General features: G+C 45.8%; 1 protein-coding gene across 1 annotated transcript; it reads left to right on the top strand.

Moving 5' to 3' along the window:
• Nucleotides 1–18294: 18294 nt before the first annotated feature.
• On the top strand, nt 18295–51980 carry aspa (aspartoacylase). Its single transcript, XM_078224768.1, has 6 exons — nt 18295–18742; nt 38275–38470; nt 41357–41450; nt 44987–45094; nt 49853–49962; nt 51304–51980. Exons 1-6 carry the CDS (start codon nt 18516–18518, stop codon nt 51499–51501), a joined length of 933 nt encoding a protein of 310 aa, XP_078080894.1. The 5' UTR covers nt 18295–18515; the 3' UTR covers nt 51502–51980.
• The last annotated feature ends 20109 nt before the right edge of the window (nt 51981–72089 follow it).

Genomic DNA, 72089 nt, shown 5'->3' with positions numbered 1-72089 from the left:
TTTTAGCATGGCCAATGCACCTAACCAGCACATTTTTTGGACTGTGGGAGGAAACCCACGCAGATGCGGGGAGAACGTGCAAACTCCACACAGACAGTGACCCAAGCTGGGAATCGAACCCGGGTCCCTGGTGCTGTGAGGCAGCAATGCTGACCACTGTGCCACCATGCTGCCCACTATGCTAAGAACTGTGTTCTTAAATAACCTTTGTTCGATAAAGGTTTCCTAGTGGGTCACTTGAATCATACCTGGAGTGAAACATCTTATGCTCACCCGTGCCAAATTCAAATGTAAAAACTTAGGGTCTAGGCTATCTTCATAAAACACCTTGGGGTTTCTGGCCTGGGTCTTAACGAATGGCATCTGACATGTGGAGACGGCACCTTATCATCCATCGCCAGATGGACTGGCAGAACGGGCAGTTCAAACCTTTAAAGATGATGTGAGGAAACAATTGGCAGCATCCCTGGAGACTAAACTAGCACAATTTTTGTTCAACTACAGGACCGCACCACACACAACAACAGGTGTTGCTCCAGCAGAGCTGTTGATGGGACAACAGCCTCCTAACCGATTGAGCCTATTATTTCCAAACTTGGCAGGGAGAGTGGAGTCCCAACAGGAAAACCAAAGAAGAAACTTTGATTCCATCAGGACTGAAAGAAATTTTGCAACGGGTGGTCTGGTTCGTGTAAGGAACTTCAGGAATGGTCCCAGATGGGTCAGTCCCTGGGATCGTTATGGAGAAAACAGGACCAGTATCTGACAGGATCAAAGTTCAGGGTAAAAACCTAAAGAAGCACTTAGACCACCTCAGGGCCAGGGAGACCCTGCCTGAGACACCCCCCCACCCCGCAAAGTCAGGCAGGTTCCTGACTCTGATCTTCCCACATACAGTGTTATTGTAAACAGGTGAGATGACATTGTGGATGGCTCCCAATGTCACCACGGTCCCACAATACATTCCACAAACTAGCAAACGCTCCCAATTGCGGTGTTTATTATTCAGCCCCAGGACATCAACACAAAATTCAAAGCAGACACTCCATTGAACCATTGAGAAAGTGTCCACTGACAGAGTGTTCCAGATGAGATGTTAAACCCAGGGCCTGTCTGCTCTTCCGTGGATGTAAATGTTCCCATGGCACTACTTTCAAGATGAGCAGGAGGTTTATCCCTGTGTCCTGACCAATATTCATCCCTCAGTCAACATCAGAAAAACAGATCAGGGTGGCACGGTGACACAGTGGTTAGCACTGCTGCCTCACAGCGCCAGGGACCCCGAGTTCAATCCCAGCATCTCTGTGGAGTTTGCACATTCTCCCCCGTGTCTGTGTGGGTTTCGTCCAGGTGTTCCGGTTTCCTCCCACAATCCAAAAATGTGCAGATTAGGTGGATTGGCCATGCTAAATTCTCCCTCAGTGTCCCAGATGTGGAAGTTAGATGGATTAACCATGGCAAATGTGTAGGGTTACAGGGATAGGGTGGGGGAGAGGGCCTGTGTAAGATACACTGTTGGAGAGTTGGTGCAGACCCGATGGGCTGAATGGCCTCCTCTGCACAATAGGGATTCTGAGATTAATCAGACACATTACTGTTTGTGGGACTTGCTGAGAGCAAATTGGCTCTCATGTTTCCTAGGTAACAAGTGATTACACTTAAAAATAAAAGAGTACTTCCTCGGCTGTACAGTGGTTTAAGATGTCAGTGGTCATGAAAGGTGCTATATAAATGCAATTTGATTTAATTTATTATTGTCAGATGAATTGCTATACAGTGAAAAATATTGTTTCTTGTGCACTATACAGACAAAGCATACCATTTATAGAGAAGGAGACGAGAGAGTGCAGAATGTAGTGCTACAGTCGTAGCTAGGGTGTAGAGAAAGATCAACTTAATGCAAGCTAAGTCCATTCAAAAGTCTGATGGCAGCGGGGAAGAAGCTGTTCTTGAGTCGGTTGGCACATGTCCCCACACTCCTCACAGAACAAGGTGGAAGAGAGAATGTCCGGGGTGTGTGGAGTCCTTAATTATGCTGACTGCTTTTCCAAGGCAGCGGGAAGTATAGACAGAGTCATTGGGTGGGCAGCTGGTTTGCGTGATGGGCTGGGCTTCATCCATGGCCCTTTGTAGTTTCTTGCGGTCTTGGGCAGAGCAGGAACCATACCAAACTGTGACACAACCAGAAAGAATACTTTCTATGGTGTATCTGTAATTTGTACTTTCTTTAAATTCCTGCACCTTTCCAACTCCCTGTCAGTCTGCAAAACTTACTTAATTATCATTTTCCTTTCTCCCCTCATAATAGGCTCTCTCTTTTTGCCTCAAAGTGCATTTTGTTTTATTTGAGCCTTTGTGGATGTCTTTGGGGTATTTTTTGTGTTTAAAAAGGAGCAATATAAATTGCAGATTGTTGTTGTTTACGGGTGCTGCTGTTGATGGTGGCAGTACTAAGGGTGGTACTGTCCTCTGGGCAGTACCACCCTTTTGCACCTCACCCAAGTGGGCCATCCTTCACGTCTGAGATGAAATACTGAACATTGGCAGATTATTCAGCTGTTAGGGGCATTAGTGCTGAGCTGAACTTACCCTCATCTGATGACCACATTTCAGAATTTACTGGATAGCAATCATGTGGGGAAACACTGGGCGATCTTCTCCCCCGCCTAAAGCTGTTGTGCAGTGACCATATGTATAGTCCCTAAGAGCCTGCAGCTAAAACAAGCTACCTGAGGCTGAAGTACTTGATAAGTCCAAAACAGCAGCATGGCGGCACAGTGGTCAGCACCGCTGCCTCACAGCGTCAGGGATCTGGGTTCGATTCCCGGCTTGGGCCACTGTCTGTGTGGAGTTTGCACGTTCTCCCTGTTTCTTCTGGTGCTCCGGTTTCCTCCCACAATCTGAAAGACGTGCTGGTTAGGTGCATTGACCTGAACAGGCGCCGGAGTGTGGCAACTAGGGGAATTTCACAGTAACTTCATTGCAGTGTTAATGTAAGCCTTACTTGTGAGGAATAAATAAACTTTAACAGATAGCCACTGGATTAACTCAGAGCGTCACTGAGCTAGTTAACTTCTGTAAGATGGTTTTTTTTTTAGTTGCCAGTATTTCCTGCTCGTGAGCCCACATTTTGCGAAATAACTTTAAGCTAACAGTGACCTAGTTGTGTGATCCTTATCTGGAATATCGTGTGCGGTTCTGGGAGCCATACTATAGGAAAGATGGAAACGCATTGGAGGGAGTGCAGGAGGGGCGTGCAAGAATGGTTCCAGGGATGAGAAACTTCAGGCACGAGGATAGATTGAGAAAGTTGGGACTGTTCTCCATGGAGAGAAGAAGGCTAAGAGGAGATTTGATAGAGATGTCCAAAATCCTAAAGGGGCTGTACAGAGTAGAGAGGGAGAAACTGCTCCCCCTCGTAAAATGAGAGGGCACAGATTTAAAGTGAAAAGAAGCAAATGTGATGTGAGAAAAAACTTTTTCACACAGTGAGTGGTTCGGGTCTGGAATGCACTGCTTGGGATGTATGTTGGAGGCAGTTTCAATCGAGGCATTCAGGGAGACGTTAGATAATTATTTGAATAGAAACAACGTGCAGGGGTACAGGGAAAAGGCAGGAGAATGGCACGAAGTTGTAACGCTCATTTGTAGAGCCAGTGAATACGATGGGTTGAATGACTTCCTGCACCGTAATAATCCTGTGATTCTGTATTGCTTTTGTTCATACATGCAACAGATTCTCTTTATAGATGTGAAATGGCAAACATGTATTTTGTTTCAGCCCATCAAGTCTGCATCAACTCAGCATCTTAACCCAGGCCCCACACACACACATACACACAGACATATATACATACACACACCTATCCCCGTAACCCCTAATCCACCTAACCTACACAACCTGGGACACTAAGGGGTAATTTAGCATGGCCAATCCACCTAACCTGCACATGTTTGGACACTAATGGGCAATTTAGCATGGCCAATCCATCTAACCTGCGCATCTTTGGACACTAAGGGGCAATTTAGTGAGGCCAATCCACCTAACCTCGCCCTTCAGCTCGAAAGCATTTTGCACTGCAGGTTGTTGGAAATGTAAGATGATAATGGTGGTAATATCAGCAGGGCATCTGGGACTTGAGGAATGTCAGGAGCAACAGCCTCTCTCCTTAATCTTAGAGACTTAATTAGATTTAATGATAGAAGAACGACAGAGAAGGAAATAGGATGAATTAGTGTCAAATTAGGTACAGAAATAGAAATAAAGAGAGAGAAAGGGAAAAAGATTGGATTAAAAGTTTAAATTTATTAATTTATTTTTTACCTACAATAATGACAATTTCAATTATTCTGTTTCTAGGCTGGAGACATTGGACAACAATGCAGGAATATAAATATTACCATTAAAAGCTAAGTGCCAGCCAGTGCCGGATTTAGACTTGATGAGGCCCTAAGCTATATAAAGCTTGGAGGCCCCTTGTTAAAAAGTTACACCAAAAGGTCTCACAAAGGTGAGACCAAAACAGGACCTTGGGTCGCCACAAAAAAATTGAAAACATAATTATGCCTTTTAATTATTTAATAGCAAGGTATTTAAAGTGAAAAATACAAATTATTTTCAAATGAATGCATTTACTGATTACATATTTTTGAGTTGCTCTTCAAGCTGGTGCTTTCTTTTTCTTTTCTGGTATCCGCTGTTCTCTTCATTGTAAACCTTCTGAAATTTTGTGAGGCCCCTGCGGATTGTGAGGCCCTAAGCTGCAGCTTGTTTAGCTTATGCCTAAATCCAGCACTGGTGCCAGCCACTAAATACTAGTTCAAAACTTTCTGCGGCAATCCTAATTCATACTTGCTACGCACATGTTGGAATTTCTTGAAACTCAGGGATGTTGATGGTGAGCTGCTGTTTTTGCCAAGTTAATAGCAGGCCCAGTGAAATGTGGTGGTTCATAACTCCCAGTGTATCCCTTCCTCACCCCAAAGTGCCAGATAATTTACACACTATATTAATGCCTGTGTATTGGACACTCCATCATTTTTTCCGGCAAATTCTGGGCCATAAAGTATGTTTAAAAAAATTAAAAAGTTATAAAAATTGTCCACCTATCCTGATGCCAGTACTCATTTATGCTGAGATTTTATGTTATGATTAAACTCAGTAAGCACATGTGTACACATGTTTGGCATATGGTAATCCCATTTTATGCTACGGCTCACCATCTATGTGGAGTTTGCATGTTCTCTCCATGTGTGCGCGGGTTTCCTCCGGTTTCCTCCCACAGTCCACATGTGTGGGTTAGGTTGATTGGCCATGCTAAGTTGCCCCTTAAAATCAGGAAGAATAGAGGGGTCAATACGTGGGGTTACAGAGATAGGTGGGATTGGTATTACATAAGAACATAAGAAATAGGAGCAGGAGTAGGCCATCTAGCCCCTCGAGCCTGCCCCGCCATTCAATAAGATCGTGGCTGATCTGAAGTGGATCAGTTCCACTTACCCGCCTGATCCCCATAACCCCTAATTCCCTTACCGATCAGGAATCCATCTATCCGTGATTTAAACATATTCAACGAGGTAGCCTCCACCACTTCAGTGGGCAGAGAATTCCAGAGATTCACCACCCTCTGAGAGAAGAAGTTCCTCCTCAACTCTGTCTTAAACCGACCCCCCTTTATTTTGAGGCTGTGCCCTCTAGTTCTAGCTTCCTTTCTAAGTGGAAAGAATCACTCCACCTCTACCCTATCCAGCCCCTTCATTATCTTATAGGTCTCTATAAGATCCCCTCTCAGCCTTCTAAATTCCAACGAGTACAAACCCAATCTGCTCAGTCTCTCCTCATAATCAACACCCCTCATCTCTGGTATCAACCTGGTGAACCTTCTCTGCACTCCCTCCCTATTAGTGCAGGCTCAATGGGCCAAATGGCCTCTTTTTGCACTGTGGGGACTCCATGATTCTATGATCCAATGTACATGCCAGTGTATAGTTGGGTGGGTGACTAGAGCCAACAGGAGCTAAAAGGAAAAGTGCTCACTGTCAGCTGACACAGAGCATTTCTTTCAATGCAAAATCAATAAACTAAATCAATCAATCAAACTCAGGGACTAAGCAAGAAGTGCAGCCCCCAAAAAGAAGGGAACCCACCCAAACCAAAAGACAAAGCGTAACGAAAACTTAAAACACCAAACTGTTGTACCTGTTAATCTCAGATACTTTCAACCAGTTTACTTACTCCAAGGTTTTACCCCGGTGCCCTTATTTGCAAGGTGGACAAAGGACAAACACAAGTAAAGGTTCAACAAGTTTATTAATAATAACACTATTAACCCTTAAATTACCCACATAAAACAAGAGGATACCCCAGATTCAAGTATACTACCCGTAAAGGTGGTTTGGTTAAACTGCAGGCCCGATTCTCTGAGTCCCTCTGGTCTGTCGTCTCGATGGCAGCTTCCTCCTTCCTTCCTTCTCTGGTCAGTCTTCCGAATGGTCACAACTGCCTCCCTCGTCGAGTCTTCGCTGCAGTGTGTCTCTGAATGTGTCCCTTTATCCCCAGCCTGCTTGCCTTTCCAGAAACTTCTCTGGCTTCCGGCCACTGAGGTCCCAGGAGGGGGTTCCAATACCCAGTGGGTTTCTTGATGTCTGCCTGACAGGACACCAGGGTCCGCCCCCCAGGTGTCCATCTCCATGTTGTTGAACTTGTTATCAGGTAAGGTTTCTACAGGATCTCTTGGTGACAGAAAGTCTGGCCCGATCTGGGCTTCTAACAATAGACCGATGCATTTCAATGAGGTGCCATGATCTCCTGCTAAGTCTCAAGTAGAGTGTAACGACCTTTGATGGGTGGTTGATGGGTCAGACCCAGACACATTTGTGTATTGTACAATTGGCCTGCCTGAGGTTTGACTGTGTTTGATTTCAATGTGCCCAATTCTTTAATTTAGGATATCCAATTTTATCTGCCTTAAAACTAGGCCCTGTTTATATCACCACAAAGCCAAAACGTGATTAAAAGGGTCAGTAATACACCCCAGCCCCTGAGGGGCAAAACGGACATGTAAGGCCTCGATGGTGCCTGTAGACTCCACATCCTCCCTCTCCAGGGACACCCGGCCGCGAATATAGTCGCGGTAGAGGGGCAGGCAGTCGAGTCAGACAGAGGCATTCGGATCACATTTCCCCTATTAATTTACACTATCTCCTATTGTATTCAAGCTTTTGCTTTCATAGTCACATCAACACAGTCATAAAATTTGATTATGACAGTGCGCCAATGCCAATAGGACTGGCACACAGATCAGGCATGATGTTGTACTAGCATGCTAGTGGGACAGCTACATTATAACATTAGCACATCCAACTGGCATTGAGAAGGAAGATAGGGGAAAGAGAGGTGACAACTTCAAGCCCTCTCCAAGAACCTAAACCCTAGACACAACTTCCCAAATGACTGTTTGGAGCCAGGTTGTTTGATGTGCACATGTCTTTAGGATTAGTGACTACTGCTGCAAGGTATTATTTTACTAAAATCCCTACCTCTATGGGCATGCAATTCCAATTCATTGAATGCGAAGCACCACACAGCATTTCTGAAAGATGTGATAAGTCATATAAACGGCATGGTGGCGCAGTGGTTAGCACTGCTGCCTCACAGCTCCAGGAACCCGAGTTCAATTCCCGGCTTGAGTCTGCACGTTCTCCCCGTGTCTGCCTGGGTTTCCTCCGAGCGCTCCGGTTTCCTCCCACACTCCAAAGAGTGTGGGAGGGTGGGTTAGGTTGATTGGCCATGTTAAATTGTCTCTTAGTGTTTCGGGATGCGTAGGTTAGAGGGATTAGTGGGGTAAATATGTGGAGTGATGGGGATAGGGCCTGGGTGGGATTGTTGTCAGTGCAAACACGATGGGGTGAATGGCCTCCTTCTGCACAGTAGTGTTTCTATGATTCTATGGAATGCATGTCCTTTCTTACAGATTCAGTAAAAGGAATTTGTATTGTCGTTCCCTAAGTAATGCAAGTTCTTGGATATGTCTAAACAGTCAGCATTATAAAGTTTAAAGTTTATTTATTAGTCACAAGTAAGGCTTACATTAACACTGCAATGATGTTACTGTGAAATTCCCCTATTCGCCACAGTCCGGCGCCTGTTCGGGTCAATGCACCTAACCAGCACATCTTTCAGAATGTTGGAGGAAACTGGAGCACCCGGGGGAAACCCATGCAGACTGTGGGTTTCACAGAGAACGTGCAAACTCCACACACAGTGACCCAAGCCGGGAATCGAACCCGGGTCCCTGGCACTGTGAACAGCAGTGCTAACCACTGTGCTACTGTGCCGCCCCCTGAGCTCAATCTAATTTACACCAATACCACTTAAGAACTGATCATTCAAATGATTTATATGTACCAATTAAGTGCCACACGACAGGCTTGTGAGGAAAGTTTGAGTTCATGAGATAAAAGGGATGTTGGAAGCATAGACACAAAATTGGCTGAGTGGCAGAAACGGAGTAGTGCTGAACAATAGTTTTTCAGACTAGAAAGAGATATATAATGGAATTTCCACAGGGGTCAGGGTTAGGACTTTGGCTTTTCTGGACGTATGTTAATGACCGAGAGTTGGCTGTGAGAGGCACAATTTCAACATTTCTGGGTAACATCAAACTTGCGGGAGTACCATGAACTGTGAGGAGGATAGTGATTCACTCCAAGAGGACACAGGCAGGTTGGCGGAATGAGTGGACAAGTGCCAGATTACATTTAATGTAGAGAAGTGTGAAGATTCATTTTGGTAGGAAGGATGATGAGGGACAACATAAAATAAGGGTACAATTGTAAAGGGGTGCAGATCAGAAGCAGAGAGACCTGGAGATGTATGTTCGTAAGTTATTGAAGGTAGCAGAACAGGTTGAGAAAGTGATTAATAAAACATATGGGATCGTCGGCTTTATAAAGAGGGGAAATCAAGTACAAAAGCAATGAGGTTGTGATAAACCTGCATAAAACACTGCCTCAACTGGAGTATTATATCCAGTTGTGAGCAGCCCACTTTCGAGAGGATGTGAAGAAATTAAAGAGGATGCCAAAAAGATTCTAGAGAATAATTCCAGGGATGAGGAACTTCAGTTACATGGACAGATTAGAGGCTGTTCTCCTAGGAGAAGGAAAAGTCGAGAGAAGATTTGATAGACATGTTCAAAATCATGCGGATTTGGGACAGAATAGCTCCCATTGGTGGAAGGATCGAGAACCAGAGGACATTGTGGTGATTGGCAAAAGAAGCAATGGTGACATGAGAAAAATCTTATTTGCACTGCGATTGGTTAGAATCTGGAATGTGCTGTCTGAGAGTGCGGTGGAGACTGATTCAATCATGGCTTTCAAAAGAAAATTGGATAGTTGCCCAAAGGAAAAAAAAGAAAGGCGCAGCTACAGAGAATGGGACTTGATGATTGACTCTCAAAGAGATCTGACACAAAGAACAAAGGGAAGTACAGCACAGGAACAGACCCTTCGGCCCTCCAAGCCCATGCCAATCATGATGCCCCAACTAAAGAAAAAAACCTTCTGCCCTTACTTGGTCCGTATCCCTCTATTCCCTCCCTATTCATGGACCCATCCAGATGCCTCTGAAATGTTGCTAATGTGCCTGCTTCCACCACCTCCTCTGGCAGCGCGTTCCAGGCACCCACCACTCTCTGTGTGAGAAACTTCCCCCCGCACATCTCCCTTAAATATGACAAGCCAAAAAGCTTCTCCTGTGCTGCAATCATTCAATGATTTTAATTAAAATTTTGAAAAGTAATTTTACATTTGTGTTCTGTTTGTATCTAGATTTAATGTACCACATTTTCATCATGCATAAGATGTGTGCAGTTCCACTTAAAAGGAAACATTAACTCGAGCCACTTTGCACCACTACATTGTACAATAACTAATAGAATGTAGAGTTATTTTGACAATAAACAAATGAGAAGTGGGTCAGTGTAGCTACAAAGGCTTGCCTAGCATCTAGATGATTGTTGGCCGGAAATTTAATGAATTTAGTTCATTAAGAGAAAACAAATAACAAAAACAAGGATTGTAGTTCCCGGGTTGTAACATTTTCCTGTTACGTAAATCGTTGCAGGCGTTGCATAACGTTTCATTCAACAGCTTACAACTGTGTTAACCCATCTGCAACTCTTGTGGCAAGTAATTGTACTTGTCAACAATGGGGCAACTAGTCATCTACTGCAGTGCAGACTCGTAATGCAAAAGCTTATTTATTGGGATCAGGCTGTGAGATTATGTGGGGTAAGTGGATCTTCTCTATTGTTCATTCTTGGGATGTGGGCATCACTGTCCGGGCCACCATTCATTGCCCATCCCTAATTTCCCTTGAAAGTAGTGGTGAGCCGCCATCTTGAACCATTGCAGTCCATGAGGTGTAGGCATACCCACTGTGCTGTTTGGGAAGTTGTTCCAGAATTTTGACCCAGCGGCAATGAGGATAGTGAGTAGCTTGGAGGGGAACTTCCGGGTGATGCTGTTCCCATGTGTCTGCTGCTCTTGATCCTTCCAAATGGTAGCAGTTGCGGTTCGAAAGTTGCTGTCTAAGGAGTTCCTGCAGTGCATCTAAAAAAAGAAGCATTGAATATCTTTTGGGGTAGTGATAGTCTATTTGGGAAGTGATAGTCTGGTGGTTTGTCGAATATGGATTAAAAATCTATCATGTGAAGTAAAGAGATATTTTAAAATGGTTTAGTTCAAGATTGTAAAGTTGCAGTTCCTGTAACTACAGCCCCAACTCCCCTCCAACGTACAGGAAATACACACACAAGAGTTGGGCCAGTACTTGAAAGGATCCTAAATTTGGTTACTGGATCCTGGAGTAATCATTCACATCTCTATCCAAAGAGAATGTTTGATTTTGATTTGATTTAATTTGACTTATTATTGTCACATGTATTAATATACAGTGAAAGTATTGTTTCTTGCGCACTATACAGACATAGCATACTGTTCATAGAGAAGGAAAGGAGAGAGTGCAGAATGTAGTGTTACAGTCAGAACTAGGGTGTAGAAAAAGATCAACTTAATGCGAGATAGGCCCATTTAAAAGTCTGATGGCAGCAGGGAAGAGGTTGTTCTTGAGTCGGTTGGTACGTGTCCTCAGACATTTGTATCTTTTTCCAGGCAGAATAAGGTGAAAGAGAGTATGTCTGGGGTGCGTGGGGTCCTTAATTATGCTTTTCCGAGGCAGCGGGAAGCGCAGACAGAGTCAATGGTTGGGACACTGGTTTGCGTGATGGATTGGGCTTCATTCACGATCTTTTGTAGTTCCTTGCGGTCTTGGGCAGAGCAGGAGCCATACCAAGCTGTGATACAACCAGAAAGAATGCTTTCTATGGTCAATCTGTAAAGGTTGGTGAGAGTCGTAGCTGACATGTCAAATTTTCTTAGTCTCCTGAGAAAGTAGGGGCTGGAGTGTACGGTACCCTTAAAAAAAATTGTTTTTGATGAACAAAAATGGTCCAGTTTTGAGAGGTTCTCAATGGAGAATCTTTAAATTTTCCTTTTGAAGTGCTCCGACTTTAAGGTATGTTTGATTAAAGGTACAGAGGAAAAACAACTTTATAACATTGGACAAATTTCAAAATAAGTGACAAAAAGTTGGTTACATAAAATTTAATATCAGATATGTAATGTATTTCTCACATTTATATCGAGTGGCATCCTTGTGACACTAACAAAGGTGAGACGGAGGATACACGCCAGCGATAAGAAAACCCTGAGAGCAATCCTTCCTCCTGGACAGAATGAAGCCATAGATGCCTCCTTCTCAAAATAGAATTTCTCTCCCTTTCATCCCCTGCCCCTGAACTGGGCCTTCCACTGTGACATTTCAGACATAGAGATTTTCCTGTTCTGTTCATAATATCGTTAACACACCGGAGAAAATTATGACGTAATCGTTCCGATCAATTTCAATTTTTTGTTTCATTCACAGGATTTGGGTGTTGCTGACAAGGCCAGCCGTATTTATTGCTCACCCCCCTCATTGCACCCGAACAGGTGCTGGTGAGCTACCTTCTAAACGTACTGCCATCCGTGTGGTTTGAATTTGTGCTTTGTTCGTGGTTTTGAGAGCGTAATTAAAAGAACAAAGAACAAATAAAATTACAGCACAGGAACAGGCCCTTCGGCCCTCCAAGCCTGCACCGACCATTCTGCCCAGAATCACAGAATACCACAGTGCAGAAGAGGCCCTTTGGCCCATCGAGTCTGCACCGATACATGAAAGGCCATGATCTGCCCACCTAATCCCACTTGCCAGCATTTGGCCCATAGCCTTGAATGTTATGATGTGCTCAATACTCATCCGGGTACTTTTTAAAGGATGTGAGGCATCCCGCCTCCACCACCCTCCCAGGCAGCGCATTCCAGACTGTCACCACCTCTGGGTAAAAATGGTTTTCCTCAAATCCCCCCCTAAATCTCCCACCTGCCCAACTGAACTAAAACTCCCTAACCTTCCGGGGACCATATCCCTCTATTCCCATTCTATTCATGTATTTTTCAAGATGCCCCTTAAAAGTCACTATCGTATCTGCTTCCCCTACCTCCCCCAGCAGTGAGTTCCAGGCACCCACCACCCTCTGTGTAAAAACATTTGCTTTGTACATCTCCTTTAAACCTTGCCCCGCACACCTTAAACCTATGCCCCCTAGTAATTGACTCTTCCACCCTGAGAAAAAGCTCCTGACTATCCACTCTGTCCATGCCCCTCATAATCTTGTAGACTCCTATCAGGTTGTCCCTCAACCTCCATCGTTCCAGTGAGAACAAACCAAGTTTCTCCAAGCTTCTTCTCAGAGCTAATGCCCTCCATACAAGCAACATCCTGGTAAATCTTTTCTATACCCTGTCAAAGCCTCCACATCCTTCTGATAGTGTGGCGATCAGAGTTGAACACGATGGGCCTGATTTTATTATCGCGTTGCACCTGTTTTCGGGTGCAGAAACTTGGTAAAATCGGATGTGAGGGGAGTAGCACGATCCGCGCCCGCCTCCGCGCTTGTTCCCCCTTTACCAAGGCCCAAAAAGGGCCACGATCGGGACCACGTCCAAAACAGGTGTGATGGCCATTTAAGTGCATTTGCATGCATTTAAATTGGCTTAATGGGCTGCATGCCCAACCTTACCGGCACTACTCCCTTTACCATCGCGTTCGTCCATCCAGAATTGGCACAAAACAGACATGCTCCACAAAAGTCCAATTCGGGCACTCCAGTTAGTGAGGAGGTATGTGCTGAGCGTCCAACGGCTCTCTGCTTGAGATCAGTGGGGGGGGAAGGGGGGGTCCGCTGCCACTCTGCCTGAGGTCAATGAGGGGGGGGAAGAGGGGCCCGCTGCCACTCTGCCTGTGATCAGTAAGGGGGAAGGCAGGTCCACTGCCACTCCACCTGAGATCAGTGGGGGCGAAGGGGGGGGATCCGATGGCTCTCTGCTTGAGATCGGTCGGGGAGAAGAGGGGGCCCACTGCCACTCTGCCTGAGATCAGTGATGGAAAGGGGGGGTCCACTACCACTCTGCCAGAGATCAGTGGGGGGAAGGGGGATCCACTGCCACTCTGCCTGAGATCAGTGATGGAAAGGGGGGTCCACTACCACTCTGCCAGAGATCAGTGGGGAGAAAAGGGGGTCCATTGCTACTCTGCCTGAATGCCATGATGCCACAGCAAAAAACCGCACTGACCTCCTCAGAAGGCGGACACGGCGGACAGAGTACCCTTCATCGTCCAGTACTTCCCCGGAGCGGAGAAGCTATGACATCTTCTCCAGAGCCTTCAACATGTCATCAATGAAGAGAAACATCTCGCCAAGGCCATCCCCACACCTCCACTTCTTGCCTTCAAACAATCGCACAACCTCAAACAGACCATTGTCTGCAGCAAACTACCCAGCCTTCAGGATAACAGTGACCATGATACCACACAATCCTGCCATAGCAACCTCTGCAAGACGTGCCGGATCAGCGACACGAATGCCATCATCTCACGTGAGAACACCATCCACCAGGTACACGGTACTTACTCTTGCGACTTGGCCAACGTTATCTACCTAATACGCTGCAGGAACGGATGTCCCGAGGCATCCCAATGGTACATTAGGGAGACCATGCAGATGCTACGACAACGGATGAATGAACACCACTCGACAATCATCAGGCAGGAGTGTTCCCTTCCAGTCGGGGAACACTTCAGCAGTCGCGGGCATTCAGCCTCTGATCTTCGGGTAAGCATTTTCCAAGGCGGCCTTCACGACACACGACAACGCAGAATCGCTGAGCAGAAACTGATAGCCAAGTTCCGCACACATGAGGACGGCCTCAACCGAGATCTTGGGTTCATGTCACACTATCTGTAACCCCCACAACTTGCCTGGGCTTGCAAAATCTCACTAACTGTCCTGGCTGGAGACAATACACATCTCTTTAACTTGTGCTTAACCCTCTCTCCACTCACATTGTCTGTACCTTTAAGACTTGATCACCTGTAAAGATTCGCATTCCAATCATTATCTTGTAAATTAAGTTTGTGTCTTTCTATGCCCTGTTTGTGAACACAGCTCTTCACTCATCTGATGAAGGAGCTTGAGGCTCCGAAAGCTTGTGCTGCCAAACAATCCTGTTGGACTTTTTTAACCTGGTGTTGTGAGACTTCTTACTGTACTCTGCCTGAGATCAGTGGGGGAGAATGGGGAGGAAGGGAGAGGTGGGTTCCACGATCGGTCTGGGTGGCGGAGGGGGGGGAATCAGAGAGTCAGTATGTTGTGGGGGTGGGGCAATGTCTGTGGGGGCCAGGGGAAGGCATTATCCAGCCCGGGAGCGATGTGGCAGGGGAGCCGCATTCTTTTTTTTTCTGCGCATGTGCATTTGGAGGCGCCGATCAGAGCTGCAGGATTTCGGGTGCATTAAGCTCCGCCTACAGGCTTCTGCAGCGCGATTCGGAATTGCTGATATTTTTGCAGGCAGAGTGCGTATAGGGGCGCCCGAGAATGGGTCTAAAAGTCAGATCTGAAACATTCCCAGTTTCAAGTCCGCCCAACATGTAGAATCAAAATGATAAAATAGGACAGAATTCTCCCACCACGCGGGTCTAAAAGCCGGAAATTCCTGTCCGACTGTCAATGGGGTTTCACATTGTCCGCGACCCGCCCGCTAAAGTTCCAGTGGCAGGCGGGATAGGAGAATTCCAAGTGCGGCCTAATTAATCCGAAAGATGTGGACAAGTCTGCAACATGACTTGTCAACTTTTTAACTCAATACCCCAGCCGATGAAGACAAGCATGCCTCGCCACTTGCAGTGACCCCTGTACCTGTACACCCAGATCCCTCTGCCTATCAATATTCTTAAGGGTTCTGCCATTTACTGTATATTTCCCATCTCTATTAGACCTTCCTCACACTACCTCACATTTGTCTGAACTAAACTCCATCCGCCATCTCTCCGCCCAAGTCTCCAACCGATCTGTATCCTCTGACGGTCCTTGTCGCTATCCGCAAATCCATCAACCTTTGTGTCGTCCACCAACTTACTGATCAAACCAGTTACATTTTCCTCCAAATCATTTATATATATTACAAACAGCAAAGGTCCCAGCACTGATCCCTGAGGAATGCCACTTGTCACAGAAAATCACCCTTCCACTGGTACCCTCAGTCTTCTATGACTGAGCCAGTTCTGTATCCATCTTGCCAGCTCACCTCTGATCCCATGCGACTTCATCTTCTGTACCAGTCTGCCATGAGGGACCTTGTCAACGGCTTTACTAAAGTCCATGTAGACAACATCCATTGCCCTACCCTCATCAAAAGTCAGCCCCTTTGGCGTGCATCAGAATTCACACACAGGCCAGTCACACAAAGGATATTAGTGAGGCAGTGGGATTCCAATGACAATCCAGTAGTGACGTGGTCATGGTGACTGATTCCAATTCCAGTTCTCTTCCCACACCTAGTTGTGAACAAAGGCAGACTTTTGTCTGTTTCCATAGCTAGTCATTCCCTGAATGGGTCGCTAGTCTGTCGCCAGAGACTTATAGCTTGAGGGGCACCACTCCATATCAAGCGTGGCTGACCAGGAGTCTCTCCCACTCTTACCGCCAGCCATTGGCATTTGGAAGGATTTGCAGGTTGACACTCGGCCTGTTGGCCACGTTATGAACGCACCTTTCTTGGCCATCAAGTCTTGAGGTCAGACTCGAACCCAGAGCTTCTGGCTCAGAGGCAGGGATACCACCCACTGCGCCACAAGACCAGGGGGTGGTGGGAGTCTGGAACTCACTGCCTGAAAGAATTGTTTGTACAGGTGGGTGGCACAGTGGTTAGCACAGCTGCCTCACAGCACCAGGGACCTGGGTTCGATTCCCGGCTTGGGTCACTGTTTGTGTGGAGTCTGCACATTCTCCCAGTGTCTGCGTGGGTTTCCTCCGGGTGCTCCGGTTTCCTCCCACAATCCGAAAGATGTGCTGGTTAGGTGCATTGGCCATGCTAAATTCTTCCTCAGTGTACCCAAACAGGTGCTGGAGTGTGGCGACCAGGGGATTTTCACAGTAACTTCATTGCAGTGTTAATGTAAGCCTATATTAAGACATTAATAAATAAACTTAAACTTAACTCTCACAACATTTAAGAAGCATTAAGATGACCACTTGAAACGCCATAGCATAGAAGGCCACGGACCAAGTGCTAGAAAATTGGATTAGAATAGATAGGTGCTTGACAGCTGGCTCAGACAGGATGGGCCGAAGGGTCTCTTTCTGTGCTGTTAATCTCTGCGACTCTAGCTGGTGACTGATACCAACTTTTTATTTCAGATTGATCCGATGAGCCGATGTTAAATGGGTGGCACGGTGGCACAGTGGTTAGCACTGCTGCCTCACAGCGCCAGGGACCTGGGTTCAATTCCCGGCTTGGGTGACTGTCTGTGTGGAGTTTGCACATTAGAACAGTACAGCACAGAACAGGCCCTTCGGCCCACGATGTTGTGCCGACCTTCATCTGAAACCAAGATCAAGCTATCCCACTCCCTACCATCCTGGTGTGCTCCATGTGCCTATCCAATAACCGCTTAAATGTTCCTAAAGTGTCTGACTCCACTATCACTGCAGGCAGTCCATTCCACACCCCAACCACTCTCTGCGTGAAGAACCTACCTCTGATATCCTTCCTATATCTCCCACCATGAACCCTATAGTTATGCCCCCTCGTAATAGCTCCATCCACCCGAGGAAATAGTCTTTGAACGTTCACTCGATCTATCCCCTTCATCATTTTATAAACCTCTATTAAGTCTCCCCTCAATCTCCTCCGCTCCAGAGAGAACAGCCCCAGCTCCCTCAACCTTTCCTCATAAGACCGACACTCCAAACCAGGCAGCATCCTGGTAAATCTCCTCTGCACTCTTTCCAGCGCTTCCACATCCTTCTTATAGTGAGGTGACCAGAACTGCACGCAATATTCCAAATGCGGTCTCACCAAGGTCCTGTACAGTTGCAGCATAACCCCACGGCTCTTAAATTCCAACCCCCTGTTAATAAAAGCTAACACACTATATGCCTTCTTCACAGCTCTATCCACTTGAGTGGCAACCTTTAGAGATCTGTGGATATGGACCCCAAGATCTCTCTGTTCCTCCACAGTCTTCATTCTCCCCGTGTCTGTGTGGGTTTCCTCCGGGTGCTCTGGTTTCCTCCCACAGTCCAAAGCTGTGCGGGTTAGGTTGATTGCCATGCTAAATTGGCACTTAATGTTAGGGGGTATGTCGGGTTAATAAGTAGGATTATGGAGATAGGACCTGAGCGGGATTGTGGTGAGGTGCAGACACAGATGGGCTGAATGGCCTCTTTCTGCATTGTAAGGATTCTATAAATTCCCCAAACTGCTTTGGCAGAATGTGAATGTATGTCTCTGGGTGACCAGACCAGTATCAATAACCCATGCTGAATTGCCCCTTAGTGTCAGGGGGACTAGTTAGGGTAAATGCATGGGGTTGTGGGGATAGGGTCTGGGTGGGATTGTGGTCGGTGTAGACTCGATGGGCCGAATGGCCTCCTTTTGCACTGTCGGATTCTATAAGCACTTGGGGTGCACCCCATTTAATTCAGTATCTGGAAGCAACATTAACAGTGCACTTTGTCTCACACTTACTCCAAAGGTTTCAGCCTCAACCTATCCATATTCATTACCAGGGCGTGTCAGGAAACGCCCAGAAGTTTAATAAGGTGGCTCCAACAGTCCAGCCCGCTTGACAGGCAGCCTTCCTGGTTGTGAGCTGACAGTAACACACTCCCAAACTGGTTATTTCAGCTGGAGTGAGATGCGCTGGATCTTGGGCAAGTCGGTGCTCACCACAACCATCCAAGTTTCCCTTCGCTGCAAAGTTGTGTGTTTTTAATGAGAGGGTGTTGGCATTGCCGGAGCTGATTCCTCCTCCCCCCTAGCCCAGCCCAGGCACTTTGACAGCAGTTATGGCTTCAGCTGGGGCTGCCATCCGCAGGATCGCCGTGTTCGGCGGCACCCACGGCAACGAGCTGTCGGGGGTATTTTTAGTCCGGCACTGGCTGAAGGACAGATCGGAGATCCAGCGCCCCACGTTGGAGGTTCAGCCCTTCCTGAGCAACCCGGCCGCCGTGCAGCGCTGCGCCCGCTATGTGGACTGTGATTTGAACCGAGCCTTCACAGCAGAGAATCTCAGGTAAATCTCCCTGGCCCTGACCCAGAGGGGGAGGGAGGGAGGGAGGAAAGGTGGGCTTACAGAGTGGGTTTGCAAAGTGCTGGGGCTATACTGAGTGAGTGGCAGACAGTAACTTTATCAAGGGCTCCATATGGTACTGTCAGTGAGCAGGCTAGGAGCCAGTTGTTTATAGCCCCTTATATGACATGATATGGCTGTCAAGATATCATCTGTTAGGTTGCAAGATACGCCCCAGGGCATACCTCACAGTGAATGGGTGAATCCCGTATTTGATTTGATTTATTATTGTCACATGTATTAGCATATAGTGAAAAGTATTGTTTCTTGCGTGCTATGCAGACAAAGCATACCGTTCACAGAGAAGGAAAGGGGAGAGTGCAGAATGTAATGTTACAGTCATTGCTAGGGTGTAGAGAAAGACCAACTTAATGCAAGGTAGGTCCATTCAAAAGTCTGACAGCAGCAGGGAAGAAGCTGTTCTTGAGTCGGTTGGTACGTGACCTCAGACTTTTGTATCTTTTTCTGGAGGGATTGGTGGGGGTGTGTAATGCAGAATGTGTGGCAGTGATTTTGAACCAACTTGTTCCTTTTATGGGTATCTAGTTACTGGAAAACAGCCTTGCAGGGGGTCAGTGCTTTTTGGCTGCTGTTGGCTTTGATTTATTATTGTCACATGTACTGGGATACAGTGAAAAGTATTGTTTTTTGCATGCTATACAGACAAAGCATACCGTTCATAGAGTACATAGGGGAGAAGGAAAGGAGAGGGTGCAGAGTGTAGTGTTCGATATTGATTTAGAAGCATAGAATGAGACTAAAAGATAGAATTAGAAGGTATGCCAGGCACAGCTTGTAAGAGGTCACCACGCTGCGACGTCTTGAGATAGGCTGTAGAGAAAGATCAACTTGATGGGCAGGATTTTTCAGCCACACTCACCCCAAAGCCAGAAAATCCCGCCCGAGGTCAATGGACCTTTCCATGGTCCACCTCTCACTCCGATTCCTGTGGCAGGCGGAATGGGAAAGTCCGCCCCAATATATGATAGGTCCCTTCAAAGGTCTGACAGCAGCAGGGAAGAAGCTGTTCTTGAGTCGGTTGAAACGTGATCTCAGACTTTTGTATCTTTTTCCCGACGGAAGAAGGTGGGAGAATGTCCGGGGTGCGTGGGGTCCTTGGTTATGCCGGCTGCTTTTCCGAGGCAGTGGCATGTGTAGAGAGAGTCAATGGATGGGAGGCTGGTTTGAGTGATGGACTGGGCTTCGTTCACAACCCTTTGTAGTTTCTTGCGGTCTTGGGCAGAGCAGGAGCCGTAACAAGCTGTGATACATTCGGAAAAAATGCTTTCTTTGGTGCATCTGTAAAAATTGGTGAGAGTCGTAGCGGAAATGCTGAATTTACTTAGTTTGCTGAGAAAGCAGAGGCATTGGTGGGCTTTCTTAATTATAGCATCAGGTTTATAGTATGTAGGTTTAAGGGGAGAGGGGAGAGATACAAAAGGGTCCAGAGGGGCAACTTTTTCACAGAGAGTGGTGAGTGTCTGGAACAAGCTGCCAGAGGCAGTAGTAGAGGCGGATACAATTTTGTCTTTTAAAAAAGGGTCGGCACGGTAGCACAGTAGTAGAGGCGGATACAATTTTGTCTTTTAAAAAAGGGCGGCACGGTAGCACAGTGGTTAGCACTGCTGCTTCACAGCTCCAGGGTTCCGGGTTTGATTCCCGGCTCGGGTCACTGTCTGTGTGGAGTTTGCACATTCTCCTCGTGTCTGCGTGGGTTTCCTCCGGGTGCTCCGGTTTCCTCCCACAGTCCAAAGATGTGCGGGTTAGGTTGATTGGCCAGGTTAGAAATTGCCCCTGAGAGTCCTGGGATGTGTAGGTTAGAGGGATTAGCGGGTAAATATGTGGGGGTATGGCCTGGGTGGGATTGTGGTCGGTGCAGACTCGATGGGCCGAATGGCCTCCTTCTGCACTGTAGGGTTTCTATGATTCTATGTTTCTTCTATGAAAAAGCATTTTGACAATTACATGGGTAAGATAGGTATAGAGGGATATGGGCCAAATGCGGGCAATTGGGACTAGCTTAGGGGTTGGAAAAAAAAGGGCGGCATGGACAAGTTGGGTTGAAGGGCCTGTTTCCATGCTGTAAACCTCTATGAATCTATCAGCGTGGAGGGACCAGGACAGGTTGTCGGTGATGTTGACACCTAAAAACTTGAAACTTTATGAATTCCTGGTTAGAAGAAATGAGCAGAATATTACTTTTTAAAACTACTTCCTGGGATGTGGGTGTCACTGGATGGACCAGCATTTATTGTCCATCCCTAATTACCCTTGAGGGGACATTTAAGAGTTAACCACATAGTTAACTGGACAGCTGGGTAGTGGTGCAGAGCGATGCCAACAGTGTGGATTCAATTCCCGTACCGGCTGAGGTTATTCATGAAGGCCCTGCCTTCTCAACCTTGCCCCTCGCCCGAGGTGTGGTGACCCTCGGGTTAAATCACCACCAGCCAGCTCTGCCCTCAAAGGGGAGAACAGCTGATAGGCATCTGGGACTATGGCGACTTTACCTTTACCGTACATTGTTGTGTCAACCACATGTAGACCAGACCAGGTAAGGGTAGCAGATTTCCTTGTCTAAAGGACATTAGTGAGCCAGATGGGTTTTTACGACAATCAACAATGTTTTATGGCTTTCATTAGACTTTTAATTTCCGTTTTCTCTTTTTTTTTTGATTTAATTCGAATTTCACTTTGAGCATTACCCTGGGTTTCAGAATTACTTACTAGCCCAGTGACAATATCACTGTGCCATTACCTCCCCGTGACTGGCTCATTCCCTCTTGCATATTTATTTTTGACTCTTTGAAGTTTGGCATGGAAAACGTGATCAAGTGGGCGGCACGGTGGCACAGTGGTTGGCACTGCTGCCTCACGGCGCCAGAGACCCGGGTTCGATTCCCGGCTTGGGTCACTGTCTGTGTGGAGTTTGCACATTCTCCGCCTGTCTGCATGGGTTTCCTCCGGGTGCTCCGGTTTCCTCCCACAGTCTGAAAGATGTGCTGGTTAGGTGCATTGACCTGAACAGGCACCGGAGTGTGGCGACCAGGGGATTTTCACAGTAACTTCATTGCAGTGTGAATGTAAGCCTACTTGTGATTCTAATAAATAAACTTTAAAGTCATGCTAGGCTTTCTGCACAGTTTCTGTACCCCCATCTAAAAGTGTCTGATGAAGATGGACTTGCTCCCATTGATTAGTGAGAATGCAGTATAAGGATTTGGAAAATTCTTTACACCGACAGTATTTTAGAATGTGGATAATCTGTCACAAGCTGTAATTAAAGCAGTGTGAATAAATCCTTTTGAAAGGGATTAGAATAGTTGCTTGAAAAGTGTGAATATCGATAGAGTCATAGAGGTTTACAGCATGGAAGCAGCCCTTTGGCCCAACTCGCCCAGTTTTTACCACTAAGCTAGTCCCAATTGCCCGCATTTGGCCCATATCCCTCTATACCCATCTTACCAATGTAACTGTCTAAATGTTTTTTAAAAGACAAAATTGTACCCGCCTCTACTACTACCTCTGGCAGCTTGTTCCAGACACTCACCACCCTCTGTGTGAAACATTTGCCCCCTTTGGACCCCTTTGTATCTCTCCCGTTAAAATAGGGATAGGGAAAGTAGTAGGATCAGATGAGGGTAGTTTACATGATGAAAGACACTGACAGACTATGGAGTCTACAGTACTGTACGTAGATAATTTTCAACTACAGTGAATAATCCAGCAGGCAGCATCTGCTTTTTGGCTGCTTTTTAAAAAACCTGTCTGATTTTCGGTTCTCTAAAATCAATGAGTTGTATACAGAGTGGATTCTACTGCAGTTTAACTCCACCTGGTTAAAGCTGAAAATGACCCAGTTTGTTTGGGGAGGCACGGTGGCACAGTGTTAGCACTGCTACCTCACAGCACCAGAGACCCGGGTTCAATTCCAGCCTCGAGTGACTGACTGTGTGGAGTTTGCATGTTCTCCCCAGGTCTGTGTGTGTTTCCTCCAAGTGCTCCTGTTTCCTCCCACACTTCAAAGACGTGCAGGTTAAGTGGATTGGCCATGCTAAATTGCCCCTTAGTCAGCGGGAGTGGCAGGGTAAATATGTGGGGTTACGGGGATAGGGCCTGGGTGGATTGTTGTCGGTGTGGGCTCGGTGGTCCGAATGGCCTCCTTCTGCACTGTAGGGATTCCAGATTCTATGATTCTTGCATATGGGTGTACTTATGTAAATTGGGCAATTGGCAAGGGAAGACTGGCTGGAGATTCTAGAATTCCCAGGATAAGGAGTTTAAACTGAGATGGTTGGAAATGTCTTCCCTCGGAGAGTTTAGACTATAGAATTCTCTACCCCAGAGAACTGTGAATGGGCAATAGTTGTGTATATTCAAGGCTGAGATCACTCGACCTTTGGGCTCGAAGGGAATCAAGGGATATGGCGGATCGGGCAGGCAAGTATAACTGAGGTTGAAGATCAGCCAGGGATCATATTAAATGGAGAGACAGACCGCATGGCCTGCTTCTTATGTTCTTAGAGAGTTTTTTTTGCTCATGTCTGTCTACAAGCCATCAACAATTGTCACATAATCTCTGCCGGTTTTACTGAGTGATAATTCACCACTACCATTACAGTCAGAGAATAGTTAGGATTCTGCAAGGTAAGAATGCCACTGAATATGAGGGAGATAAAATTGTTAATTATTAAACTTCCTAACTCAGCTTTGACATACACCCTACGTCCTAGAGGATAAAGGGCCGAGGTGATTACTAAATGAAAGGTGTAAATCTCTTTAGCTGTTGAAGGAAAGTATTTGATTTGATTTATTGTTGTCACATGTGTTAGTATAGTGAAAAGTATTGTTTCTTGCATGCTATACAGACAAGGCATACCGTACGTAGAGAAGGAAAGGAGAGAGTGCAGAATATAGTGTTACAATCATAGCTAGACTGTAGAGAAAGATCAACTTAATACAAGGTAGGTCCATTCAAAAGCCTGATGGCAGCAGGGAAGAAACCGTTCTTCAGTCGGTCGGTACGTGACCTCAGACTTTTGTATCTTTTTCCAGACGGAAGAAGGTGGAAGAGAGAATGTCCGGCGTGTGTTGGGTTCTTGATTATGCTGGCTGCTTTTCCAAGGCAGCAGGAAGTGTAGATAGAGTCAATGGATGAGAGGCTGGTTTGCGTGATGGACTGGGCTTCATTCACGAGCCTTTGTAGTTTATTGCGGTCTTGAGCAGAGCAGGAGCCATACCAAGCTGCGATACAACCAGAGAGAATGCTTTCTATGGTGCATCTGTAAATGTTGGTGAGCGTCATAGCAGACATGCCAAATTTCCTTAGTCTTCTGAGAAAGTAGAGGCGTTGGCTATCTACATGAAGGAATCACTGGACATTCAGGTTCAAGTTTCCGGGTAACTATAAACCAAATAACTGAACACCATCAGGTAAAATAAAGGGAATAATTCCACGCACCATTAACTTAATTCAAAGCACCAAATATGGAAGTAGAAGGAGAAAATCCCATCTTTGATTACTTTGTAGTTGCTACAATTAAGAGGAGACAGTGGGAATCTCTGATATGTTTTGTTTGGACTATCAGACAATTTAGATAATAGTAAAGATTTCTAACCGTATTAACAGACACAAAACAAAGGATGGAACATGGGCCTGGATAGGAAGCAAGTCTTTAAAATGCTCATGCCTCACAGAGCCAGAGACCTGGGTTCGATTCCCGGCTTGGGTCACTGTCTGTATGGAATTTGCACGTTCTCCCCGTGTCTGCGTGGGTTTCCTCCGGGTGCTCCAGTTTCCTCCCATGTTCCGAAAGATGTGCTGGTTAGGTGCATTGGCAATGCTAAATTCTCCCTCAATGTACGCCTCCCCCTCTTGCCCTCTCCTCCTTCCCTAACCTCCCTCTCTCCCCATCCCCGTGTCCTCACTTCCTCCCCAGCCCTCCCTACTTACCCCCTCCCCCCTTCCTTATTCCCTTCTCCTCTTCTTCTCCCCTCGCCCCTCCCTTCTCCTCATCGCCCTCTCCAGCCTTCCCCTTCAGCGGCTTTCCCCTCCTCCTTCGTCATCCCTCCCTCCCCCTTCACCAGTCCTCCCCTTCACCCCCACCCTCTACCCCTCACCAGCCCACCCCCTCTCCTTCACTCCCCCTCCACTTGCATTTCAGGGAATTATGACTCGCTGCCCAAAAAGTTGAAGTCAACACTGAAAGAAATAGGGAGAGCTGTAAGATGGACTGCTGACTTGCCGTCACCCATTTCATACTAACTTGGAAAGCGAAAATTATTTTCTTCCTGTATTTTAAAACATCAGATGTGTTGTTGCTGTGATCTGGTTTCAGTTACCTCTGCTCACTGCTGACAAGTTGTACATAGCGCAAAACCGCCCCTAACCTGGTGAGATTAGCAAGCTCAATCAGCCAGGTAAGGAGGCCTGAGGAGGGAAATGAATCGTCAATGGCACTCTCCTGACATTGAGTTCAAGGTCCATGTTGCAGCAGGGAGGTAGGTTGTCTTCCACTTGGTTGTGTTGCAAGTTGCTTAGTTGATGCAGACATAGAAAGACATTCCATGTCTCAGTTTTATTATCCTTTGTCTTGATGAACACAAATGCCCCACCAAAAAAAGAGAGAAATGAACATAAAACCAGAGGGCAAATTGTACAAAATCACCTGCAGGGTGTTACCTGGAGCCAGCCCATAACAGAAAATCGTGAATCCACGGCTTGCGATTGTTCAGCCATTCAAATAATTGCATTAATTATCAGTGTAAAGATTACAAGGCATCTCAAAATTTACCCTGATATTTCTTTACCCTACATTGGAATTTAGCATTTCTACCACAAGGCAACTTGGAACTCTGAAGCGGGGCTTATAGACTAGATGCAATGGTTGACCACCACAAAGCTCTTTTATATTCTAACCATTTATTTTTTTCCTTCTCTCTTGTTCTGGGGTACAATTGCAGCCACCAGTACTTCGCCTGAGTTGCCAGCTTTGAGAGCTCAGACAATATCTGTTGGGGGGAACATAGTGTCATGAGTCACTAGAATCAGGTCCAATTCTATTTACACTGTGTTCTCAAATGGCCTCTGGTTAGCAGTTAGGAACAGGAATGTACACTCCCTGGTCTTTGGCTCCAAAGGCCTCCTGTTATGATTTTGATTTGATTTATTATTGTCACATGTATTAGTGTACAGTGAAAGATATTGTTTCTTGTGCTATACAGACAAAGCATACCATTCATAGAGAAGGAAAGGAGAGAGTACAGAATGTAGTGTTACAGTCATAGCTAGGGTGTCGCGAAAGATCAACTTAGTGCGAGATAGGTCCATTCAAAAGTCTGATGGCAGCAGGGAAGAAGCTGTTCTTGAGTCGGTTGGTACGTGACCTCTGACTTTTATATCTTTTTCCCGATGGAAGAAGGTGGAAGAGAGAATGTCCGGGGTGCGCGGGGTCCTTAATTATGCTGGCTGCTTCTCCAAGGCAGCGGGAAGTATAGACAGAGTCAATGGATGGAAGGCTGGATTGCGTGATGGACTGGGCTTAATTCACAACCCTTTGTAGTTTCTTGCAGTCTTGGGCAGAGCAGGAACCATACCAAGCTGTGATACAACCATAAAGAATGCTTTTTATGGTGCATCTGTAAAAGTTGGTGAGAGTTGTAGTGGACATGCCAAATTTCCTTAGTCTTCCGTGAAATTAGAGGCATTGGTGGGCTTTCTTAACTATAGTGCCGTCATGGGGTGGGGGGAGGGGGGATTATCGTCGTCACACCAGTTCACCAGGTTCTCTATCTCTTTCCTGTACTCTGTGTCGTCATTGTTTGAGATCCGAACCACGCTGAGATTAGCTATCTAACACACACACTTCATACACCTCACATGCAAACACACACTTGAATGTGGGACCTTCTTGCACTGTCCTCACCAGGCAGTAAAATCACTAACTGAGGCATCCACTGTGTGTTTTTCCAACACTCGTATTCCATAATCTTTGAGAAGATGCAGAATGGGATGATATCTGAGAGAGACATTAATAGGCCGAATTCTCTGATTTGAGACTAAGTGCGATGACGAGCAGCTCCGGTGGTGCCTGCCCCGCTGACCAGATCCCGCACCGGATTCTGTGCCTGGAAGCCCATGAATTAATTATACACAAGTGAGTTCCCCTCCCACTCTCCTCGCGGCTGATTCATCCAGCCGCCTACAGCTGGGGGAGGGTTCGACCCGGTCACACAGGAGAGTCCGTGGGTCCAGCAGCTTGGTGCTGTCCATGAAGACCGGCCCACCATGGAGACGAAGAAAGAAATCCGGCAGAGTGGTTCACAGCGCATCAGGAGTGGGTAGTGCAGCGCAATGGCAGAAACTCTGGCAGACTGGTGCTCACCACAATCGGGTTTGACACTGGCGTGATTTCCCGCTGGTGTGACACAACATTGAAAGACCTGACGGGCGGGCAACTATTATAATGATCTTTCATAAGATGCAAATGAATTTAAATGGAATGTGCCAATGGGAAGAGTGACCTGCCATTAACCTGCCATCCCTAATTGCCCTCAAAAAGAGCCAGAACTGAGTACCTTGTGGGGCGTTTTGATAGTGCTATTGGGGAGGGTTAAGCTTTGCTTTATTTATTAGTGTCACGAGTAGGCTTACATTAACACTGCAATGAAGCTACTGTGAAAATGCCCTAATCGCTACACTCTGGTGCCTGTTCAGGTACATGGGCAACACGGTGGCACAGTGGTTAGCACTGCTGCCTCACAGAACCATGGACCCGGGTTCGATTCCCGGCTTGGGTCACTGTCTATGTGAAGTTTGCATATTCTCCCTCAGTGTACCCGAACTGGTGCCGGAGTGTGGCAGCTAGGGGATTTTCACAGTAACTTCATTGCAGTATTGATGTAAGACTACTTGTAACTAATAAATAAACTTTAACTTTAATTTTAACTGAGAGAGAATTTAGCCAATCCATCTAACCAGCATGTCTTTCAGACTGAGAGGAAACTGGAGCACCCGGAGGAAACCCACACAGACATGGAGAGAACATGCAGACTCTGCACAGACAACTCACACCTCTTTAAGCTGTGATTATCCCTCTTTCCACTCGCACTGTCTGTACCTGTAAAGACTTGATTACCTGTAAAGACTCGCATTCCAACTATTATCTTGCAATTGTGTCTTTGCCTGTTACACCGTGTTTGTGAAACCTACCTCTCCACTCATCCAATGAAGGAGCAGTGCCCCGAAAGCTCGTGATTCCAAATAAACCTCTTGGACTTGAACCTGGTGTTGTGAGACTTCTTACTTTGTAACTCTTAATCAATTCCTTGGAATAAGCGGGGAAGTTGTAGAAAAAGCTTGGTTTGCCTGACCAAACTCATTGCTTTCTCGATGAGACTGAGTGTTCTTTGTGGAAATAGTGACACAAGCTAAATACAGCGCCTTGGACCACAACAGAATCACCATCACCGAGCAGCTCACTGGATTTTAAACACGGCTGTTTCATATTAGCTTACCTAGGGTTATGAGCATGGATCTCACCCATGCCTCACAAGGAGGTGTAACTGATCAGGCAGAGCAAGAAGGAACAGCAACTGACTCTAAAGCTTAAGTCACGGCAAAACGCATTTACTCACAATATAAATCAAATTTGCTGTTTCACTATCATTATATTTCATGATTTCATTGGCAGTCTTGTTTAAAGCATCAGTATTTATATAACCTATGAATATTTTAATTTCTAAATCTTGAATACAATATTGATTCTGTGTGTGAGAGAGACAGACTGAATAATGAATGACAGTGATATAGGGTTATGGTTTTTACACATGATCATTGTCCATACTTGAGTTCAATAAGGACATTATGGGTGTTACCAGATTAGCTATGAAATGGGCCTACTCCTTTGATAATCTGCCTAATTTGTTTCTATCTCTTGCCAATTATCACTATGGGATTTGAATAAGACACCCAATCTTTAGTGTATACCATTTAGATCTCCCCATATATCTGAAGAGCCAGTGGGGTGGCGCAGTGGTTAGCACTGCTGCCTCACAGCGTCAGGGGCCCGGGTTCAATTTCGGCCTCTGATGACTGTCTATGTGGAGTTTGCACGTTCTCCTCGTGTCTGTGTGGGTTTCCTCCGGGTGCTCCGGTTTCCTCCCACGGTCCAGGTTGATTGGCCATGCTAAATTGCCCCTTAGCGCCAGAGAGATTAGCAGGGTAAATACGTGGGGCTACAGGGATAAGACCTGGGGTGGGATTGTTGTCAGTGCAGGCTTGATGGGCCGAATGGTCTCTTTCTGCACTGTCGGGATTCTATGATAACTCCCAGCTACTCTGGAGCAGGGCAGTCAGGACAATTTTTTGTTCACTTGTGGGATGTCAACATCATTGGCAAGCCCAGTATTTATTGCTCGTCCCTAATTGCCCTCAAGAAGAGCCAGAACTGAGTTCCTTGTGGGGAGAAATATCAGACAGGAATACCAAGATGTGCGGAATAATTGGAAAGATGATAGCACTAGACTAGGGAATAATAGAATAGGGTCAAAGTAAAGGAGAAAACGATGAAGTCTAAATCAGGGTTGATGTGCATGTGTATGAATGCGCAGAGTGTGGTTAATGAGATTGGCGCGTTACAGACACAGATGAAAATATGATGATGTGGCTATAATATAGACCTGGCAGGACTGGGTATTAAATATTCCAGGATACAAAATGTTCGGGAAAGATAGGAAAGGAAGAAAATGGGGAGGGGGTGCGGTATTGATTAAGGAGAATGTTGCAGTGCTGCAGAGAGAAGACATCGCAGAGGATCGAGGACAGAGTCTATTCCACTAGAGTGAAGAAACACAGTGCAATTGCATTGCTTGGTGTAGTCTATAGGCCACCTACCAGTGGAAAGGAGTGTAGAGCAACACAATGTGGAGGAAATTGCAGAGAGATGCAAGAACTATAGAGCAGTTATACTGGCGGACTTCCAAATGTGGATCGAGGCAGTGGTGTAAAGGGCAGAGAGGGGCAATAATTCTTCGAGTGTGTTGAGGAAAACTTTTGTACAGAAGTATCTTTCCAGTCCAACAAGAAGAAAAACATTACTGGACCTGCTTGGGAATGAGGTGGTCCAAGTGAATGTAATATCAGTAGGATAACATTTAGGGGACATTAACGTTGGATCATAAGGTTTAGGTTGGCTATGGTAAAGGACAAAGAACAATCTAGAATAAGAACAATTTGTTGGAATGTGTTGGAAATCTTGAATAGCATCAAGATAGATAAGTCGCCGGGACCGGATGGGATGTACCCCAGATTACTGTGGGAGGCGAGGGAAGAGATTGCAGAGCCTCTGGCGATGATCTTTGCGTCGTCGATGGAGACGGGAGAGGTTCCGGAGGATTGGAGGACTGCGGATGTGGTTCCTATATTCAAGAAAGGGAATAGGGATAGCCCAGGAAATTACCGACCGGTGAGTCTAACCTCAGTGGTTGGTAAGTTGATGGAGAAGACTCTGAAGGACATTATGAACATTTAGAGAAATTTAGTATGCTCAAAAGTAGTCAGCACGGCTTTGTCAAAGGCAAATCGTGCCTTATGAGCCTGGTGGAGTTCTTTGAAAATGTGACTAAACACATTGACGAAGGAAAAGCAGTAGATGTGGTTTACATGGACTTCAGCAAGGCGTTCAATAAGGTCCCCCATGCAAGACTTCTCGAGAAAGTGAGAGGGCATGGGATTCAATGGGCTGTTGCCTTGTGGATCCAGAACTGGCTTGCCTGCAGAAGGCAGAGAATGGTTGTAGATGGGTCTTTTTCTGAATGGAGGTCGGTCACCAGTGGAGTGCCCCAGGGTTCTGGGACCCTTGCTGTTTGTCATTTTCATAAATGACCTGGATGAGGAAGTGGAGGGATGGGTTGGTAAGTTTGCCGACGACACGAAGGCTGGTGGTGTTGTGGATAGTTTGGAGGGATGTCAGAAGCTGCAGGGTGACATAGATAGGATGCAAGACTGGGCGGAGAAGTGGCAGATGGACTTCAACCCGGATAAATGTGTAGTGGTCCATTTTGGCAGGTCAAATGGGATGAAGGAGTATAATATCAAGGGTAAGACTCTTAGCAGTGTAGAGGATTAGAAGGACCTTGGGGTCCAGGTCCATAGGACTCTTAAACCGGCCTCGCAGGTAGAGGAGGTGGTTAAGAAGGCATATGGTGTGCTGGCCTTCATCAATCGAGGGATTGAATTTAGGAGTCGGGAGATAATGATGCAGCTTTATAAGACCCTCGTCAGACCCCACTTGGAGCACTGTGCTCAGTTCTGGTCGACTCATTACAGGAGGGATGTGGAAATTATAGAAAAAGTGCAGAGAAGATTTACAAGGATGTTGCCTGGATTGGTTGGCATGCCTTATAAGGATAGGTTGAGGGAGTTCGGTCTTTTCTCCTTGGAGAGACGAAGGATGAGAGGTGACCTGATAGAGGTGTACAAGATGTTGAGAGGTATAGATCGGGTGGATTCTCGGAGGCTTTTTCCCAGGGCTGAAATGGCTGCTACGAGAGGACACAGTTTTAAGGTGCTGGGGAGTAGGTATAGAGGAGATGTCGGGGTAAGTTTTTCACTCCGAGGGTGGTGGGTGAGTGGAATCGGCTGCCGTCAGTGGTGGTGGATGCAAACTCGATAGGGTCTTTTAAGAGACTTCTGGATGAGTACATGGGACTTAATAGGATTGAGGGTTATAGGTAAGTCTATATATAAGCCTAGGTAGGTAGGGACATGACCAGCGCAACTTGTGGGCTGAAGGGCCTGTTTGTGCTGTATTTTTTCTATGTTCTATGTTCTAACTGAGGAAAAACCAACTTCAGTGGAGTAAGAATGGATCTGGGCCAACTAAACTGGACTCAAAGGTTGACAGGAGAAGCAGTAGCTAAATAATAGGCTGCCTTCAAAGATGTACATAGTTCAGGCATATCAAAGTATATTTCCTTAAAGGGGAAAGGTAAGGTGATCAAAGCCAGGGCTCCCTAGATGACAAAAGAGATAAAGGTGAAGTAGAGAAGTGTGCTTATGGCAGAAATCAGGTGGATAATACAATGGGGAACCAGGTTGAACATAGAAGGCTCAGAGGAAAAGTGGAAAAACAAATGAGCAAAGACCGAGGCCGGAATTTTCTGACCCATCCCATGGCAGAGGCAAATCGCCGTTGGCTGCCGACAGGATTTTCCTGTCCTGCTGAAGTCAATGGTCATTCACGTTACTCGCCGGTCAAGTCCACCAGCAAACCTGCCACAGGGGATTGCCTTCAGCAGGACCAGAAGATTTCGCCAGTGGGAAGGGCTGGAGATTCCTGCCCGGAGTATGAGAAGAGGCTGTCAGCTAACATAAAAGGGAAACCCAAAATCTTCTATTGGCAATGAATAGTCAAAGGGTGGTAAAAGGAGAGTAGGGCTGATTAGGATTTGCACATGGGGACAGAGGGTATAGCTGAGGTATTAAATGAATAGGGCGGAATGGTGGAACAGTGCTGCCTCAGCTCCAGGGACCCGGGTTCAATACCGGCCTTGGGTGACTGTCTGAGTGGAGTCTGCATGGGTTTCCTCCCACAGTCCAAAGATGTGCAGGTTAGGCGGATTGGCCATGCTAAATTGCTCCTTAGTGTCCCCAGATGTGTAGATGGATTAGCCATGGTAAACGTGTGGGTTACAGTGATAGGGCAGGAGAGAGGGCCTGGGTGATATTCTTTCGATGCAGTCTCAATGGGCGGAATGGCCTCTTCTACACTGTAGTGAAATTGTGATACTTTGCGTCTGTCTTTACCAAGGAAGAAGATGCTGCCCTGGTCATGGCGAAAGAGAAGATATTTTTCAGATAAAGCTCGGCACAACATCGTGGGCCGAAGGGCCTGTTCTGTGCTGTACTGTTCTATGTTCTATGTTCTATTTAATCCACTTGTGCATACTTAAAATTGATAAGGCACCAGGGCCAGATGAGATGAATCCAAGGATACTAAAGGAAGTGAGAGTGGAAATTGTGGAGGCACTAGCCATAATTTTCCAATCTTCTGTCAACTCGAGGGTGGTGCCAGAGGACTGGGAGAGTGGGAAATGTTATACCCTTGTTCCAAAAGGGCGTAAAATCAGCCCAGCAACTATGTGCTGGTCAGTTTAACTTCCAAGGTGGGAAAACCTTTACTAAAACAATAATTCCGGACAAATTTAATAGCCAGATGGGCAAATGCAAAGGAGACCTTTTAAGAGATAACAGAGAGGGTTCATGAGGGCAAATGCTTTTGACGGTGTACATAGATTCCCAAAAGGTATTCGATATAGTGCCGCACCACGGACTTGAGCAAAGTTATAGCTCGTGAAAGAAGAGTAACCTGGATGTGAAATTGAATGAGTGACAGGAAGCAGCGAACAGTGGTCGATGGATTTGTTTCATGCTGGAGGAAGGTTTGTAGTGGAGTTCCCCTGGAGTCAGTGCTGGGACACTTGCTTTTCCTGGAATGTATGATGCACAGGGCACGATTGCAAAATTTTCAGATGAAACGTAACTTGGAAAAATTGTGAACTGTGAGGAGGGTAGTGTAGAACTTCAAAAGGACGTGGACAAGTTGGTGGAATGGGTGGACAAGTGGGAGATAAAGATCAATGTGGAAAAACGTAAAGTGATTCAGTTTGATAGGAAGAATGAGGAGAGACAATATAAAATAAAAGCTACAACTCTAAAGGAGGTACAGTAAGTAAGAAGTCTCACAACACCAGATTAAAGTCCAACAGGTTTATTTGGAATCACGAGCTTTCGGAGTGCTGCTCCTTCATCAATTGAGTGGAATCGCTCACCTAATGAAGGCATAGCACTCCGAAAGCTCGTGATTCCAAATAAACCTGTTGGAATCTAGCCTGGTGTTGTGAGACTTCTTACCATATCAATTAGGGGCAGGTTACTTCATTCCTCAAGCCTGCTCTGCCGTTCAGTAGATTATGGCAGATCTGGGTGCTACACTTTAGGAACGATGCAAAGGCATTGGAGAGAGTGCAGAAAATAATCATGATGATGGTTCCAGGAATGAGGAACTTGAATGGTCCTGGACAAAATGGCAGACGTGAAATTCCGCAGGATTCCCATCTCGCCACCTCCATTTGTAACCCACTTGGAGTCTTCTAGAAGCTTGACAAACATTGAGAAAGGACAGGTGACATCTGCAGTCCATTTTAAAAGTTCAACAGTGTCCATTTTAAAAGAAAGTATAGTTTTTTAAGATTTCTATGTCCTCATGTCTGCTTGGGCATGAAAGGTGGAACAGGCTGAGTGGATTACAGAGATTACAGAGACATGGTTACAAGAAGATTGAAACTGGGAGCTCAATATTCAGGGGTATGTGACTTTTTGTAAGGACAGGGAGGAAAGGATGGCGAGGTAGCTTTGCTGAAAGATTGAAGATGTTGGAACTATTTTATAGGGTGAAGAGAAGGTTGAGAGGAGATTTAATCGGGGTGTTCAAAATCATGAGGGGTTTAGACAGAGTGGACAGGGAACATATGAATTAGCCATGATGTTGAGATGCCGGCGCTGGACTGGGGTGGGCACAGCAAGAAGTCTCACAACACCAGGTTAAAGTCCAACAGGTTTATTTGGAATCGCGAGCTTTCGGAGCGCTGCTCCCTCATCAGGTGAGTGGAATCGCTCACCTGATGAAGGCATGAAAGGATCGAGATTGAGAGGGCGCTGAGTTTAAATAATTCATGGACTCGGTGCAGACAGGATAGGCCAAATGGCCGCCTCTGCACAATAAACAATTCTGTCATTCTGTGAAGATGGTGGTGAGCAATACGGTTTATTCTTAACTTCGCTCTGAAATGGCCTAATGAGCCACTCAGTTGAAGAGCAACTCAAGATGGGCAATGAATGCTGGCCCAGCCAGCGATGCCCATGTCCCAAGAATGAATTTTTTAAAATTTCGGAAACATTTCTGCAGGCAGCGTATGGTTGAGGTTTGGAACTCTCTTCCATAAATGGTAGTTGGTGCTCGATCAATTGTTAAATTTAAAACTGAAATAATTGTTAAACTTCGAACAGCCGTTTGGTGAAAATGGAGACCAATGGGTGAATTTTCCCGTCCCGCCCGCCACGGGAATCGGAGTGGGCGAGAGGCGGACCATGGAAAGGTCCGTTGACCTCGGGTGGGATTTTCCGGTTTCGGGGCGAGTGCGGCCAGAAAATCCCGCCCCAGAAGTCAACTTTAGCTCAGTTTAAATTAATTCACAAAGTGCAACATTCCAAGTGTTTAACTCCTCACCCCCTTGGGTCAATAAGCGTCTCGTTATTTATGCTCAAATAATCACCTGATTGTCCTTTCCCTCAATTTATCTAATTAACGGGATTGGTAGATTTTTCTTAACGAGAGGTATTCAGCGCTATAGAGCGAAGGTGGGTACATGTTGCTAGGTTGCAGATCAGCCATGATCTCATTGAATGCCAGATCACAGACAGTTTTCAGGTGTTACCTCCAAGTTGCCCTTTGTCAGCATGTTTGTACGTGTGTGTATATATTTTACCCTTGAAGTGAGTAAGTCAATTTAAAATAATCCAACAGCAAAGCATTTTGCACTTGAAAGAGAAAGGTTAGTTTATTTCTACACTCTTGTTCTGAAGGCTACTGAAGAAAAAAAAAGATATCTCACACACACTCATTACAGATGAAAGTAACAACAATACTGATATAAAATGGGATCAAGTTCACTCTCCACTGCTCAACGCAGGCCTGGCATTTTGAGGTTGAAATGTTGCTTGCTCTGAAGTGAAGCCTTTTAATTGATTTGATTTTGGATTTGATTTATTATTAACATACAGTGAAAAGTATTGTTTCTTGCGTGCTATACAGACAAAACATACCTTTCATAGGGAAGGAAAGGAGAAAATGCAGAATGTAGTGTTACAGTCATAGCTCGGGTGTAGAGAAAGATCAAGTTAATGCAAGGTAGGTCCATTCAAAAGCCTTGACAGCAGCAGGGAAGAAGCTGTTCTTGAGTCGGCTGGTACGTGACCACAGACTTTTGTACCTTTTTCCCGATGGAAGAAGGTGGAAGAGAGAATGTCCGGGGTGCGTGGGGTCCTTAATTATGCTGGCTGCTTTGCCGAGGCAGCGGGAAGTGTAGACAGAGTCAGTGGATAGGAGGCTGGTTTGCGTGATGGATTGGGCTACGTTCACGACCTTTTGTAGTTCCTTGCGGTCTTGGGCAGAGCAGGAGCCATACCAAGCTGTGATACAACCAGAAAGAATGCTTTCTATGGTGCATCTGTAAAAGTTGGTGAGAGTCGTAGCTGACATGCCAAATTTCCTTAGTCTTCTGAGAAAGTAGAGGCGTTGGTAGGCTTTCTTAACTGTAGTTAACTGCGGAATTGTCTTGACAGTTGCGATGGCTTTCATTGTCGAATTGCTTTCACAGGTAGCGTAGGAGATGGAACAGGGTACAGTGAAATGAGAAGTTCCTTGTTTTACTTTTACAGTATTGCAGGCTGCACTTGCAGCTGCCCAGTTACTTACGGCAGGTTACACTAGCTGGTTCTCGATATCTTTCCCTCTCTTCCTGAGTTGAAGCTCTTGCCCATTTTTCTGAAGGTGTTTCAAGACGTCTCTGACTTGTGGCAGTTTGCAGTGCCTTTTCTATATTCTAGGCAGGCAAGCAAAGACGCTGGTGTAGCAAAAATGCCACATCATGTTCCAGCGAAGGCAAGTCATAATCTAATTTAGGGTTTGGAATTCCAAATGCCTTTCAAGTCTGAGTTCATTGTTCCGCTGATCATTGAATGGTCCTGGACAAAATGGCAGACATGAAATTCCACAGGACAGCCATCTAGCCAAGTCCATTTGTAATCCACTTGGAGTCTTCCAGAAATTTGACAAACATTGCAGTTGAAAAAGGACAGGTGACATCTGCAGTCCATTTTAAAAGTCCAATTTAAAATGAAGTATAGTTTTTTAAAATTTCTATGGCTGCTTGGGCATGAAAGGTGGAAAAGGCTGAATGGGTATGACCTTATAGTGATTACAGAGACGTGGTTACAAGGAGATCAAAACTGGGAACTCAATATTCAGGAGTATGTGACTTTCCGTAAGGACAGAAGTGAAATTCCATAGGACAGCCATCTAGCCACGTCCATTTGCAATCCACTTGGAGTCTTCTAGAAGACAGGCAGGAAGGAAAGGATGGTGGGTTAGCTTTGTTAGTATGAGATTGAATAAGTATGATAGCAAGAAATGATGTTGGATTGGAAGATGTAGAATCCGTATGGGTGGAGGTTAGAAATAACAAGGAGAAGAGACACTGGTGGGAGTAGTCTATTTACCCCTGACAGTAGCTATACTGTAGGATGAAGAATAAATCAGAGTTAATAAAGAAATGTAAAAAAGGCAGTACTTTAATCATGGGTGACTTTACACTTCATGTGAGTTGGAAAAATCAAATTGGCAGAGGTAGCCATGAGGAAGAACTCATAGGCTGTATTCGAGACAGTTTCCTAGAACAGGATGTTGTGGATCCAACCAGGGATCAGGCTATTTTGGATCTCATAATGTGTAATGAGGCAGGTTTAATAAACAATCTCAGAGTAAAAGATCCCCTAGGAAACAGTGACCTAACATGGTAGAATTTAGCATTCAGTTTGAGAATGTTGGCCTTTATTTCAAAGGGAATGGAGTATAAAAATAGGGAAGTCTTGCTAAAACTATACAAAGCACAAGTTAGATCGCACCTGGAATATTGTGAACAGTTTTGGTCCCTGCATCTAAGGAAAGATATACTGCCATTGGAAGAAGCCCAGAGAAGGTTCACAAGGTTGATCCCGGGTTTGAAGGGACTTTCATATGAGGAGACACTGAGTAGGTTGAGCCTGTACATGTTGGAATTTAGGAGAATGAGAGGCACCCTTATTGAGACATATAGGGTTCTCAAAGGGCTTGACAGGGTAGATGCTGAGACATTCTTTCCCTTTGTGGGAGAGTCTAGAGCCAAAGGGCATCATCTCGGAGCAAGGGGTTGCCCATTTAGGACAGATGAGAAGGAATTTCTTCTGAGGCTTGTGAATCTATGGAATTCTTTGTCTCAGAGGGCTGTAGAGGCTGGGTTGTTAAGTATGTTCAAGGCTGAAAAAGACAGATTTTTAATGAGTAAGCGCATCAAGGGTGAAGGGGATAAGGTGGGTTAGTGGAGCTGAGGATTATCAGGTCAGTCATGATCTCATTGAATGGCAGAGCAATCTCGCTGAGCTGAATGGCCTACTTCTGCTCCTATGTCTTATGATCTGGGCTTGAGGGGCTGAATGACCTATTCCTATGTCCCATCTGCTTTGTAGCGTACCTTGTTTGCAAAGCAGATTATGATACAGGACCTACTTGCCCAGGCCCCAAATAGAACAGGATCTAGCTGGTTATTATTAGCTTATTAATTTTTCCTTTTTAAAAAAAAAACCTTACACCCAACAGCATGCCACCAAGTGACTCGCTGCCTTACGAAGTTAAAAGAGCTCAGGAGATAAACCGTTTGTTTGGACCAAAAGACAGCGAGAATGCCTATGATCTTGCTATCGATCTTCACAACACTACCTCCAACATGGGAAACTGTCTGATCATGAAAACATCCAAGGATGAATTCACCATCCAGATGATTCATTATATTAAGGTAGGTGCCATTCCATTTGCCTCCCCTATTACCTGCTAAACTTGCGTTTGTGATTTATGTACTAGGACCTCCACATCCCTCTGTGCTGCAGATTTCTGCAGTCTTTCTCCATTTCCATAATATTCAGCTCCTTTATTCTTCCTACCAAAGTGCATAACTTTGCATTTTTCTATATTATGTTCCATCTTTTTCTATATTATGTTCCATCTTTTTCTATATTATGTTCCATCTTGTGTACAGTTTTGGTCACCTAGTTACAGGAAGGATGTAAATAAGATTGAAAGAGTGCAAAGAAGGTTCACAAGGATGTTGCCGGGACTTGAGAAGCTGAGTTACAGAGAGAGATTGAATAGGTTGGGACTTTATTCCCTGGAGCGTAGAAGATTGAGGGGAGATTTGATAGAGGTGTATAAGATTTTGATGGGTATAGATAGAGTGAATGCAAGCAGGCTTTTTCCGCTGAGGCTAGGTGAGAAAAAAACCAGAGGGCATGGGTTAAGGGTGAAAGGAGAAAAGTTTAAAGGGAATATTAGGGGGGGCTTCTTCACGCAGAGAGTGGTGGGAGTGTGGAATGAGCTGCCGGATAAAGTGGTAAATGCGGGGTCACTTTTAACATTTAAGAAAAACTTGGACGGGTTCATGGATGAGAGGGGTGTGGAGGGATATGGTCCAAGTGCAGGTCAGTGGGACTAGGCATAAAATGGTTCGGCACAGACAAGAAGGGCCAAAAGGCCTGTTTCTGAGCTGTAATTTTCTATGGTTCTATGGTTCTATCTGCCAGGTAGTTTTGCCCACTCGCTCAACCTGAATATACCCCCCTGTCGCCTCCTTGTCATCCTCACCACTTGCCTTCCCACCTATGGGTGACACGGTGGCACAGTGGTTAGCACTGCCACCCAAGTTCAATTTCGGACTCGTGTCACTGTCTGTGTGGAGTTTGCACGTTCCTCTCGTGTCTGCGTGGGTTTCCTCCGGGTGCTCCAGTTTCCTCCCACAGTCCAAAGATGTGTGGGTTAGGTTGATTGGCCATGCTAAATAGACCCTAGTGTTAGGGGAATTAGCAGTGTAAATGTGTGGGGTTAGGGGAATAGGGCCTGGGTGGGATTGTGGTCGGTATAGACATGATGGGCCAAATGGTCTCCTTCTGTTCTGTCGGAATTCTATGATTCTATTTTTGTGTCATCCGCAAGCTTGGCATTGTACTTATGCTCCCTCATCCAAGTCATTAATATATATTGTAAATAATTGTGGACCCAGCACTGATCCCAGCGACACTCCACTAATTACAGGTTGCTATCCTGAAAATGCCCGTCGTATCTCTACTGTCTGTTTTCTATCAGTTAGCCAATCCTCTATCCAGTGGGATAGCCCTGATTGTCCTGTGTATACTTTCTTTAGGCCAATTAGAAATGCCTATTTCCACTTTATTTTTTAACAGAAGCCATTTACCTGAAATCAAATTCCCTTAGCGTTTTAGCCTATTATTTGTATGTGTTGTTAATTCTGTGTGTGTAATTTTGAAGTAACATAACTGTATAGTTAGGGTTATGGACTTAATGATCGCAGTCATTTCAGGATTAATAATAACAAGATAGGAAGGGAAATTGGGATAGAATGGTGCAGATTGGGGTAATTCCAGAGTACAGCGAAAATGCTCTGTCACCAATGGGGCTGGGACAAAGAGTGAGGCAGTGCACAATAGGCCAGAGTCAGAGCACAGGAGCCATCCAGGATAGGGTTTCGGGGTTGGAGGAGGTTGTAATGATAGGATGGGGTTAACCTATTGTTAGGATACCAGGTTAGAAACCCCAAGGTATATTAGGAAGCCAGACAAGACCCTGACAATTTGGTATTTTGACATTAATGTGAGGATATAGGCCGCGATTCTCCCTAAAAACTTAGCGCAGCAGACTGGGAGAATCCCGTGGCGGCCGATTCATGGGATTTGCGCGAGTGCTCTTCCAGCGTCGGATTTCCGGTGGCGTCTGCTCCACGTTGGAAATCGGCAGGGAGACACAGAAATGTTTTCAATGATCACTTCCCTACAATTTAAATGAGATTAGCGGGCCCAGGACTGAAATCTCCAGGCCCACTAGCCTCTCCCACCCAGCCAGAGTGTTTCACTCCAGCAGGGATTACACTAGCTCCCCACTTTTGGGGAACTAGCAACCCGATCCCACTGGAGTGAAGAGTGGGGGGGGCAATTGGGGGCCCCCAGGGGGTCGGGCGACGGAGGGGGTGTGGTGCCCCCTGGGCATTGGCACCCTGGCAGTGCCAGGCTGTGCCCCTGGCAATGCCCAAGGGACAAAGTGCCAATGCCCAGGGGGGACCTTGGCACTGCCCATCTGGCATCGGGCAGAGCCAAGGGGTGGGACCTATTGGGGGCAGGGCCTATTGGAGGCTGGGCCAGAACAATAGTCTTATTTCCCATGTTTTGCTGTTTATTCCTTCTGAGAATTCTGTCCCTGAACCTTCCAGCTTTCAACATCTTGTCCTCTAAGCTGCTGCTTCAAACCGACTCTGGAAAAGGTTTTGTCACCTACCTTAGTACCTCCTCCTTTGGCTAAAAGTAGACATCTGTGAAGCTCCTCGTTGCTACTGTAAATGCATTGTAAAATTGAAGTTGCTGTTATTACACAGCCACATTGGCAGGGCCTGGCAATGATTTCTTCTGTCCCACTGAGTTGGGGGACAGCACCTAACATTAGGAACCTTCACACAAAGAAAAAAAAACTTCTAAAATAGGAACAAAATACTTAATTAAACCAACAAAACTGTTTTCTTTTGAATATTGTATATTTTCTCCATAAAGAACTGGTGCACATTTAAAATACAAAGCGATTTATTGAAATGATATTGATAACTTCCGTCACCTTTCCGTTCCAGAATACTTTGACACATGACAATTGTCAAGTGCTGCTGCTTGAAAACCCTGCGGTCCAATACGGTGCAATACGAACTGTCGCAAAGCACTCTGTAGGTAAGCTTCAAACTTGGGAAGAATATCTCAGTCAGAAAGATAATAGGTGGGATTTTCCGGATGCACTCACCCCAAGGTCGGAAAGCCCCGCCTGAGGTCAAGTGGACCTTTGCATGGCCCGTGTCCCGCCCACTACGATTCCCGTGGTTGGGGGGGGGGAAACAGGAAAATTCCGCCCAATGATTACGGGTTGGGAAAGCAGTGTTTTACTTCAGGGCAGAACCTCAAACACTTTATTGGCCCTCAGTACAAACCCTTCCAAGTTGACAAAGACCAGTTGGGCCGAAAAGCTTGTTTATGCATTGCAAATACTATATAACTGCTGTTAGATGATTCTCTGGATGCTCAGGCTGTCCGCTAACAATATGCACTCAGACTATTGGCTTCCAGGAGCCCTGCTGAGTAGGCTCATTGCTTTCCTATATCATTTGGTACATTCAGAGGAAACATAAAGCAAAATCTCTGACTGGCTGTAATTGTCTAACACTGAAAGTTGCTCTGTACTGCTTACAACCATGTTGTCAAACAGGGAGACATAGGAGTTGCAGTTCCTCAAAAGTGGCTTCACAGCTAGACAGGGTGGTGAAGAAGGTGTTTGGTACACTCTCCTTAATCGGTCAGAGCATTGAGTGCACGAGTTGGGACGTTATGTTACAATTGTACAAGATGTTGTTAGGCCACATTTGAAGTTCTGTGCACAATTCTGGTCACCCTGCTATAGGAAGGATACTATTAATCTGGAAAGGGTGCAAAAAAGATTGACAAGGATGTTACTGACTGGAAGGTCTGAATTGTAAGGATAGGCTGGGACTTTTGTCCCTGGAGCGTAGGAGGATGAGAGGTGACCTTGAAGGGGTTTATAAAATTGTCAGGGGCGTATGTGCCCCCACCACACCCCCCCTCCACACACACCCCCACCGCCCCCCCTGCCCACACACACACCCACACACAGGCACGCACACACTATGATTTATTCTCTATTTATTCCAAGGTTTCATTCCAATTCCAGGTTGCAGGAGCCAGTGAAGGGTGATTGATTCATGGTTGGGGGAAGTCAGGCATCCAGCAGGAAACTTGCAGTAAAATCGTGCCGTGGCTGCATCTGTTTAAAGTCAAACTGTGTCTTCCGACAGAAACCAAACAACTTACGAGAATTTAAACATGAGATGACTGGGGCAGCTAATTAGTCAAATGCCCGCTTCTATATCTATACCACAAGAGGAAGGATTGGGGAACTGACTTAAAGCAGCTGATTTTCATAGGGCAAGTGATTTATTAGCGTGCACATCTGTGCTGAGGTGCGGGAAGAAAAACAACAACAGCAACATCTGTCTGAAAGGTGGTGTGCAGCTGATTCTGAGACTTCCCCAACAATTACAACAGACAGGAATACTCTTATTGGATGAGAAACATGATGGCGGCATTGGGTCAGATGAGTTAGGCTGCACTGAAAAGATCTGGTGTAATGACTGGTGCTTTCAATAATATGTAATTACTGTCAGCTAGTGTGTTCACCCAGGCTTCTCTGCATACACATGGTGAAAGTTGCTGAAGAAATTTGTTATGCGAGAGAGTTTCTGTGCTCTTTTCACCTATTCCTAGTGCGTCCATCAATACTGTGCAGCATCCAAAACTGATAATTTGTTCTCTCACCTCTGGTGAAGCAGAAATACAGTGGATTGAAAATGTTTCCGGTACAATACCATTGATTAAGGTGGCACAGTGGTTAGCACTGCTGCCTCACAGCACCAGGGACCCGGGTTCAATTCCCAGCTTGGGTCACTGTCCGTGCGGAGTCTGTACGTTCTCCCCGTGTCTGCGTGGGTTTCCTCCAGGTGGTCCTGTTTCCTCCCACAGTCTGGAAAGACGTGCTGGTTAGGTGCGTTGGCCATGCTAAATTTTCCCTCAGTGTACCCGAACAGGTGCCAGAGTGTGGCTATTAGGAGATTTTCACAGTAACTTCATTGCAGTGTTAATGTAAGCTGACTTGTGACACTAATAAATAAACTTAAACTCTGAATACGCTGTCAAATGGACTGTAGGACTTGGAGACTGATTATTCCCTCCATTCGCGCCAGACTAAATGTATTTTGTACAAATGTAGGCAACTCATTGCGCAGAGTTTTCCACCCAATGAGTCGCTAATATGTTACCCTAGAAAATTCAGTGGACCACGCAAAGAAAGGTCCATTGACCTCGGGCAGGAATTTCCAGCCTTGGGACGAGTGCAGCTGGAAAATCCCGCCCACTATGTTGATCTTTGCTGAAACTCTCCACTGTTAGATTTTAGGTGGAAATTATGGCTGATTTTTTTTGTTATTCATTCTTGGGACATGGCCATGGCTGGCTGGTCAGCATTTATTGCCCATCCCTAGTTGCTCTTAGAGGGCAGTTGAGAGTCAACCACATTGCTGTGGATCTGGAGTCACATGTAGGCCAGACCGGGTAAGGACGGCAGATTTCCTTCCCTAAAGGACATCAGTGAACCGGATGGATTTTTCCAACAATGGTTTCATAGTCATCAGTAGATTTTTAATTCCAGCTATTTTTTATTGAATTCAAATTCCACCATCTGCCATGGTGGATTCTGCACGTTTTTAACACTTTGACCTTTTCTCAGGAGTAATTATGATCCCCAAATTAATTACCACCACTTTGGCAGCAGTTTTACAGTTTGTCAAGTAACAGAGTGACAAACGCAATGTGTGTCCTGTGTAATTCACCATTTTTCGTAACATTTCAGGTGCCAAAAAAGAGAGTGCAACTTAAAAAAAAAACAGAAGGAATCCACAAGAACAAGGAAAAGCTTGCATTTAGAGGCATACAAGATGATCAGAGGATTAGATAGAGTGGACAGTGAGAGCCTTTTTCCTCGGATGGTGATGGCTAGCACGAGGGGACATAGCTTTAAATTGAGGGGTGATAGATATAGGATAGAGGTAGGTTCTTTACTCAGAAAGTAGTAAGGGCGTGGAATGCCCTGCCTGCAGCAGTAGTGGACTCGCCAACATTAAGGGCATTTAAATGGTCATTGGATAAACCTATGGATGATATTGGAATAGTGTAGGTTAGATGGGCTTTAGATTGGTTTCACAGGTCGGTGCAACATCGAGGGCTGAAGGGCCTGTACTGCGCTGTTATGTTCTATGTTCTATTATATAGCACCAGTCATAACCTCAGGGGAAGGTGATGGCCCCGTGGTATTATTGCTAGACTATTAATCCAGAAACTCAACTAATGTTCTGGGGACCCAGATTCAAATCCCGCCACGGCAGATAGTGGAATTTGAATTCAATTTTAAAAAGTCTGAAATTAAGAATCTACTGATGACCATGAAACCATTGTCGATTGTTGTAAAAACCCAGCTGGTTCACTAATATCTTTTAGGGAAGGAAATCTGCCGTCCTTACTTGGTCTGGCCGACATGTGACTCCAGACCCACGGCAATGTTGTTGACTCTCTTCCTGTCTTTGATAATGTTACATATCTGGCATCTAATCACCTTCGTTTAATCTATTGTTTTGTTACTCCCACAGGTCTTGAAATTGGTCCTCAACCCCAAGGGGTGGCAAGGGCGAATATTTTAGAAAGCATGCGGAAGCTCGTTAACAGTGCCCTGGATTTTGCACATTTCTATAATGAAGGTGGGACTTGCTGAGCATGTGTGTAACTTGAGCACCCGTCACACTTTTGTTGTTCATTTGTTGCCCTCTTTTAAAATCTAATTACGCAGGAAGCACATATCTCTCATTCTTTGCTCCGTGATCATATATGGGCGGCACAGTGGTTAGCACTGCTGCCTCACAGCACCAGGGACCCGGGTTCAATTCCGGCCTCGGGGTGACTGTCTGTGCGGAGTCTGCACGGTCTCCCCGTGTCTGCTTGGGTTTCCTCCAGGTGCTCCGGTTTCCTCCCACAGTCCAAAGATGTGCGGGTTAGGTTGATTGGCCATGCTAAATTGCCCCTTAATGTCAGGGGGATTAGAACATAAGAACTAGGAGCAGGAATAGGGCATCTGGCCCCTCGAGCCTGCTCCGCCATTTAATAAGATCATAGCTGATCTTTTCATGGACTCGGCTCCACTTACCTGCCCACTCACCATAACTCTTAATTCCTTTACTGTTCAAAAATCTATCTATCTTTGCCTTAAAAACATTCAATGAGGTAGCCTCAACTGCTTCACTGGGCAGGGAATTCCACAGATTCACAACCCTTTGTGTGAAGAAGTTCCTCCTCAACTCAGTCCTAAATCTATTTTGAGGTCTTGCCCCCACTTCTAGTTTCAACCACCAGTGGAAACAACTTCCCTACTTCTACCTTATCTATTCCTTCATAATCTTATATGTTTCTGTAAGATCTCCCCTCATTCTTCTGAATTCCAATGAGTATAGCCCCATTCTACTCAGTCTCTCCTCATAAGCCAACCCTCTCAATTCCGGAATCAACCTAGTGAATCTCCTCTGTACCCCCTCCAGTGTCAGTATATCCTTTCTCAAGTAAGGAGACCAAAACTGTACACAGTACTCCAGGTGTGGCCTCACCAGCACCTAAAACAGCTGCAACATAACCTCGCTGTTTTTAAACTCCATCCCTCTAGCAATGAAGGACAAAATTCCATTTGCCTTCTTAATTACCTGCTGCACTTGCAAACCAACCAAATTAGCGGGGTAAGTGCGTGGAGTTATGGGGATAGAGGCTGGGTGGGATTGTGGTCAGTGCAGGCTCCTTGGACCAAATGGCCTCCTTCTGCACTGTCAGGATTCTCTGTGTTCTGTGTATATTTTCATAGTTACTTAAGCCTGGAACAGCAAGCTGGCTTTGACAAAAGTTGGCTCTTTGCCCTCTCCAGAAGCAGCACTGTCTTTGTCCTTCAAAAGAGATGCAGCCCGATCATTATTGTGCTGCAAATATTTGTTTGAAAAGAACACAAGGACACCAAGGTTCATGGGATTGGGAGTAATATATTTGTATGGATGGAGGACTGGTTAAAGGACACAGAATCGTTTTCAGGTTTGGCAGATTGTTATTAGTGCGGTTCTCCAAAGATCAGTGCTTGGGCCTCCACTTTTTACAATCTATATCAATGTCTTAGATGAAGGGGGTGAGTTTTTAAAGTTTCGTTATTAGAGTCACAAATGAGCTTACATTAACACTACAATGGAGTTACTGTGAAAATCCCCTAGTCGCCACACTCCGGCACCTGTTCACGTACACTGAAGGAGAATTTATCATGGCCAATGCACCCTAACCAGCACATCTTTCAGACTGTGGGAGGAAACTGGAGCACCCGGAGGAAACCCACGCAGACACGGGGAGAACGTGCGACTCTGCACAGGCAGTGACCCAAGCCGGGAATCGAACCCAGCTCCTTGGTGCTGTGAGGCAGCAGTGCTAACCACTGTCCCACCGTGCCGCCCGATCACTATGTCCAAGTTTACCGATGAAAAAAAGCTGGGTAGAAACATAAGCTGCGAGGAGGATGCCAAGAGCCTGTGAAGGGATATAAATCACCAAAGTGAAGATAGGAGATGGAGTATAATGTGGGAAAATGTGAGGTTAAACACTTCCATTGGAAAAATTGAAAAACAGAATATTTCTGTTTTAAGATTTTTTTTAAATAGTGAAAAACTATTAAATGATGGTGTTCAGGGGAATCTGGGTGTCCTTGTACACACAAAATTAACATACAGGTATAGCAAGCAGGCAAATATTTGTTGAGCTTGATTGTAAGAGGGCTAAAGTACAAGAGTAAGGAAGTCTTGCTGTATTTGTACAAGGCTGTGTACACTATCGGGCCGGAATTCTCCCGCCACTGAAAGTTTAGCGGGCGGGTTGCGGAGAATGTGAAATGCCATTGACGGTCGGGTGGGAATTTCCTGCTTTTAGACCAGCGCAGCCGGAGAATTCTGCCCTTGCTCTCCAAATCAAAGGTAGTATACACTTCCTTTAGAGGGGGCTGCAATGAAGATGCTTTTGAATGATTCTGAGAGAGGTTCTATGAGGGGAGATTAAGTAGAATGGGTCTATACTCTATTGAGTGGAAGAATGAAGTAAAGTTCATTCACTAGTCACAGTAAGGCTTACATTAACACTGCAATGAAGTTACTGTTAAATTCCCCTAGTCACCACACTCCAGCACCCGTTCGGGTCACTGCTCCTAACCAGCACGTCTTTCAGACTGTGGGAGGAAACCAGAGCACCCAGAGGAAACCCACGCAGACATGGGGGAGAACGTGCAGACTCCACACAGACTGTGGCCCAAGCTGAGAATTGAACCCGGGTCCCTGGCACTGTGAGGCAGCAGTGCTGACCCACCGTGCCGCCCCTCATTGGAATGTATAGAATTCTGATGGGGTTGACAGTGTAGACACTTGAGAGGCTGTTTCTCTTGGCTAGAGAGTATAGAACTAATCACAGGGTATGGGGTCAGCCATTTAGGACTGGGATGGGGGAAATGTCTTCATTCGGAGGTAATGAAGTGCTTTGGGATGTCCTGAGGACGTAAAAGGGCACAGTACAAGTACTTCCTCCATTAAGCAGTCAGTTTACACGTAGGTCCTGGCTACAGGTTCACTCTGCATTCTCGCAGAGGAAATAAAATGTGTGAAGAAAGATAAATTAAAAGGAAGATTACAGGATAAAAGACTGTGTGTGAAATCTTACCAAAAAATGGCAGTGTTGTTTCAGGCGAAAAAGAGAAACACGCTAGTTTTCTCTCCAGATCTTACGACACGCTGCCGGAAAAAAAATCAAGGGGGCGTCATACAGGGGGCGGGACTCGACACACCAGCAAAACCCGGCTGTACTAAGATCAGGGTGCTCCAATCAGAACAGCAATAAACCCCGCCCCCCCCCCCCCCCCACCCACTCCCAGCCCGCCATGGAGGTCTTGGTGGCTCCCCACTGCCTGACCACGTCTCTCTCCCCCAAGGGCTATATTCACCTTTACGCCCGTGGAGGGGTTTCCCCATGACAGGTTCACATCTGGATGAGCGTGTTGTTGTAAATGGTCAGAGCGGTTTGAAAATATGGCAGAGGGTCAACATCTGGTGAAGGGGTTGCGTTAATAATGTTAAGATGTATGGAAATGTATGTAAATCAGGTTCACCCCTGTTATGGGCGTGAGCCTGATGACATCACCGGTGAGGGGCGGAGATAATGCACCACTGTAATCTTGCCAGTGAAATCTATGACTTCTGGATCTCGAGCCCGACCAGCGTTCCCACGGACTATGGGAGTGGGCTCAAGATCGCTCCCTATATGCCTTTCTCTGAAAAATGCAGCCCTTTAAACTTCCTGGAAAATAAAACATTTGACACAGTCAGAGTGACCCAGGGTATTTAAAGTTCAAAGTTTTTCAAAGTTTATTTATCAGTGTCACAAGTAGGCTTACATTAACACGGCAATGAAGTTACTGTGAAGATCCCCTAGTCGCCACACTCCGGCGCCTGTTTGGGTACACTGAGGGAGAATTTAGCATGGCCAATGCACCTAACCAGCACGTCTTTCGGACTGTGGGAGGAAACCGGAGCACCCGGAGGAAACCCACGCAGACATGGGCAGAACGTGCAGATGTCACACAGACAGTGACCCAAGCCGGGAATCGAACCCGGGTCAATCCTGTGGGAAGAAACTGGGGCACCAAGCAGAAACCCATGCAAGCTTTAAGTTTATTAAGTTTAAAGTTTATTTATTAGTGTCACAAATAGGCTTACATTAACATTGCAATGAAGTTACTGTGAAAATCCCCTAGTCGCCACACTCTGGTGCCTGTTCGGGTACACTGAGAATTGAGCACCTAACCAGCACGTCTTTCAGACTGTGGGAGGAAGCCGGAGCACCCGGAGGAAACCCACGCAGACACGGGGAGAATGTGCAAACTCCACACAGACAGTGACCCAAGCCAGGAATCGAACCTGGGTCCCTGGCGCTGTGAGGCAGCAGTGCTAACCGCTGTGTATATATTTTTTAACTCATTTGGCATTAGCCTGGAACAACAAGGAATTGAATTTACATTCCATGGTGGCGCAATATAGACGATAGTGAACCTGAACCTGTTGTGGTATCCTGTCCTGCACCACATCTTTTTCCCACTGACGTCAATGGACATGAAAATTGGACAAAGTGTAAAATTTACAATCGCCCATTTTGCATAACCTCCAGATGAAGCTGACCTCACATCACCCCATAGTAAATTTGACGATCCAAGTCTCTATTCGCTATTTGATTCTATTTCCAACCAGACATTTGTCTAGTTTCATTTTAATGGAAGTTTCATTGGCGACTGCAATTGAGAACACTGACTGACCTTGGTCATCCTAACAGAACCACAGACATCACTATTGGAGCACTTAATGACTTGGGAGATTCAGGAGCTCACTCAGATATTTATTTACATCTAGGCAAGGAATTTCCTCCATGTACCCTCGATGTTTACAGAGCCTTTGAGAAAGTTGACTACCCCAGGGATTCAGAAGGACAGATTATTGCTGTCATTCATCCTCAGCTGCAGGTAAGTGCTGACTTTTAGATATAGCAAGTGTTGTTTGTCTGCATACCTTTTCGTCCTGCTTCTCACCTTCCTCGCGTGAAGGCTGGTGTTTGATTCTATGGCTTTCCTGTTACCCCACTGATTCTTTGCTTAAATGACCATTGTTCATTTGCGGAGCTCAGAGTCGATGTTAGCAAGTTATTTTTATTCTTGGGGCTATCTCTATAGGACAAAATCCTGTCCTTACTCAACATTCTACACAGCAGGCACATCCAATGGAAGTTGCCCACAAAGTAATACAGAGCAGGAACCATACCCGGGTATTTCTCACACCATGTTAGTTAGCCCCATTGACATTGTGGCTGCGATTAACGAACTCAGCACAGAGCAGAGACCGAAAGAGGTGCTTCCTAATCCCTGTGATTCAGCTATTTGCTGCATCAATTCTCTCCGCTATAAGGGGAGTTAGACTGTTGTGAGGTGGGGTGCTTGGAGGGGGAGGCCTACAAAAAACCGCTGTTCGTTTGGCAATCATTCGAGAAGTGCAGAAATGTCTTTCTGGTGGAGAAGGATCGCTGTTCCGTAATCAAGACTGAAGGACATTACTGGGAAAAGCAAACGGACCTAAACTCCGCAACTAAATTTGCTATGCCTGACCCGGGAGCATATACTGCTGATTCGACAGACACAAAATTCGCAAATCAGATCTAAAACAGAAAATGCTGGAAAATCTCAGCAGGGCGGCACGGTGGCACAGTGGTTAGCACTGCTGCCTCACAGCGCCAGGGACCCGGGTTCGATTCCCGGCTTGGGTCACTGTCTGTGCAGAGTCTGCACGTTCTCCCCTGTGTCAGCGTGGGTTTCCTCCGGGTGCTCCGGTTTCCTCCCACGGTCCAAAGATGTGCGGGTTAGGTGGGTTGGCCATGCTAAAATTGCCCCTTAGTGTCTGGGGGACTAGCTAGGGTAAATGCATGGGGTTATGGGGATAGGGCCGTTGTGGGATTGTGGTCGGTGCAGACTCGATGGGCCGAATGGCGTCATTCTGCACTGTAGGATTTTATGATCTATGATTGAGGTCTGACAGCATCCGTAGAGAGAAAATAGAGCCAATGTTTCGAGTCAGGATTACCCTTTGTAAGAGCTTGACAAAGGGTCATTCGGATGCGAAACATTGGTTCTATTCTCTCTCCACAGAAGCTGTCAGACCTGCTGAGTTTCTCCGGCATTTCCTGTTTGTGTTTCAGATTCCAGCACCCGCAACATTTTCCCACAAATCAGATTGTCAGGCAAGGTGTAATCAAGAATCTCCCAAATCTCTCGGAAGTCACTCTTGAAGTATCCCATTGCCCTTTTGTCTTGCAGGATAATGACTGGAAACAATTGGAGCCAGGCGACCCCTCATTCCTAACCTTGGATGGGAAAACCATCCCTTACAATGGAAGCAGTGCCGCGTATCCAGTGTTTGTGAACGAAGCGGCCTATTATGAGAAAGAGTCAGCCTTTTTGTTAACTCAGAAAGAAACTCTCAAGGCAAACAGTATGAAGGTTTCCAAAACTTAAGCGTAAAGGATTTTCCCAGGATATCTTAACTGCCGTTTATCAGACCAAAGACTAATTCCACCAACACTATGCATTACGAGAGAATAAGTGTTGCTGCGTTTTAATGATTTTTCTCTTTTTTTAAAAAAAAAGAAAGTTAAATGTTTACTCGTGAAGCCAGTCTATTTTGAACAGGCGCTGTCCCATTCGAAGCGCCGTCTGCTGACGGGAGGCACAGATTGCCGGGCAAGACATGTCTTTCTTTCCCCAGACCCTGTGAAAAGGGAGCTCCCAGCTGCAGTAAGAAGTTCGATCTGTCCGCTCAGCTGAGACTGTGAAAAGGAGCGTGATCTTTCCGCAGTTTCTCCTGCCTGTCCTGGGCACAGACAAAAAAAAAACACAAGGTAATCGACGTGAGAATGAGGTGCTGGCTGAAATGTCGCACCCAGTCAAAATATTATTTTGGATCAAATTGGAATTAAATTTCCCAGAGCACTGTGAAAATGTGAAGTGCGGATTAATTTACAATGAATAACCACAAAGTGACCTTAAACTTAAGTTTACAACAGTCGAGGGTTGACCTGATTTCCAATGCAGCAATGTGACGAGTTAAGCAGTTACGTATATGCAAGATACTTTTTTTTTTAAAAAGTAACACCACTTTAATTAATGGTTAGAAATCTTTGATATTACAGTTCGGTCATTTTGCTGGGATTCATCGAGAGGTTGATGCCTTCAAAGTCTAAAACAAGCGTAGTGGCGCACTAACGAATGCACGACTTCATGATGCTATTCAGACATTGTCCCGTGTGATATTAAGTGGTAAAACTAATGGTAAGCCTCAGGGATATGTTCTGGTTCCATTCCTTTTCATTTGGTGCGCACAGAGCTGATAGCTAGTCACCGGGTGAAATTTATATCACCTTCAAATCTTGGACAAGTAACGAAAGGATAAAGCTTTTTAATCACCCATTCTGTGCACCAGCCTTCCGAAAGAAGAGGTGGAAATGAATATCAATGTTTCGCTGCCCCACGGACACCTCAGGTAAAGCAACGTAAAAACACAGCAGGAGGAGGCCATTCAGCCCTTCGAGCCTGCTCCGCCATCCATCACAATCATGACTGAGCGTCCAACTGAATAGCCTAATCCTGCTTTCTCCCCATAACCTTTGATCCCATTCGCCCCAAGTGCTATATCCAGCCGCCTCTTGAATACATTCAATGTTTTGGCATCAACTCTTTTTGGGTGAAAAATGTCTCCTCATCTCCGTCCTAAACGGTCCACCTTGAATCTTCAGACTGTGACCCCCTGGCTCTGGACTCCCCCACCATCGGGAACATCCTCCCTACATCCATCCTGTTTAGTCCTGTTAGAATTTTCTCTATGAGATCCCCCCCCCCCCATTCATCTGAACTCCAGCGAAAACAATCCTAACCTAGTCAATCTCTCCTCGTATATCAGTCCCGCCATCCCCGGAATCAGTCTGGTAAACCTTCGCTGCGCTCCCTCAAGAGCAAGAACGTCCTTCCTCGGAAAAGGAGACCAAAACTGCACGCAATACTCTAGATGTGGCCTGACCAGGACAAGCAAGGAGCTCTTTATTGACTCTCACTATGTAGAGCAGGACGTTTGTGATCAGCATCGAATATGGGAATCTTGCGTGCAGTGTAACTCAGCTTAAACTGGCAGCAGATTATTACTGAACACAGAAAAACCTATTGAGAGGATGCACAAGGCCAAACTGAAAATGGAAATGCTATTTCTAGTTCTCTTCCAGACCTCCATGGAGGTGGGAACAGCATCTAGTAACCAGAAAACAAATGGTTAAATACTTTCAAATATCTGAGAGAGTGCAAAGGCCAAAGATCTTTGTAAAACATAAAGGACTTACTTGCCCTAAAGATAGCAAAAGGAAATTGATAGCGCATGCATTTGATCTTTGGGAGAGTTGGGCTATACCTCTCTCACATGCCACATTATACTGCGTGTATCCACAAAAAACTCTTTGGAGATTGGTTCATCCCTTGTTCTACAAGATGCATTTGAATTCACCGCTGTGAATCTTGCCCTTGAGGGAGCATGAATTGGCAGCAACCATTCGGCTCAATAATGTTTTTGAGGTGAGAATTTGGGACGGCATGGTGGCACAGTGGTTAGCACTGCTGCCTCATAACGCCAGAGACCCGGGTTCAATTCTGGCCTCGAGTCACTGTGTGGAGTCTGCACGTTCTCCCCGTGACTGCGTGGGTTTCTTCCGGGTGCTCCGGTTTCCTCCCATAGTCCAATGGGTTAGGTTGATTGGCCATGCTACATTGACCGTGGTGTCAGGGGGACTAGCAGGGTAAATTCGTGGGCTTACAGGGGTAGGGCCCAGGTGGGATTGTTGTCGGTGCAGGCTCGATGGACGGAATGGCCTCCTTCTGCACTTTAGGGATTCAATGATTCTACAATTGCACTTGAAATGTGATCAATCTCTTTTTAAACTTAACTTAAGGAATTGCAAATAACCGTGTCATAATCAGCAAGCAACTGGATTACCTACATTCCACCCACTGAGTGCAGTGAAATTGATGGTTTAAATAATATTTGCAAAACAATTCTTTACTCCTTATTAGATTCCCACCGCTACACCTTCTAGTTTGATGAGGAGGCAGAAACAGGCTGAAGCTGTGAACAAGCAAGGTCTGGTGTCCATGCTCAGCCTTGTTTGAAGGTTGGTTTGGCCTTTCATCCTTTGGGATACGGTGTCACTGTAATGAGCTGCATTTAGCTAAGCTGAAAGCTATTAGGATTTGGGCACTGGGTTGGAAATGAGTGTTGAAGGTCAAAGCAATACTCAAGTTCAAAATGTAGCCAGAGAAAGGGGTTCCTAATTACTGCAGCCGTTCGACAACTTATTCCCCAACTCCCAAATTCAAATTGCAATCGTGAAATTTATCCTAAATATTTTCCCTTGTGCGACTGAAATACAATTTTTTTTAAAGTTACCTTTTGAAGGCATGACATGTTTTCTTTCCAACTTGTGGCTGGAATTTTACCGACACGCCCGCCCCGATTCTGGGGATGGGCAAAGCTCTGAGAACAGCATTTTCCATTGGCCTTGGGTGGGATCGTACGACCCTCAGGCAAATGTGCTGGTAAAATCCCACCCTGTATCTATAAAACCAGGTATTTACTTCAAAACTAATAGATTGAACAAATTCTTCAAAAGTAATAATGTCAGAAAATCCCAGAGTAAATGGATATTTTCCTTATGAATAGCTAAAGTTTTTGTTTCAACTAGTCTCACACCAAAGATTAACATTGAACACTTTATTAACTGAGAGGTCTCGCGTGACTTTGGGCGGTATCTTTTAACGGACTCATAATCCCAGTGAGAACGTGTTTCTAAATATGGCACCAATTTGACTCTTTCAGGCTCCACAAATGTCTATGAATCTAATATATTTACATTTTGAATGTACCCTTTAATTATGTGTTTTTAGAAGATCAACAGTTGTTATTGGAGTACCCATGACTAACTATGCAAATCCTAGCCAATCAGGGAACCTTCCTAGGTAAACATAGCAGCCATTTTAAAAAATGGTTTGCCAGTCTCATGCAGGACATCAACTAGCACCTCATGGATTGTGTAGACTGGAACTTTGTCTTTTGTTTAATAGTTTTACTTCGAACGTTTTTGGAGTTAATTTTAACGATACTGAAATATATTTAGATAAAACTTTTAAAAATGAAGTGTGAATAAAAAAAACATTAATAATGTTATTTATCTTGCTTTCTGTTTTATTTTAGCCCATGAAATATTTTAGTTTAAATGTATTGAGCGCCAATGACATTATCAGAACTGGTTAAAGCATCTCCTGAGTCGAGCATTGCAAAATAATTGATTTAAATCACTGAATTCGGGTTCATCAGAAATTCAAGTGTGAATTCAACTGTTTCCACATGGGGTAGCATGGTAGCACAGCAGGTAGCACTGCTGCCTCACAGCGCCAGGGACCCGGGTTCAATTCCGGCCTTGGGTGACTGTATGGAGTTTGCACCTTCTCCCCGTGTCTGTGTGGGTTTCCCCCTTGGTGCTCCAGTTTCCTCCCACTCTCCAAAGATGCGCGAGTTAGGTTGATTGGTTATGCTAAATTGCCCCTTAAGGTCAGGGTGGGGCTAGCAGGGTAAATACATGGGGTTAAGGGGATAGGGTGGGATTGTTGTCAGTGCATACTCAATGGGCCGAATGGCCTCTTTCTGCTTTTTCGGGGATTCTATGCTTCTAAGTTCTATCACAGCCGTGGAGTGCATGTGCCTTCTGTTCCTGCTGCTGATGTGAAGAACAATGAAAAGCACAGGAATAGGCCCTTCGGCCCTCCAAGGCTACGCCGATCATGATGCCTGCCTAAACTAAAACTGAAATATGATGACACCTGCCAATCTTATTCCAACACACACACGTCACCAAACAAACCGTGCCAAGCGTGTAATGTCACGCAAAGGAAAGTTAGCAAGTGGAAAACATGTTGCATGGACAGCCCATTGAAATTGGTATTACTAAAGTCCTCAAAGGTTGGCAGTTGTGTGTTTCCCAGCTAGGAGATGGTGTGGTACCGTGAGAAGACCTAGCCCCAGAGAAAATGGGCTGGACTTTCAGTTTCCGCCACTACAGCAAGGGGAGGCGAGTGGGAGCTAAAATCAGCCCTACTGACCAGAACGCTGGTTCCGCACCTTCATCCCAAATCCACGTTTACGGGGCGGGATCGGGGCTGCAGTAAGGATGGCAGTTCAGGCTCACTAAGAGCCATTAGGGCAATTCGAAGAGGCTGAATGGCTGTCTCTCGGTGACAGGGTAGGGAGCCAGCACTAGAGACAGACCTAGACACCCTCTGTGCCCCCTGGGTGCAAGAGCAGTCACCAGCCAACCTGCCGAGGGGTTCCTGCATTCACCACCCTACTCCCGACAGGGGTGACCTGGCGACAAATCCCATGCTTCAAATTTGATTCTGATTGGAGTGAACAGCAGCTCCACCTTGAAGCACTTTTTTCTTTTTCTTGGCCGGCCATGGCTGGGGAGCAAGGAGGCTTCTGATTGGCCCTCCAGATTCGAGAACCGCTCTTTGTCCGCAATTGTTTGGTCAACCTGAATCCAGAGCAACCCTTGAAAATCGCGATGAGTAACTGTTTCACTCCGGGGAGTAGGTTTAGCACCCAGAACAGTCCCAGCCTCTGTTTGCAGCACCCCCGACCTCTGTCCCCCCCACCATTCTCCACCCCCCACACATACACACACACACAAGTGTATATCCTGTATTGCAAAGTTGAGTAGAGTAATTTAGATTGGGAGGTAGGAAGTTAAAAGATGGGTGCTTTTTCTGTAGTTAGAGATTTAAAATGCAAGTACACAGAGAGCCCAAACTGAAACATTAGTATCGAAAGGCCAAGCAGCAGTGTTACCAAGACAACAGGCTTTTGAATTTAGCCAATCAATTTGAATCAGGCACTTGGATACCAAAAACCTATTAAATTTAAGTCTGATGGTTTTGACAACCGAGGACCAATCCTATTGTGGGAAATATTGATATGTCATCACGGGTATAAAAGAAGGGGGCAGTGGGACAAAGAAAAGAGCAACTGCCACCTGCCAGTGCTAACAGCTCTCAACTCTCTCTCGAGGGAGAGAGTATCACTGGCTCTCATAGCTTCATCTATATCTTAGAAAAAACACCATCTAGATAGCAAAGGTACCAAAGAAGAAAGAAGTTCCAGACAGAAGAATCAACAGAGAAAGCCCAGAATATTCCGGAAGAGACAAAACCTGGTTGTAATGTAGAGAGTGACTAAATTCTATTTTTGTTAAATAAGCGGGAATTGTATTTATTTGAACAGCATACCATTAGAATCTTGTTTTATTCGGGAATAGTTAATAGAAGGGATTTATTCGGTTTGTTAATAGTTTAGTCAATTTGTTCATTGTTAATTAGATAAATAAATTGTTACGTGTTGATTTTAGAGTGAATGTCAGAGATTTATTTTGTATTTATCCACTAGAAATTGCTAAAGAACAGACCACACCACTGCGCACACATTTTTAACAGATTATAGGGTGATGTACTCTTTGGGTGTTTCAGTGTTAGTTCTCAGAGGGGGCGGGGATCAACCTCTACTTTATAACACCTACCCGATAGTACTGTTGTTATGTTGACACTCTGAGCCAATTAACTTGTACACAGCAACCTAAGGCAAGTAATCAAATCCTGCCACGGCAGATGGTGAAATTTTAATTCAATAAATATCTGGAATTAAAAGTCTACTGATGACCATGAAACCATTGCCGATTGTCATAAAAACCCATCTGGTTCACTAATGTCCTTTAGGGAAAGCAATCTGCCGTCCTTACCTGGTCTGGCCTACATGTGACTCCAGAGCCACAGCAATGTGGTCGACTCTGAAATACCCTCTGACATGGAGGGTAGTTAGGGATGGGTAATAAATGCTGACCCAGCCAGCGACACACACATCCTATAAAATGAATAAAGGGAGTGAGTGATATGTTCTTCCGCTCAATTCCTGGATCACAGTTTGAATCAGGAACTTTAAGACTCGATGCTGAATGTGTTACCAGCTGAACTAAACAGACTCAAGAATAGCTTCTTCCCTGATGCCATTAGACTTTTGAATGGACCAGCCTTGTATTAAGTTGACCTTTCTCTACACCCTAGCTGTGACTGTGATACTACATTCTGCGCCCTCTCCATTTCTTCTCTCTGACATATCTATGAACGGTATGCTTTGTATAGCGTGCAAGAAGCAATAATTTTCACTGTATCCCAATACATGTGACAACAATAAATCAAATCAAGTATTTGAATCCAATCCAAGGGAGGTGATGGCCTGGTGGTATTATCGCTAGACTATTGAACCCTGAAGGGACTTGATACTAGAAGATGTTTCCTTCTGTGGGGAAGACTAGAAATAAGGGACAAAGCTTATGATGAAGACAGAGATGCAGAGAATTTCTTTCTCCCAGAGGTGTTTAATAGTCGAATGGTATCATCGCTAGACTATTAATCCAGAAACTCAGCTAATGTTCTGTGGACCCTGGTTCGAATCCCGCCATGGCAGATGGTGGAGTTTGAATTCAATTTTTTTTAAATGTCTGGAATTAAGAATCTACTGATGACCATGAAACCATTGTCGATTGTCAGAAAAACCCATCTGGTTCACTAATGTCCTTTAGGGAAGGAAATCTGCCGTCCTTACCTGGTCTGGCTTACATGTGATTCCAGAGCCACAGCAATGTGGTTGACTCTCAACTCGGGCAACTAGGGATGGGCAATAAATGCTGGCCAGTGACACCCGTGTCCCACGAATGAATAAAGAATAAAACCCACAGTTTTAAGATCCAGGTGAAGAGAGAGATAAAGGATAGTAAATCATTTGCCTCCTGGTGACACACAAGGAATTTTCTTCAACTTAATATTACATTTGTCCCAGCCCCAACCCCATACACACAGAGTACTGTCTCCCAGGTGTTTTTTTTTCTCTTCCTCCATCAGAATGGTTGAATCTCATAGACTGCACGATCTGTGGTGTGCCTCCCTCGCCTGTGTTCCCCCGGGGAAATTTTCCCCGTGGAGTCTACAGGGAAACACGAGTTCGTTCTCCGGAGAAGTTTGAACAGAAATGTCCATAAGAACTGGGGCATAAACTCAAAATCTCCATTCGAGATTAGAAGATGCAGCCTTAAGAATTTACAAAAGAAAAACTTGTCGACGGGGGCACTGACTTCCATGATGTAAGATAAAAAAAATTTGGATTGAAGGGTAATTTTTATTGAGTGTGGGTTATGTTAATCTATGTTTACTGTACAGCTTTACGCTATTACTAATTAGCAGTAGGCATGTAGGCAGATGTACAAACAAGTGTGCAGTACCATTGCCTGACCTGCAGAGGGTGTTCCCTCCACTACACACATTCGGGTAGAGATCAAACTGCAACCTTCTCACGGGGAACTTTAATCAAACTCTTCACATAATCCACAGTTACTGAATTGAGGGGTTGAGCGCTAAGTGGAATTCATCTACCCTCATAACTCAGAACGGCTGCCGACCCAGACAGATAGTCAGATTTTTTTTTTGCACCCTGCACAAAGCTGGATAGGATCTCACATTTCACTAATACCTCAACAGCAGTAGATTCCTCACTCAAGCCAACCATGTGATCAAGGTTGCAATGTGTCACTGGAGGTTCATGGACCCACGTAGTAGCATTCCGTGGCAGGGGCTACTGCATCTTGGATGAAGTACAGCCACAGCTCACCTCACTCAAGTTTCTCACCAACGGTGGCCTTGACGTCCACTTGCAAGACTTAAATATTGGAACTTGTGTTCCTGAGAGATTATAACACCAGAAAAGAACATGCTGGGTCTCTCCAGAAAAGGCTGAGGGGGTGTCTGATAGAGGTCTCCAGGATTATGCGAAGGTTCGATGGAATGGATGTAGAGAAGATTTTTCCCATTTTTGGGGGAAGACCAGAACTGGGAGTTCTTAAAAAAATCCGATAGGGAATTTAGGAGAAATGTCTTTACCCAGTGAGTGGTTAGAATGTGGAACTCACTACAACATAAGAGTAGTTGAGGCGGCTAGCGTAGAGACATTTAGGGGGAAGCTAGATGAACACACGAGGGAGAAAGGAACAGAAGGATATATTCACGGAGTTAGATGGAGTAGGGTTAGAGGAAATAAAAGCAAAATACCACGGATGCTGGAATCCGAAACACGATGGCGAAGGGTCATCCGGACTTGAAACGTTGGCTCTATTCTCTCTCCACAGGTGCTGTCAGACCTGCTGAGATTTTCCAGTGTGTTTCTGTTTTTGTTAGGGTTAGAAGAGGTTTGCGTGGGGCATAAATCCTGCACAGATCTATCAGGCTGAATGGTCTGCTTCTGTGCCGTAAATGCTACAAATGTGACCTGAATTTTATGCCAACATCGCCCCCCTCCCACCAACCACCCCCCGCCCCCCCCACCCCAACCCACACCACCCCCAGCTCTGGAAGAGAGTGGGCCAGATGGGGGGAACCATACAAGGGATGGCAAGGCAGGAGTCACGATGATCACTGCCTACCAGCTTCTGCTGATTTTACAAACGGTGGGGTAGGTTACAAGGAGAGGCTGGATAGACTGGGACTTTTTTCTCTGGAGCGTAGGAGGCTGAAGTGTGATCTTATAAAGGTCTATAAAATAATGAGGGGCGTAGATCAGCTAGATAGTCAATATCTTTTCCCAAAGGTAGGGGAGTCTAAAACTAGAGGGCATAGGTTTAAGCTGAGAGGGGAGAGATGCAAAAGGGTCCAGAGGGGCACTTTTTTCGCACAGAGGGTGGGGAGTGTCTGGAACAAGCTGCCAGAGGTAGTAGTAGAGGCAGGTACAATTCTGTTTTTAAAAAAGTGTTTAGACTGTTACATGGGTAAGATGCGTATAGAAAGATATGGGCCAAATGTGGGCAATTGGGACTAGCTTAGGTGTTTTAAAAAAAAGGGGCGGCATGGACACATTGGGCTGAAGGGCCTGTTTCCATGCTGTAAACCTCTATGACTCTATGACTGTATGAGGTGTTGGCCAGTTAGCTTACCCCTAGATCAATTAATGGCCACTTACCAGCATTTTCCTGCCACTATTGGTATTTTATCAGCAGCAAGAGATGCCTGCACCATGTGGCAACCGGTAAAGCCTGGCAGGAGGTGTTGGTTTGGAGGGAGCCCTTGTCTTCAGGCACCCTGTGCCCAATGAACAGCCCTCTCCCAGCAGTAAGGGCTGCCTCCACTTTTCCCCTAACCGATCACCCGCCCCCTTTCCGGGGCATGCCTGACTTGCACTGGTGAAGCTGCCTCACTTAGCTGGTTAGGTGCCCTCTGCCCTGCCATTGCTTTTCCTCATCAGGGACTGGCTGCAATCCCAGCATTGACCACTGCTCCTGGGCGCGCTGCAAGGACTGGCCTTCTGATTGGCCAGCAGCTCTTGGAGGTGGGACATCCTCCCGCTTGGGGGAAGAAGCTGGTGGTAAAACCCAGTCATGGCTTCTTGGACAGGCTCACCCCTGACATTTCAGCTGGTTGGTGGAGCCACCACCTCTCTGAAAGATTCCAGCCATCTTACCTGCCATTCACGGTACGCTCCCGCTGCAGCGAAGTCGGAGAATTTAGCGGCCAGCCAAATCTCCAGTCACCGCAGCAGGATGGGAATATCCCACCAGCGGTGATAAGATTCCAGCCTATATTGTTGTTTCTAAACATATTTTCCAAGCTTATTAGCACAATCGCTCTTCCATCTAGAATATTCTGTGTTCTCTTCTGGGAACGATCCTTCACCACATCGGTAATCATGGTAATGACAAAGGTCTGTCCTGAAGTCATAGAAGACTGCCCAAATATACCCATGATAGAAACATAGAAACTAGAAGCAGGAGTAGGCCATTCAGCCCTTTGAGCCTGTTCTGCCATTCATTGTGATCATTGAATTCAATATCCTGATCTCCCCTTCCCTCCTCCATATCCCTTGAACCCTTTAGCCCTAAGAGCTATATCTAATTTGTTCTTGAAATCAGGCAATGTTTTGGCCTCAACTACATTCTGTGGTAGTGAATTTCACACATTCACCATCCTCTGGGTGAAGAAATTTCTCCTCACCTCAGTTCTAAAAGGTTTACCCCTTATCCTCAAACTATGACCCCTAGTTCTGGACTCCTCCACCATCGGGAACATTCTTTCTGAATCTACCCTGTGTAACACTGTTAGAATTTTATAAGTTTCTATGAGATCCCATCTCATTCTTCTAAACTCCAGTGAATATAATCCTAACCGATTTAGCCTCTCCTCATATGACAGACCTGCCATCCCCGGAATCAGCCTGGGAAACCTTCGCTGTACTCCCTCTATAGCAAGGACATCCTTCCTCAGATAAGGACACCAAAACTGCACATAATATTCCAGGTGTGGCTTGATCAATGCCCTATACAATTGCTGCAAAATATCCCTATCCCGATACTCAAATCCTCTCGCTATGAAGGCCAACATACTTTACTGCCTGCTGTACCTGTGCCCTTACTTTCAGCGACTGATGCATGAGGGACTCCAAGGTCTTGCTGAGTATCCACCTCCCTCAATTTACACCCATTCAAGTAAGAATCCGACTTCCTATTATTGCTACCAAAGTGGATAACCTCACATTTATCCACATTATACTGCATCTGCCATGCAGATGCCCACACACTCAGCCTGTCCAAATCACGCTGAAGCATCTCTGCATCCTCCTCACAGCTCACCCTCCCACCCAACTCTGTATCATCTGATAATGCTGGTTACTTCAAACTTCAAACATTCAAACCATCAAAATCATCAAGCAGATAAAAACCAGCTGCTCCATCAAACCTGCCATGTGCATACGCTAACTTTGATTTGATTTGATTTATTATTGTCACATATATTAGCATACAGTGAAAAGTATTGTTTCTTGCGTGCTATACAGACAAAGCATACCATTCATAGAGAAGAAAACAAGAGTGTGCAGAATGTAGCGTTACAGTCATAGCTAGGGTGTAGAAAAAGATCAACTTAATGCAAGGTAGGTCCATTCAAAAGCCGGGAAGAAGCTGTTCTTGAGTCAGTTGATACGTGACCTCAGACTTTTGTATCTTTTTCCCGAAGGAAGAAGGTGGAAGAGAGAATGTGCGGGGTGCGTGGAGTCCTTAATTATGCTGGCTGCTTTGCCGAGGCAGCGGGAAGCGTAGATTGTGTCAATAGTCAAACATCTCACAACCTTCACTCCCCTGGAGAGAGACAAAGAAAATCAAGGAAAACTCCAATAGGGGAATAATACGCTGTAAATGTTCCATTCAATATGAATTCTTCCCAAGTCACGAACTGGTCCAGCTCCTCTTTGGGCAATAAATACTGGTCCAGCCTGCGGCGCCCACATCCCATCAATGAATTTTTAAAAATAGCTCCCTTTTGAAGGCATTCGGAGAATGAGCGCCTACCATTAGTTTTACTGCTACTGGCCAAAGCCAGGTGCCAGCCTCCCAACAGCATTAATGTTACATTCATGAATTCCTGTCCCGCCTCCGGTCAGGGAGCGGCACCTCTTATGGGCAGCACGGCGGCAGAGTGGTTAGCTCTGCTGCCTCACAGCGCCAGGGACCCTGGTTCAATTCCAGCTTTGGGTGACTGTCTGTGTGGAGTCTGCACGTTCTCCCTGTGTCTGTGTGGGTTTCCCCCGGGTGCTCTGGTTTCATCCCACAGTAAAGGTGTGCAGGTTAGGTGGATTGGCTGTGGTAAATTGCCCATTAGTGTTCCAAGATATGTAGGTTAGGGGGATTAGTGGAGTAAATAAGTGTAGATTACGAGGATAGGGCCTGAGTAAGATGCTCTATCGGAGAGTCGGTGCAGACTCAATGGGCTGATCGGCCTCCTTCTGCACTGTAGGGATTCTATAACATCTATGAGACCAGGAAGGAGTTTTAATGACCTGTAAAAAACTGTAACTGGAAACTGAAAGCCACATATAACACAGGGGGTTAAATGGCATGTGGTGCCACGCTCTTTGTAATGTAAGCATGAGCCACATCTGTTGCTGCACTCCAGATGTTGCAAGTGGCTGCAGAAAAAAAGGATGGCTCTGCTCGGAAACTTGTCTTTAAATCCTGTGGAGGCACTAACCTTCCTGTAAAAACAGGGGTAACTCTGGAAATGGAGAGGGAAGGAAGTGATATATTGGGAACATGCATTCATTGTCCAAAGATGTGCGGGTTAGGTGGATTGGCCTTGCTAAATTGACCCTTAGTGTCAGGGGGACTAGCAGGATAAATGCATGGGGTTACAGGGATAGGGCCTGGGTGTTGTTGATGGGCCAAGTGGCCTCTTTCTTCACTGTAGGGATTCTATGATTCTCTTGTCATTCAGTTTGTGTGCTTGGAATGATACTAATTTTTTGGAATGCAGTCACAGTAAAACATGAATGGCACACATTATCCCAAGATTTTAAAATCTATCCAACTGGTGCGTGGAGATAAAACAGCGACAAGTTTGTACTTTCCATTAAGATCAAGTGTAGTATGGATTGGATGCTGCACTTGGTTGAAGCCATTGGGTCACATTTAAGCTTCATATGTTTCATATGAAGCAATTTTTAAAAGCGGTATCTCGGCCTTTTGGCTAAGATGCAAATGAGATCAAGCCTTGGAGGAGGAAACCTCCCCCTCCTCCAATCAGCTTGGCTCATGTAGATCAGGCCCAAGACAGGTGTGAAGGCCCTGTCTTGTCAGCCTGGATCGGAAATGTCTCAACTTGTTGAGACTCTGAATTGGACTTGATTTGATTGAATTGGAAAAGTATTTTTAAAAAATTATCTGTACACACTGCTACAAGTGAACAGTTTGCTTTCTATATGTCAAGCTGACAAATAATGGCAAGTTACTTGATTTCTGTGTCTGTGTACTGTTGGAGAACAGATAACTACTCCATCTGACGAAGGGGCATCGCTCCGAAAGCTTATGGTATTTGCTACCAAATAAACCTGTTGGACTTTAACCTGGTGTTGTGAGACTTCTTACTGTGCTTACCCCAGTCCAACGCCGGCATCTCCACATCACAAATAATGGCAGAACCAGGACTGAAATTTAAGTGTTGGAGATTCTGGGTATTTTACTGTGCTGAAGGGGAGATGATGGCCTAGTCGTATCGTCACTAGACTATTAATCCAGCTAATGTCCTGGGGACCCGGGTTCGAATCCCGCCACAGCAGATGGTGGAATTTGAATTCAATTTTTTAAAAATCCCTGAGAATGTCATCTCATCAATCTTTATAATATGCCATAGGTAACTTTCCTGAAATCAGTGCAAGTCCGACACAAGTAAACAATTGCACACATCAAAGGCCCCCACAAATTATCTTGAAGCAGTAAGTTCAAAAGCAACTGAAGGGAGGTTGTGTTCTGCGAATATATAAATGTTCACTTAAATAGGCTATTGCTTCTCCTGCCTGGGTAAGATGATGGCCTAGTGGTATTATCACTAGGCTATTAATGCAGAAACTCAGCTAATGTTCTGGGGACCCGGGTTCAAATTCCGCCGTGGCAGATGGTGGAATTTGAATTCAATTTTTAAAAATGTCTGGAATTAAGAATCTACTGATGACCATGAAACCATTGTTAGAAAAACCCACTTAGTTCACTAACGCCCCTTAGGGAAGGAAATCTGCTGTCCTTACCTGGTCTGGCCTACATGTGATTCCAGAGCCACAGCAATGTGGTTGATTCTCAACTGGTTCAATTCTGGCCTCGGGTCACTGTCTGTGTGGAGTCTGCACGTTCTCCCCGTGCCTGCGTGGGTTTCCTCCAGGTGCTCCGGTTTCCTCCCACTGGAAAGACGTACTGGTTAGGTACATTGGCCAAGCTATTTGCCCCTTGATGTCCCAAGTTGTGGTACATTAACCAGCTAATCTTGACAAACATGTTTCCTAGTTCCTATGTGAATCATAGACTCCTGACAGTGCAGAAGGAGGCGATTCAGCCCATCAAACCTGCACCGACAATAATCCCACATAGGTCCTATCCCCATAACTCCACATATTTATTCCTCTAACCTACACTTCCCAGGACACTAAGGGGCAATTTAGCATGGCCATTGCACCTAACGCGGATATCTTTGGACTGTGGGAGGAAACTGGAGCACCCGGAGGATACCCACGCAGACACAGGGAGAATGTGTAGACTCCACAAGACAGTGACCCAAGCTGGGAATCGAGCCAGAATCCCTGGCAGTGTGAGGCAGCAGTGCTAACCACTGTGCCACTGTGCCGCCCTGAAGAACAGCTCCCTAAGTGGAAAGACAGACCGAGCCTTCCATACTTCCACCATTTACAAGTGACAACTTAATGACTGGTTGCCTGGAACCAGTGAACAAACACTTTTGGCTATGAAATGAACAAGCACTTCCCAATATGGGCCTTTATTTACCCTCCTGCTCCCAAATCTCCAGAAAAGTCCACTTGGAGCCCGAAACACTCTGCCGTGTCGATATTTATTCAGGGCCTTGGGGAGTGGAGCCTGGTTCCTCATTTCCTCCTCGGGCCAATGCTGTCTGGAACGGTTCAGAGCTTGGGGGCTTCCCAAATTTAATCTCAATTGATCAGTGGTGTTTCTGGTTGAGCAACATCCTAAGTCAATAAACAGTAAGGAACACCGGCACCTTCCCCACACTCGTATCCCTACAGTGTCACCAGAAAAAACCTGATTCCATCGTCACTACAGCTCTGTGATCACACGTCGCAGAGAGCAGATTAGCCCCAGTGCAGCTATTGCGATTATGCATTCTAATCAATAACCTTCAGTCCAATCTCAAGGCAGCAGGAAGAAGGCAAAGAACCTCGACTGCACAGCAAAACAAATGGCTGTGGTTGCAGACATTTGGTAATGATTGTTTACTTGTTGATCTTCAGTTGCAACATGCCATCAATTCAGACTGTGTTTACGCAGTATGGAGACCCATATGGAGCAATGGATGTCAGGGCCTTCAACTAGGCAAGCTTAACCGTGGGTACAGTGGTGCGTGGAACAGAGTGTGCTGAGCAGTAAACAGTGCATCTACTACACAGCAGCATTCAACTTTCGTCACAGGATTTCACAGTCTCATTGCCATTGATGTGTAGCCGTCAAACACAGCAGCCAATTGGCACAGAACTTTGAGATGACGAAACCAGCTAAATTGTATCGAATGGTGATGGTTTGTTTGAACAAGGGGACAATTTCCCTACTCTACAAACAGTGCCATTGGATCTTTTACATCGACCTGAGCAAGCAGACAAAATAAAAGGAAAACTTGCATCTACACAGCACCTTTCATGGGGAGGCGATGGCCTAATGGGTATTATCTCTAGACTATTAATCCAGAAACTCAGCTAATGTCCTGGCGACCTGGATTCGAATCCCGGATGAAATTTGAATTCAATAAAAAATATCTGGAATTAAGAATCTACTGATGACCGTGAAACCATTGTCGATTTTCGGAAAACCCATCTGGTTCGCTAATGTCTTTTAGGGAAGGAAATCTGCCGTCCTTACCTGGTCTGGCCTACATGTGACTCCAGAGCCACAGCAATGTGGTCGACTCTCAACCGCCCTCTGAAATGGCTCAGAAAGACACTCCATTCAAGGGCAACTAGGGATGGGCAATAAATGCTAGTCAGCCAGCATGACCCATGTCCCACAAATGAATATATTAAAAACATGTCCAGAAATGCTTTATAGTCAATTTTGAAGTGTAGGACGAATTTAATGCCCACACACCTAGGTGGGTGAAGAGGTGGGGGAGGCATTTAATTGGGCAGGAGGGTACCAGGTGAGGACCTTGCTGCCTTCCTGCCGCTGCCCCTTTAAGGGCCTCATCCGGCTATCTCTGGTACCTTGAGCTTGTTTGCTTACTGGTCCTTGAGCAAAGGCACTCACTCCCTGATTGAAGGACCTGGTATCAGGAAGGAGACGGCCCAACTGAAAGCAATCCCCCTGCCTCGGATCTTGACTCACCCTGTGGCTTGGGTGCCTTGCTCATCCTAGGTTTCCGATGGGGTCATTGCCAGAGGCTACCTACCACTGCTCTTCCAGTGTTTTTAAAGTTTATTTATAAGTGTCACAAGTAGGCTTACATTAACACTGCAATGAAGTTACTGTGAAAATCCTCTAGTTGCCACACTCCAGCACCTGTTTGGTTACACTGAGGGAGAATTTAGCACGGCCAATGCACCTAACCAGCACATCTTTCAGACTGTGGGAGGAAACCGGAGCACCCGGAGAAAACACATGCAGACACGGGGAGAACGTGCAGACTCCACACAGTCACCCAAGCCGGGAATCGAACCGGGGTCCCTGGGGCTGTGAGAGAGCAGTGCTAATCACTGTGCCACTATGCTGCCCAGTTGGTAAAGGCAATTAGGAGTTGATTCCTCCGAATTAAGGTACTATACTACCAGCATGGAATGAAAACGGACATGGTGCCCACCCCTTCAGAGCTCGATCGACTTCCTAGGCTTTCATAGACAATGCAGCAAGGGTTGGCCACTTGAGTCAAGTATCAGAAAGCACCTGGTGCCTACAGAAAGTAGTCTCCCAACATCAGGTTAAAGTCCAACAGGTTTATTTGGCAGCATGAGCTTTCAGAGCACTGCTCTTTCATCAGGTGAGTGCAGGATTTGTTTCACAAACAAGGCATGTATAGACACAAACTCAAGTGCAAGATAATGGTTGGAATGCAAGTCTTTACAGGTAATCAAGTCTTTACAGGTGCAGACAATGTGAATTGGAGGGAGGGATAATCACAAGTTAAAGAGGTGTGAATTGTCTCCAGCCAGGACAGTTAGTGAGATTTTGCAAGCCCAGGCAAGTTGTGGGGGTTACAGATAGTTGAGATGAATCCAAGATCCCGGTTGAGGCCGTCCTCGTGTGTGCGGAACTTGGCTATCAGTTTCTGCTCGGCGATTCTGCATTGTCATTGGTCGTGAAGGCCGCCTTGGAGAACGCTTACCCGAAGATCAGAGGCTGAATGCCCGTGACCGCTGAAGTGCTCCCCTGACAGGAAGAGAACACTCCTGCCTGGTGATTGTTGAGCAGTGCCCATTCATCCGTTGTCATAGCTTCTGCATGGTCTAGCCAATGTTCCATGCCTCGGGACATCCTTTCCTGCAGCGTATCAGGTAGATAACATTGGCCGAGTCGCAAGAGTATGTGCCGTGTACCTGGTGGGTGGTGTTCTCACGTGTGATGATGGCATCCGTGTCGATGATCCGGCACGTCTTGCAGAGGTTGCTGTGGCAGTGCCTACAGGGCCATCAGAATCAGTCAGTGTGTTCGGAGTAGGAGGTGAGAACTTGTGAGGCGTGGTGACTTAGTTTAAATTAAAATAGCGTTTTAAACAACTTCAAATATATTATCAGGTTGAATCATTCAATTACTATTTCAAGACAGATTACAGAGAACAGAAGAGTGCGCACTATATTTAATGATCTAAATTTATTACATTTCAATCAGTTCCTGCAGTCCTCTTGTCAAAAAACGATTTACTTATTATCTGATAGCAGACTGACTCATTCAGTGATTGCTTCCCCGCAGCCTAAATCAGTTTACTTTGCAAGATGTTGCTTTGTGTTTGCATGAATAATTTGACCTTTGTTTTTGGAAATATAAGGATTGTGACACCATCGCACTCCAAAGGGTCGTGAACGAAGCCCAGTCCATCAGGCAAACCAGCCTCCCATCCATTGACTCTGTCTACACTTCCCGCTGCCTCAGAAAAGCAGCCAGCATAATCAAGGACCCCACGCACCCCGGACATTCTCTCTTCCACCTTCTTCCATCGGGAAAAAAATACAAAAGTCAGAGAACGCGTACCAAACTGAAGAACAGCTTCTTCCCTGCTGCCATCAGACTTTTGAATGGACCTACCATATATTAAGCTGATCTTTCTCTACACCCTATCTTTAACGACAATATTACGGCCAGAATTCTCCCCCAAAAAATTCTAAGTGCCAGATTTGCGTAGAAATCTGGGGGCAGGGCCTATTCCCGCTGGAGAGGCCGGCAGCACAGTGCTGAGCGGGCCACTGTGCATGCGCCGATCTGTCATAGCGGAGATCAGTGCATGTGCAGTAGCCCCGCACTGCCAGCCTCCCGATCGCTGGCCGATCCCCACACCCCGCCCCAATGGCCAGGCCCGATCGCTGTCCACCCTCCCTCTGTCACTGATACCAAGTGCAGAGTGGCAGTGGGACTCCCCCCACCCCCACCGATCTCCTCCCCACAGGCCTCCCTCTGGCTCCACCCTCTTGACACTGCCTGATGCCTGGTGGGCAGTGCCAAGGTACCCCCTGGGCATTGCCACTTTGTCCCTTGGGCAGTGCCAGGGGGCTAGGCTGGCACTGCCAAGCTGGCAATGCCCTTACCCCCGACCTCCTGGAGGGCCTCCATTGCCTCCCTTCACACCAGCGGGGTCAGGCTGCCAGCTCCCCTTTAGTGGGGAACTGTTGTAAACCTCACTGGAGTGAAACTCTCCTTGATTTGATTTTGATTTGATTTATTATTGTCGCATGTATCAGCATACAGTGAAAAGAATTGTTTCTTGCGCGCTATACAGACAAAGCATACCGTACAGAGAAGAGAGTGCAGAATGTAGTGTTACAGTCATAGCTAGGGTATGGAGAAAGATCGACTTAATGCAAGGTAGGTCCGTTCAAATGTTTGATGGCAGCAGGGAAGAAGCTGTTCTTGAGTCGGTTGGTACGTGACCCCAGACTTCTGTATCTTATTCCTGACAGAAGAAGGTGGACGAGAGTACGTCCAGGGTGCGTGGCGTCCTTAATTATGCTGGTTGCTTTTCCGAGGCAACGGGAAGTGTAGACAGAGTCAATGGATGGGAGGCTGGTTTGCATGATGGATTGGGCTACATTCATGACCTTTTGTAGGTCCTTGCAGTCTTGGGCAGAGCAGGAGCCATACCAAGCTGTGATACAACCAGAAAGAATGCTTTCTATGCCCCCTGTAATGATGACCAGTCCGGGGCTACTGTTTGTATCACAGCTTGGTATGGCTCCTGCTCTGTAAAAGTTGGTGAGAGTTTCTGGTTTAAAAATGATTTGATTGGCCTCTTTTCCTCCAGAGCTTTCTTGTATGACCTTTTTGAAAAAGTATCTTTTTAAAAATTACATTTCTTTTAGAGCACTTTGCAATGTTAAAAAATTGTTCCTTTTATTTTTAAAGTGCTACAACCGCCTCACCACTGAGGTGCTCTTAATAATGTCACCAGGAACAACCTGATGACTATTTGGAGTTACTCCAGGTCACTCTTACGGCCTTCCTAGTGGCCAGCCAGTTATTGCACGGTTTAGGTAGAGGTCTCCCTCCTGTTCTCTCAGCAGAACACATTGTGTGGCAGGGGAATATTTCCTGTAGAGGACAGAGAAAGAAAAGGGAAATGGCTTCCAGAAGTGGGTTCAGAATTGAGGTCTAGTAAACATCCTCTTTCACCCCTGGCAACTGTGTTCAATTCCACCCTGCAGCAATGAGACCAAAGCAGGGGTAGCAGTAGGACTATATAACCTGTGCATGGCACAAAGGGTCCCGAGACAGTGGGTGTTCCCTGGACAAAGCCAATGTTTGTAACCATCCATTTCTGGCAGCATTGGGTAGTCAGGACAGAATGAATACTCAGCTGAACTTAAAGTCTTGTGGGAGGCAGTTGTATTGTTACTAGACTAGAATGCAGAAACCCCAGGGTAATGCTCTGGGAACCTGGGTTTGAATCCCACCACAGCAGATCGTGAAATTTGAATTCAGTTAAAATCTGGAATTAAAAATGTAATGATGACCAGGAAACCATTGTCGATTGTTCACAGTAACTTCATTGCAGTGTTATTGTAAGCTTTACTTGTGACTAAGTAACTTAAAAAACCCAGCTAGTTCACTAATGTCCATTAGGGAAGAAAATCTACCATCCTTACTCTGGCCTCTGTGTGACTCCAGACCCTCAGCAATGTGGTTGACTCTCGAATGACCTCTGAAATGAAGGGCAATTGGGGG

Source organism: Mustelus asterias, chromosome 12 (assembly GCF_964213995.1).
Source record: "Mustelus asterias chromosome 12, sMusAst1.hap1.1, whole genome shotgun sequence".
Lineage (NCBI taxonomy): Eukaryota > Metazoa > Chordata > Chondrichthyes > Carcharhiniformes > Triakidae > Mustelus > Mustelus asterias.
Note: the sequence above shows the minus strand (reverse complement) of the source record. Positions and strands in the feature narration are given on the sequence as shown.

What these genes read in the sequence shown, in the direction of transcription:
- aspa (XM_078224768.1), top strand. Translation starts at nt 18,516, where the DNA reads ATGGCTTCAGCTGGGGCTGCCATCCGCAGGATCGCCGTGTTCGGCGGC. An exon ending in TTCACAGCAGAGAATCTCAG is followed by an intron (nt 18,743 to 38,274) that starts GTAAATCTCCCT and finishes TACACCCAACAG; the next exon opens with CATGCCACCAAGTGACTCGC. An exon ending in TCATTCATCCTCAGCTGCAG is followed by an intron (nt 49,963 to 51,303) that starts GTAAGTGCTGAC and finishes TTTGTCTTGCAG; the next exon opens with GATAATGACTGGAAACAATT.